The 64,548-nt window shown below is 35.6% G+C and overlaps 5 protein-coding genes across 5 annotated transcripts; 2 read left to right on the top strand and 3 right to left on the bottom strand.

Moving 5' to 3' along the window:
• Positions 1-3,997: 3,997 nt before the first annotated feature.
• On the top strand, positions 3,998-7,319 carry LOC117327822 (zinc finger C4H2 domain-containing protein-like). The gene is made up of 5 exons (XM_033885020.1): positions 3,998-4,108; positions 5,310-5,481; positions 5,610-5,782; positions 6,312-6,474; positions 6,811-7,319. Exons 1-5 carry the CDS (start codon positions 4,053-4,055, stop codon positions 6,922-6,924), a joined length of 678 nt encoding a protein of 225 aa, XP_033740911.1. The 5' UTR covers positions 3,998-4,052; the 3' UTR covers positions 6,925-7,319.
• A 7,292-nt stretch (positions 7,320-14,611) lies between these two features.
• On the bottom strand, positions 14,612-21,135 carry LOC117327821 (eukaryotic translation initiation factor 1A, Y-chromosomal-like). The gene is made up of 6 exons (XM_033885019.1): positions 20,984-21,135; positions 19,538-19,621; positions 17,281-17,384; positions 15,985-16,117; positions 15,682-15,773; positions 14,612-15,173 (listed from the first exon to the last, which is right to left on the bottom strand). Exons 1-6 carry the CDS (start codon positions 20,997-20,999, stop codon positions 15,168-15,170), a joined length of 435 nt encoding a protein of 144 aa, XP_033740910.1. The 5' UTR covers positions 21,000-21,135; the 3' UTR covers positions 14,612-15,167.
• Positions 21,136-27,286: 6,151 nt separating this feature from the next.
• Positions 27,287-35,117, bottom strand: LOC117327820 (eukaryotic translation initiation factor 1A, Y-chromosomal-like). The gene is made up of 6 exons (XM_033885018.1): positions 34,603-35,117; positions 31,783-31,866; positions 30,347-30,450; positions 29,617-29,749; positions 29,357-29,448; positions 27,287-28,887 (listed from the first exon to the last, which is right to left on the bottom strand). The coding sequence occupies exons 1-6, from the start codon at positions 34,616-34,618 to the stop codon at positions 28,630-28,632; spliced, it is 687 nt and encodes a 228-aa protein (XP_033740909.1). The 5' UTR covers positions 34,619-35,117; the 3' UTR covers positions 27,287-28,629.
• A 6,148-nt stretch (positions 35,118-41,265) lies between these two features.
• LOC117327818 (carboxypeptidase Q-like) lies at positions 41,266-58,001 on the bottom strand. The gene is made up of 15 exons (XM_033885015.1): positions 57,878-58,001; positions 54,524-54,579; positions 54,034-54,189; positions 53,654-53,785; positions 52,006-52,067; positions 51,730-51,897; positions 51,208-51,372; positions 50,492-50,576; positions 48,430-48,533; positions 47,016-47,102; positions 46,448-46,519; positions 46,115-46,159; positions 45,260-45,335; positions 43,553-43,732; positions 41,266-41,729 (listed from the first exon to the last, which is right to left on the bottom strand). The coding sequence occupies exons 2-15, from the start codon at positions 54,558-54,560 to the stop codon at positions 41,623-41,625; spliced, it is 1,476 nt and encodes a 491-aa protein (XP_033740906.1). The 5' UTR covers positions 54,561-54,579; positions 57,878-58,001; the 3' UTR covers positions 41,266-41,622.
• Positions 58,002-58,011: 10 nt separating this feature from the next.
• Positions 58,012-61,478, top strand: LOC117327819 (prolyl-tRNA synthetase associated domain-containing protein 1-like). Its single transcript, XM_033885016.1, has 2 exons — positions 58,012-58,289; positions 59,741-61,478. Exons 1-2 carry the CDS (start codon positions 58,188-58,190, stop codon positions 60,185-60,187), a joined length of 549 nt encoding a protein of 182 aa, XP_033740907.1. The 5' UTR covers positions 58,012-58,187; the 3' UTR covers positions 60,188-61,478.
• Positions 61,479-64,548: the final 3,070 nt, after the last annotated feature.

The following is a 64,548-nucleotide window of genomic DNA, read 5'->3' as shown; positions in this document are numbered from 1 at the left end:
AATGACGTCAGTGTGTTTGAAAGATGAATCCAATTAGGTATGATAAAACCTACCATCAACACTGTGTTTTGTCGATTCAATATCTACATATGAGACGGAAATAAGAAAAGAAAGAGAAGTAACGTATACCGTTGGGTGTGTTTCACCAGTATAGTATTATCAGTTCCACTGTTAAACAATGTTTGTTTTAACATTGTCTATATATGATCAATCTGAATAATATTTTCTGGTAATTTTACTTAATTGTAAACTTAGAATTAAAGTGTTATAAGGTGGGATTTTTGAAAATGATTAAAAAATGATAGTATCTGCAGAGATAGAAGTAATGACATTTACCTTACCAAATACGTCTAAAGAAATCAATGTTGAGTAGAACAGAGAGTGAAATAACCTATATGTACGTACCATTTTCATCAAATGTTTCCCATGAATAAACAACTCTAAACACAATTATCTATCACCCGGGTCGAGCATTCATACAGAAATAGAGAAACTACTATATGTGTGCCAGGAATTTATTTTTTAGAAAGAAAATTATTTAGATGGTTAAACAGTACTTGGTAGAAAAATAAAGTAGAATACATCTTCCATTTCTGTCACTTTCCGTCACGACTTTAGCCAATACAGTTACCGTTTTCATTATTCCCGATCATTATGATCTGACATCTAAAATACTATATTTGCGTTATCCGTTGGTCAATATTACGATGCACTAATCGGGATTTTTTTTTTTTTTTTTTTTTTTCGTTCATTTTGAAAAATGATTTAGAGCTAGTATGCAAAATTTCGATAATAAAAGATTTGCATTCACTACTTTTTTGTAACTGATTTAGTTTTTTAGATACACCTACTAGAGATCTATTAAAACATTATAGATGAACATGGAAATGGCCTGCAGATCGAGGATTAAAAATCGTAATCAAAATAAGTCTGCTATATCCATTACAGCGTTTTCTATCTACATTTTCTCTTATATTTCTAAGTCAGGCCCTAATGCCTCATTTGGCTACTAGTCTGATAATCACAGGGGATAACCTGATTAGGGTAACTGTATTTATTTGCCATATAAAGTTGAAGAAAATTCACATCAGTTAACGCTCACCGTTTCTGCCCGTCGCCATATTGGATATGGTAACTACGTTAACAGTTACCCGCATCAGGTTATCCCATGTGATAATGTTGGACGCCCTCCCAACAGAGGATTGGTCCCATCCCAAGTTTGTTAGTCAGTGATATTTGATTATTGATGTAGATGTTATTTATTATTATAACAATAGAAATGCAATAACATATTTGATGTATCTATTTTGATATTTAGATAGAATGTATTACTTCTTTTTAATTGCTTAGTTTCAGATTGAAGCATTTTGTGTGTGCTTGTCTTAGACTTCCACTGTCGATTGGCCAATGATGTGAAATACAAGAGGTCCCTGAGGGATCTTGGCACCCACCATCATATAATCTATATCAGTCAAATGAAAGACTGATCTTTTCATTTCTTTTTCCTTCTTTCAAAACGTTTAATAACTTGATATAGTACAATATAGCAGGAGCAACCTGCAATAGTCAAAGTCACAGACGACCGCCTATCAAACATGTTGTTTTCCGATCAGTCCCAAAATGCAATATGCACAACTAGGGACCAAGGGGAAATTGCATAGGAAATTTGAGAAAGGCACCTATGAAATTTTCTAAGAAATAGTGATACCAAACTTCAATTGTAAAAATTCAAGATGGCTACTTGTCGGTCGTGTTGTTTTCCGATTTGTCCCAAGATTCAATATACATAACTAGGGACCAATGGAAACCTATTTATGAAATTTGAGAAAGGTCCCTTCAGCACTTTCTGAGACACAGCGATAACAAGAATTGTTTACGGAGGGACGGATGGACGACGGACGCAGGGCGATTTGAATAGCCATCCATCTGATGGTGGTGGGCTAATAACACACCGTAGCTGGACAGGAGGGTTAGCGCGTTAACGTCCCATATAACGTCGCTCAACTTACGCAGGCCCTATTCATGAGTGGAATACTATCATACTATCTCCCAAAGGGCAGCACCTTGATGGGATCAATGTTAAGAAGAGTAAGAACAGCGAACGGATAAATGCACCCTTGTTTTAACCGTATCCATGCAAACACCGTCTGTCTAGGGACCACTAAAACCCATCAAAATGTATTCAGTAATGATGAAATAATCGAGAAACCAACACCATTGAACCCATCATCAAAGAATCATGTAAAATAATAACTATCGAAAATGAACTTGCGTTTCATTTTTTCCGTTCGTATATTATCATTACGATTGGCATCAATCTCTGTACAAATTTTCGGATAAATCAGAGCTCAAAATCTCCAAAACCGTAAGTGGAAACTTCGTATTGGGGAAACGTAATAAAACTTGTTAGTTTGGGGAGTTAAATAAACGCCAGCAAAATCAAAGACTGTTTCAAAAGATGCAGACCCCCAGGTAAATCTGTTTTCGAAATATGAATTATAGCTGCCCGACGGCATCGACACAGGGCCGTACACATGGCGACATAATGAGGTACCCCGGGAGCTTGCAGACATCCTAGAAAGGGAGAGGAAGCAACAGAGGAAAGTTAAAAAGAAAACGGTTACCATCAGATTTGTTAAGAGGGGTAGAGTGTGCTAGTGCAGGGAACCAACAAGAAAAGCGGCCTGCTAGAGATGGAAAACGACTGGACAATTGAAGTGGATCTACATGGAAGATCATCTTTTCCGAACTCCCTTAAGCCAGACATTGTGCTGTGGTCTAGGGGAGAGAGGAAGCTACTATACTAGTAGTGCTGACCGTGCCATAGGAAGAGAGGTGTGTGCAAGCAAACAAGAGGAAGTGTGCCAAGTATGAGGAGTTGTTGGCGGAGTGTCGGGAGCAGGGATGGCAGACATGGAACTTCCCTGTGGATGTTGGGTGCGAGGGCTTCCCTGCACAGTCGGTGTGGAGGACGCTCAGCGCGCTGGGACTGACAGGCCTGGAAAGGAGAAGAGCAGTACAGAGGCTCGCCCAAGCAGCTGAACGTGCCTCCAGTTGGGTTTGGAGGAAGAGAGAGGAGAGTACCTGGAAGCCAACCGTTGGAGCACAGTGACTGATCACCACTGTGGACCCCCCCCCCCCCCCCCCCCCCCCCCCTCCCCCCCCTTTGCTCCTGAAATGCTAGTTCTGAATCTATTGTTACTCCCGATGTCCTTTTCTTTATTAATCGTAATAGGTATGAATGCCTTTCCCTTCTAATCTATGTATAGGCATGTTGAATTCGCTTGCCCTTAATTATGATATGTTTTTGACTGTTGTATTATGGCGCGGGAAGGATGTCATAATTAAATATTTTTGTCTAGACAAAAATCGAATATTGCATAGGCAAAAATATTAATTATTAAATGTTTAATTATATAATTATGACATCCTTCACGCGCCATATTGTATTGCATTCATGTTCGTCATATGAGGTCGAGAACACAACATCTTTTAACCCAGTCTAACATCCTCCCTTTCGGACCATTGCATATGTGCAGTTGCAGGTCTAGCTTGTAGACTTGGTTGACTGAAACTCTTCATCGTGAAATGACTGTCAGTCGTTTGGTCATTTTCCGTGTGCTATCCTTCAACAGAACGTGTTGTTGCGAAATCAGTTGTTATTTATTTTCGAAGATGTAGGACTACATGTAGTCGTCCATTGTTTACTAAACTGTAGAATAGAATGTCTCAGTTAGCGAATCTGCTTGATACTCAGTAAACAAATACCGTCTACATGTATAAACAACTAAATTTTTCATGAATGTATGGCTACTCAGTGATTATTCATCTGCACTTAGAACAATATCTGCACTTAGAACAATTGTACTTTTCAATATTTTGGAGGAGTTTAAATAAAGAAATAAATGAATGTAAAGGTTCGTCATATAAAGAAGAGAACACATCTTATCTAGTACATATTTCGGGCGTTGCAAGTCTAGCTTGGTGACTAAAACGCTTTTCTTCAAAGGTAATACAAGCGTTTTCGTGATAGAGATCTTATTATTTACAACATGGACGAACGTGAATCGGAGCTACTTTGTAAGCTTGAGAACTTGAAGGATGTACGGTAAGATTACAACAAATGCAACTGATTATTAACATATATATCGATTAAATGTTTTGTCTTTCGTCTTGTGGAAAAACCAATTGTGTTTGACTTTTCTACTAATACCTACAGCCCCCCCCCCCCCCCCCCCCCCCCCCTACACAACAAATCTCGAAATCAAGAACTGAGCACTCTGGACGAGTATGTCTGATGAGTTGAGTTTGAACTGTGCTGTACATTTCTACGATATATTTCTTTAAGGGCGTATACATTATTGCGTAACGTCATTGATATCACTAGGTCCGTGTACTGTAATAATTTGAATGGTAACAGAAGTCCGTTGTCAAACAAATTGTCATAGACAACTTACTCTCTCAATCTGTTCACGGGCGTTTGTATTTATAAATTTTGCTTTAGGCCTATATGTGCAATACAAGGTGAAGCTTGATAAAAAAACAAAAGCAATGTAGAACACAGTTAGGATAATTAAATCTTATCAGGGGAAAACTACTCGATCATTTAAATCAAAATCTGTCATTTCATGTGCAGATCTAAATTTTAAAAAATCTAACAATAAAATTATAAAATAAATGTTGCGTAATCATGAGAGAACTAATCATAATGAAATAGCAACAAAACTGTACCAATTACAAGTAAATATATATCAATATTTCCATTTGAGAAAATGTGTGAAATGTACAATTAAAACCCGCGGCCAGCCTGCTACACTACGTATACTCCCTCCTTCAAACGTGTTCCCCCCGAACACACCAACCCAGGTTCTCTCTCCGAGGAAGCCTCTTGCTTTCACTTGGAGTGGTCTGCGGCACCAATGTAAAAGTTCAAGGAGTAGTAGTGTGCAGCCATGGCCAGCTGGGATAGAACTCGCGACCCTCGGCTTACTGGTCCGCCGCTCTACCGACTGAGCTAAAGGGAAATTCCCCCTAGCCTGAAGCTAGAAGGCGACCATACAACTATGTACACTATCTACAATTAAACCCAGCCTGCTACAGTAAAAATCCATGAATAGATTTGTCATATAGTTATTGTGTCAAAAGATAGTCAAAGATTATTAAGTAAAACTATAAAACCAAGGTAATACATTTGTGTCTTAATAGTTAATTTATGATATCTAACCAACTTCTTGGGTTGCCTTCCCAATGCTGCTTAATTATGCATCAAAAGTGTAAATAGAGGCGTACATGAAAACTTTCCTTTTCAGATCACGATCTATGCAACTCGATAAGGTTCGATCTAGGTTACGCCAAGAATTAGAAATAACAGACACTGAAGAAAAGAGGCTAGATGAGTACCGCCAGGAGATGGAACTTCTGCTGCAGGAGAAGATGGCGCATGTGGAAGAGCTTCGGCTTATACATGCTGATATCAATTTGGTAAGTAGACCCAGTACTCCTGAAACAACTTTGTACATATTTTTAATCATGTGTCTGAGTATATACAACAAAATGAAAATTCAAAGAATTATTTTTGCTTTATAGTTTTCTTTTGTAACCCTTATTAGATGGAGACCACCATCAAGCAGGCAGAGGAAGAGAGGAACAGATCATTGGAATCTGCAAAGAAACTGTATGAGGAATTTCGGCCTCTGAAGGGTGATGTTGACCAAATGCGGTCATCAATTGGCATGGACAAGTTACCAGATCTTCAGGATGAAGACGAGAAACTTACACCTGAGTATGTAAACAGAGTAATATGTGTAATTAATGTGAATATCACTGTCAGTTAGAAAGCAACAATTTCAAATATTGGTAAATTTCCCTAATTGATAAAGAATTATTTTAATACATTGTAGTCATTAATTCAACTTTAATGAGTGAAAATTCTGATATTTATGTGTTAACAGGGTCGTTCACAAAAAGGTTGTTCATATCAGGTATTAACATAAATGCAGAATAATGATTGATAATCTTCTGTACACATCCTTCAAAACTTGATTATGATGCATTTAATGTTTGCCAGTGTGTTTTTACAAAGTATGTAGATCATATGATTTAATGTTTAGAGTTGAGACATGCATTAGTTTTATCTAAAAGAAATCCTGTAAACTCCCACCCAAAAAAATGATGTACATGTACAGTAGCCTTCAGTCTGTTCAAACTCTGATTGTTTATAATTTGTTTCAGATGGACCCCATTTCAGAAAGGCCAAACTTGTGAAATGAAAAATGTAAAGTATGATTTTTTGCAAACTTTTTCTTTTCCAGGTATTTTGAGAAGCAAAGTAAGGATTGGGTAGCTGAGCCACCTCCAGAACCACAGCTTCCTCAGTCTCTTGCCATCGCAGCTGCTGCAGCTCAACAGATCCAGGTTCCACGAAACAAGCCTGCTGAGAGACAGACCTTCAGGCAACAACCTCCACCTATGAAGGTATGAGTAGAATACTGCATTGTAGGGGTTAGATTTTCATAGAAATAGTAATTGTGTTAACCAAAAAAGTGAAATTCTGTAAAGTTACAGTGCTTGGATAAGATCCAGAAATCTGACTATAAGAAAAGAATTATTAGAAAGAATAGAAAGATAGTGCTTGCATAAGATAATAATTCATAGAAATAACAACAGAAGTTTGTTTGGTGAAGAATTCAGAGAGTATTCATTAAGACATGTATAATGTTTATTGAATTGAACTTTTTGTTGTTATGTGTGTGATTAAGACGTGTGTATATATATAAATGTTCATTGAATTTATCTTTTATCGTTTTGCAGGCTTGCCTATCTTGTCACCAACAAATCCATAGGAATGCACCCATATGTCCTCTGTGTAAAGCCAAGAGTAGATCCCGCAATCCAAAGAAACCCAAACGCAAACTGGATGAATGATACTGTCAAAATGTTATTGTAAATATTGTAATACATCATATTGAATTCCAGTCTTGTGGTACAGTACTAAGATTTGTACACCATTATTACTACACAAGTACATTGGTTAGATGTTTTTTTTCCATATACCAGCGGTTAGTTGAGTGGTACTGGTGTGTAGTGTATAGTTCTGATTATAAAAAATCAATGTCTCATTAACTCCTCAGAATATGGTCGGGGTGGTATTTTTGTTTGTACTCCCTAGCCGTAACGTTTTTTCTTAAAGTTTGGGTTATCATTTAGGGCATCCAGTTAAATCTTGATTTTTAGGTCACCTGAGACAAAGTCTCAAGTGAACTTTTCTAATCCTCTTTTGTCCGTCGTCGTCCGTCGTGCGTCCGTAAACAATTTACATTTTCGACTTCTTCTCCAAAACCCACTAACCAAATTCTATGAAATTTGACAGGAAGCTTCTATGGCTAAAGGTCAACCAAAATTGTAAATTATATGGTCCCCACCCCCCAGGGGCCTGAGTGGCGGGGCTAAAAAGGGTCAAATTGACTAAAACTTAAAAAATCTTCTTCTCTACTCTCAGATATGGTGGAATCAAACACTCTTCAGAGATGGAAGGGTCTTCAGGTGCTTTACCAAAATTGTAAATTTCATGACCCAGGGGTCTCACGTTTGCCCCTGGGGAGGGGGTAAACTTTACTATAGTTTATATAGGGAAATCACATTTTTGACTTTTATTTGTTTTATTTCTATTGGAATTCATTCTAATTTGGTAAACATTGTCAGCATGAGATGACAGTTTGATGGCATGCACATGTTGGCCCTGACTGACCCCCAGGGGCTGATGGGCGGGGCTAAAAAGGGCCAAATTGACTGAAATTTCACAAATCTTCTTCTCTACTCTCAGATATGATAGAATCAAATACACTTCATAGATGGCTGGGTTTGAAGGTTCTTTACCAAAATTGTGAATTTCGTGACCCTTGGGTCTCAAGTTTGCCCCTGGGGCGGGGCTAAACTTTACTATAGTTTATAATTTTTGACTTTTATTGGTTTTGGAATTCATTCTAATTTTGTAAACATTGTCAGCGTGGGATGACAGTTTGATGGCATGCACATGTTGGCCCTGACTGACCCCCCTGGGGCTGATGGACGGGGCTAAAAAGGTTCAAATTGACTGAAATTTCAAAAATCTTCTTCTCAAGACTGAAATAAGGTGGAATCAAATACTCTTTATAGTTTGAAGGGTCTTATGGTGCTTTATTGAAATTTTAAATTTCATGACCCTGGGGTCACAAGTTTGCCCCTGGGGAGGGGGTAAATTTTACTATAGTTTATATAGGGAAATCACATTTTTGACTGATTTGTTTTGATTTCTATTGGAATTCATTCTGGTTAACATTTTCAGCATGGAATGAAAGTTTGATAATATGCATATGTTGGCCCTGACTGACCCCTAGGGGCTGATAGGGGGGGGGGGGGGGGCAAAAAGGGTCAATTAAATAAACTGAAATATTTCAAATCTCAGGTGACCGTTAAGGCCCATGGGCCTCTTGTTAACAGTTTCGGAAGTCAAGTAACTATTTGTCAGAAATCTGAAGGATCAAAACATAGACAAATTGACATGTCCTTTCAATCCCAAGAGTCAAATCACAGTTTGGGTTCTGTTTGGATGTTTGTTCACTGGGTTTATCGCCCCATGAACAGCTTGGGTCATTTTGAAACAAAGTCTCCTTGTAGTTCTAACTGACTGAGCAATCGGACCCCATCAGTCTGGGGGGTAAAAACTTACTCTCAAGGGTATACTGGATACTCTTATCGGTAATTGTCAATGCATTTTTAAAAGCAGCTACATCTTACCTTTTCAACAGTTGTTTTTGATGTTAAAGAGGGGAATTTCAAAAATGTTTTTTGCATTTTTTGTCTTTTTGAAATATATGTATTGTTAAGACTATTTTATGTCCATTTCATATCATACAGTATTACGTTACTACCCATGTATGAAATTATTATGATATATCTTGCCCTGATTGCTATGAAATTTACAGGAGGTTTGTGAGATATTTCAGCATTATTAGTCATTCCATAGTTGTATTAGACATTTTTCCTTAATAGATAAAAAGGTGTTATAATTATGTACCATTGTTTGATTCTGAGCTGTAGAACATGTCAATTTCATATTTGCATGAAATCATAGTATTGATATTATATGTTGTCTACATTTATAAGATGACTGCAGAACACATTGTGTCCATGTGTGATCTCAATGAAAAATTCAATCATTTCAAAATTTTAGTCATGGTAATCTCCCTTCAGAGAACAAACATTAGATCTGCAGTAAGACCGCCCTGAATGTCTTTTAGTATTTACAAACATCTTAATGTTATGGTATTCATAAATGGGTCTGACCATTTGTTTTGGTTTGTATATCATACTGTGATGGACATTACAATGAGCGATTGAATACTCCTATGTACACAACAAAGGGCAGTTGAATACTCCTGTGCATATTAAAGGGAGGGATTGAAGATGGAAAATGGTAAACACATATAAAAGAAAGAAAATAAGCTTGAAGATGACAAGATTTATGATTAAATTATTAATAAAAGAGAACAATGTGCATTTCTTGTCAATAGCGTTAATAAATGTTCCACACTAATTGACTTTACTTTTGCATGTTTTGTATATTTCGTATCATAGAATACTGTAGGTTGTGAATGTTCTTTGTTTAGATTAATGCTACACATGTACTGTTTATTTCTATCTACCATATTTCCAAACACCAAAACTGTGATCATATCCAACACTATTTATAATTTTATAGTGAACATTACTTCCATGTATATCAACTTCATCGTTCAGGATCAGTTTATATGAAGCAGTGTGACATCACAACTATTTTTACCTGTAACTTGAATGATAACAGGTGTGTCTGCCTTGCTTCTCTGAGAATGACAATATTCACCTGTAATCACTGGAAGTCACCATCACAGGTCATGACAGCATGAGTAACTGCCTTATGCGCCTTTGCAATAAATCAGACATCAAAATTTAATCCATCAAAACATAAGTCGTCACTTCCACACAGCTATTACATTCCATACAATTGACAAAGTCATGAAATTTCAACAGTCCTGTATCTATGGTTACGTGTAATAATGGTACAATTTTAATGTTTTTACACCAAAGAATGATGTAATATTGGTGCTATATTTGCTATCAATGTCAGACATTGTGTGATGTATCGTACCCGGTATTAGTGTGGTATGTTTGTCAGTGTCTGACATCATGTGATGTATCATTATAGTGGTGTGGTATGTTTGTCAATGTCTGACATCATGTGATGTATTGTTATAGTGGTGTGGTGTCCGATATCATGTGATGTATCATTATAGTGGTGTGGTATGTTTGTCAGTGTCTGACATCATGTGATGTATCATTATAGTGGTGTGGTATGTTTGTCAATGTCGGACATCATGTGATGTATCATTATGGTGGTGTGGTGTCCGATATCATGTGATGTATCATTATAGTGGTGTGGTATGTTTGTCAATGTCAGACATCATGTGATGTATCATTATAGTGGTGTGGTATGTTTGTAAATGTCCGACAATCGTGTGATGTATCATTATGGTGGTGTGGTGTCCGATATCATGTGATGTATCATTATAGTGGTGTGGTATGTTTGTCAATGTCAGACATCATGTGATGTATCATTATAGTGGTGTGGTATGTTTGTAAATGTCCGACAATCGTGTGATGCATCATTATGGTGGTGTGGTATGTTTGTCAATGTCTGACATCATGTGATGTATCATTATAGTGGTGTGATATGTTTGTCAATGTCAGACATCATGTGATGTATCATTATAGTGGTGTGGTATGTTTGTCAATGTCTGACATCATGTGATGTATCATTATAGTGGTGTGATATGTTTGTAAATGTCCGACAATCATGTGATGTATCATTATAGTTGTGTGGTATGTTTATCAATGTCAGACATCGTGTGGTGTATCATTATAGTGGTGTGATATGTTTGTCAATGTCAGACATCATGTGATGTATCATTATAGTGGTGTGGTATGTTTATCATTGTCGGACATCATGTGATGTATCATTATGGTGGTGTGGTATGTTTGTCAATGTCAGACATCATGTGGTGTATCATTATAGTGGTCTGGTATGTTTGTCAGTGTCTGACATCATGTGATGTATCATTATAGCGGTGTGGTATGTTTGTCAGTGTCTGACATCGTGTGATGTATCATTATAGTGGTGTTATATGTTTGTCAATGTCTGACATGTTGTACTTTTGTTTGTAAACAAAACTTTTTTATACAATTCATATTAGACTAGAATAAAAAAAAACACCAGAAAATGTGCCAGTGTTGTCGTTCCTTATATACATACGAGTCACATATACCGCTTTTAGCTGGATGGCTCAACTGGAACACGTCCAGTGATAGTTATTAAAAGATTGGTGACCTTAAGCTATCAAACAAATCTAAGTTTTAAGCACTTTCACTTGTGAGGAAGGACTTTGTGATTTAAAGAGAAATTACACAGATAATGAGGATGGACTTTCAAATCAATCTATAAAAGACATCTAATCCTGGTGAACATCCGAGGCTTCTTGGCACTTCCTTAAGTATGAAAGAGAGCATACATGACTTATATTGTCAGAATGTACTTTACAGGACATAACCTGTGAACTTTAGTGAAGAAGGTTCCTTATCATTTATCATGCATTTTGAAGTGATTAACAAATAAATATTTCAACCCTTACAAGAAAATGTCTAAGAAATGAATGTGCCGCTCCTATGCAAAGAACTTTGTGTTGAGGGGTTCTTGGGGAATGACATCGTTTCCAACAGCATTTTGTCCTATTCCGACGGGTCACCCTTTACAAGTAACCATGATTGATGGCCACTAAAACATATTCAAGTGTTCAGAAATTCTGATATTTAAGGTGTAACTGTGAACTAAATCTGTTCTAGGGTTCACAATATATACAACATTTTTGGCTCTTAACCTTGTCCAGTGATGAGCTTCAGATTGTGATCAGGGCTACAACTTGATACTATGGTGTAAATATGAACCAAAACAATTCAGGTGTTCTCAAGATGTCATTGATATATTTTCAATGGGAAATCTGGGACTTATTTAGCCCAAAAAGGCTTCATAAAAATGACATGTCAGGATTTAACTAAATTTTTAAAGAATCCTGCGGGACACTACTATCTAATATACTGATAAAAACTGTGACAGAAACTATACTTCTCCAGGGTATACTCACTTCGCATTTGATGAGGTAGGAAGAACTCTAAAACACCCTATAAAAACACATGGTATATAGAGGACATTAAATGATTTCCCCTTGAATATAACATTTTTCATGAGTATGATAGGATATATTCGGTCATACTCATGAAAAATATGTTATATTCAACGGGAAACCATTCAATTATCTTTTTATTGCTTTTTTTCGCTGAAAAAAACTAAATTAAAAACATTGGAGAATTAATACTGTCAAAAAGTGCGGGAACCAGTAACTTAATTCATGATGGCGGTTCTTTGTGACATTACTTAAGTCAACTTTACGACGCCATTTTGGAAGGACTGATCAGCACAATTTAAGCATTTTCTGCTGTTATCAGAGAATTTGTGCATGGAAACTAACGTCAAGTGAGTATTTTGTCAAAAACTAGTCTGAATATTTCAGAAATACAGCAAAATAACCAATCTATCTCTCTTCGTTTCGACTGAAAAATTTGGCCAGTTTCAATGAGGTGAATACAAAGGTTCGCTTTGATTTGGTCAAAAACGAAAACTGATAAAACATATTTTCACTGCTCATCGCTGCAGTGAAAATATGATATTGACTTTTGAAGTCCTTCCCTATAATATTATCAAGAGACTTCACAAGTTTTTTTTAACCACAAAATTGTTTAAAGTACTACATTTTTAAAGCAACCTTCCAACTACAGGTAAATGATTGTATTTTGTATATAGTTCACCTATATGTATTACAGTAATCACAGACATGAATTGATTGTAACAAAAATAAAAAACATAATAAATTAAATCAAAATTTTTATTTTAATATTGTATTTTTTTCAATTCAAAACAGTTATGATACAGCAAATTTTCATTTTTTTTCCTTATTTATTTAATACAAAATATTCAATTACATACCTAAATCTTCTCATGAAACATTTTACCAAAAAACGTAAAACAACCAGAAAATTGTTTAAATGGATATTGCAATGAAACATGCAAGTAAAATACAGCACTTTATCCAAAAACTTGGGATAAGTATCTTTTAGTATGACAGTTATTTATAGATATAACTTGTTTCATGTAGATATGAAGTCAAAGCAAGTGTTATTACACAGTGCATTATATTCCTTGTATTTATACAACTAATTCCATCGCTCATTGGTTTCTATTAGATACATTATAACTGGAAAACCAAGTAAATTGTTGATTAACAGCCCCTCCCCCAATTAGGTTAAATCTGATGTAAAGTGCAACTAAAACACATGTACATGTATAACAATGAAATGAATGCAGCAGTAATATTCTAGTCCTGACTAACTGCCACATTTATTTTATCTAATAATGTAATCTTTCATCAATTAATAGTGGTTTCTTAACCAAATGTTTGTACATGTACACCATTTGGAAGTTCTATATGATATCTATGCAGTATTTCAAAATTCTACACACAAGATTTATGAATTTTACTGCCATTGTGAAATAATCCTAGGAACGAGCACATAATCTCGGAGTTTGGACTTATTACAGCATTTGTTGGCGATCTTACTGAACTACTATAACAGATTATGGGTATGCTTATTACTAGGCATGGATTTACATTGTCTTCAAAAGTGACAAGTGTTTAATTAGGGTTAAGATTAAAAATTTATGCATATTCAATATCCATCATCATATTCAAAATTACAAGGACATATATATCAACAGCATTGAAGCATTTCCAAAAGCTTATAATACACACTACATGTATACAATACTTCTTATCAAGGCAAAATGTTATATTTATTTCACAATATTTCATCATCTGTAGTAAATACTACTGATCCATATGATATGGAGGATATTCTACAATTTGTTACCAAAATGAAATTTTATCAACCAAAATGTATCTGTACTTGGTATCAAATGATAATCAATCTGCTCTATACAAATACTGGACTCTGCTTCAAATATCAGAACAAATCCATGACCTTTAACCTGTTTTGTATATCATTATTACTGTCAACAAAATTTGATGGAATTTCAATAATTCAAACATTATTAAATTAGAATTTGATACCATATTTGCCAAGAACAAGATAAACAACACATAAGATATACAACACACATGTATTCACACAGAATATCTGTAAATGTTTTCTACTGTACAAACTATCAAGCACTTAGTCTTTACCTTTATTAACTAATTGCATGGGTTATGAATGACAAGTCTACAAAACATCCACATACATTTACCAATCTACTAAATGTTATACACAATGTATTATTAGGGAACCCCTCTGTACTTTTATTTATGAAAATTACATTGTATAACATATTAACAGCCAACCAATGGAGTGAATACATCCTAAATGTTGAGAAGATATCAAAAAGTTAAAGATAATTCAAAAATCAAAATGATTTTATTTAAAAATTTGAAAAAAATCAGCTTACCAACAACCCATTGAAAAATGTAGCAATTTTGAAAAAAATCTTGTAGATAATCATATGAGATCAGTCAGATATCTCCATATGCTAATTATAGAGACAAACAATGCATGGTGTATATTTATCAGAAAATTTGATTTTGTCTCATATATACACAGAGAGAAAAAATAGTATAATCCATGAAAAATGCTTAACAGTGTTAAAGTGAAACTCTCACTCCAACAATAACAAGTGTAGATCACCATCGGTTCTTCTTAGTCCCAGATTAAAGTCTGGGTGGCATCACTGAAACTTCCTTAACAGTCACATGGAATAATCTTCTGTGTGAGATGGCTTGTCCATGTTCTCCATGGGATATTCATCATTACAGGTATTATCACATGACATCACTATATAAACTATGCTTGTAATGATAACGGAGTAGACATCTGGGTCAATCTCACAGTCAAACAATAGCAGACAGTTTATCTCCACAGACAATCTGCTCATAATTTATATTCATCCTATCTTACTCCATGGCATCTAAGCAAAATAATGTCATTTTCTTTTATATCTGAAAAAGAAAGTAATAATAACAATGATATCTGGTAATTAAAACATGTAATTATCTATAATTTGTTCAAGGGCAAAATACTACATTTTGGAAACAAGAGGCTATGTGGGCCTGTATTGCTCACCTGGATATACACTACACTTCTAGAGAAGGATTTAGAAGAATTTTCCGTTTCCTGTATTGGGCCCACCCATCAGGCCCAGACCCCTTAACCCAATTAATACTTCGGACCAAGTATGGACAAAACCCCTTCAATTCATTCCTACAGAAGAAGGATTTTAAAGAATTTGGTATGTTTCCCCAATTTGGCCTCACCCCTCGGGCCCCTTGGAGCTCAGAACAACTGTTTATACAAATTGGGTTCACCTTCCTCCAAGAATAAGCTTATAACCCTCATGATCTGTCTATTAAATAAAGGCATAAATATGAAGATAATCTTTAATATGATTCATTTAGAGACAAATTTGTGCCAGTCACAAATTTATCAAATCAATTCTAATTAACTCACATCATCAATATCATCATCATCTCCATCATAGTTATTCTGGAACTCAATTTCGTCTTGATTATCTTCATCAAAGAGGTTGTCGTTGAGTTTTGCTGGAATGAAAAAGGCAAACATGTTATCATCTAGTAAAATTCAATTCCATACTAAACAAATTGACAGGAAGAGTACTGATATGTTAACAAACTTGTAAGTTATTTAACATGCATTGAAATTAAAATGAAACAAACAAGAATGAAGAGTTACACTACATTCTCTCAGAAACTGCACATGCCATAAAGAACATACAAGAAGTAAAGATCTTACCAGATTCTGGAAGTTCTCCATATGCCTTCAGATTTCTAGCCTCGTCTGGTGTGTATTTAAGTATGACATCAGCCTTGTTGTCTTGATAATCCCTTAGTCCAAGTAAGATGATGTCACCAGCATTTATCCACACCTACATTAAACAATGCATATCATCTTACCACTGAATCACAAATGAAGCACAGGACCAAACTTTGAATACAGTGGGACACACCTGGTCCCTGTGCAACAGGACAATTTGGCAAATTACAATCATCTGCCAGATGTGAAACTATATGCAAAGAATACAAAATATAAATCATAGTGAACAAGCTTGTTCCAAGATACACAGGCCTGACAAACCTTTTCTTTGATACTGGTCAAAGGTCAGGTAGACATACTTTTGACAAAAAACACTGCCTATGCTATGTGAACCGAAGTCACAAGTATTGAAGTTACAGTGTCAAGAAGTGTTGGATATAGAGACCAAAAACTTTTTTTCTTTGATGCAATATAAATCAAAGGCCAAAATGAAGGTCAGAGTGACCTAATTTTGATAAATGACACACACCACCTCACCTAGGTGAATCCTGCCCCAAATATGAAGTGCCAGTGTCAAGTAGTGTTGTGTAGGAGATGGACCATGGACAAGATAATGTGAATAAGGAAAGGTGGAAGGAAGAATGAAAGGATGTATGAACAAAGTATAAAACTGTATTTCTATAAATAACATAATATTTCACAAAGGAACAACTTTCATGGCAATTTTTTAGGCTACACAATCTTGTTTCCTGTACATGGCAATGTTAGTTGGGATACATCATTTCTTGATAGCATACGTCTACCGACATGTCCTAACTGAGGCTTGCATTGCCTGCCAAGTCCTGCTGCTTTCATTCTGATTGAGTTCAACAAATAAAAAATGTTCACACTACAGAGTTCAGTTATTTAAAGATGAAATTCCTTAATGGTGTACTCATGATCACTCCTAAAACAAATCATGATCATCAATGTAACGGATACATTTTTTTCCGACATCCATTTTATATAGATTACTTTGAAGTATATTGTCCATTTGAGGAAAATTCTGATTTTGATCACAATGGTGTTTAAAATATTCTGCCACTGATATATAAATCATCAAATATTATTATTTTTTTATATCAAAACTTGTTTCATGCTGTCTAGCAAGTTGTACCCCGCTCAACACCTAGAGACTTGAGTAAGTCCTTAATGAACTTGAGAACATTAAAATTTCTTAGCAGCATATTTTAAAAGAAAGCTATTTTCATATTGTATATATCAAATTAAAAATACCTTTTTCCTCAGTTTTCCTCGGATATGACATAACCTCTTCACTCCATCAAAGCAGAGAGCCTCTAATCGTCCGTTGCCCAACATCTTTGTAACTTGTGCATATTCTGTAAGACATCACATGTACAGTGTAGATATATAATTGTTGTGTGTTTTAATGAATCAGTTTGATCAATTTCCATCTCAGAGCCAAATTTAAAGTATTGCATAACAAGAGGTTCATGGGCCTGTATGGTCATCTAACCCTATAAGTACTATTGTAGATATACATGCTCAGTAGCAAAACTGTACTGAGAACAACATGCAATACTGCATGTTGGTGATGGTGGCCATCTTGAAGTTTTGACCAACCTGAAAAAATGACAACACTTATTCAGGATCACTTCAGGCAAGTCTTGAGCTGAATCCCACTGGTGGTAAGTACGTGTACTTGAGAAGAAGTCAAATTCTTGGATTTGGGACAAACCCAATAGTTAAACGCTTAACCGCACTTCAAAAATGCCTTTTTCATCACATCTGCTCTTTAGCTTTTTGAAGAATCAAAATGGCCAATAGTCTGCTCACTCTAGATCTGCTTGATTAGTAACCAAGGTTTAAGTCCATCAGGTGTCATGAGTCATTCGAGAAACTTCCAACTTGCCCCTACCAAACTATCAACAGAAATTTGGGCTCCCAGATATACGACGTTTTGTGAAGACCATATATGGGCATGAACTCACAATTTAATTGCCAGGTACTTTTACCTTTCTGTATGATGCTTAAAAATATAATAATTATGCAGCAAACTAACAAGAAACAAACTGTGATATAACATATGAGATTCATCAAATCCTTTGGAAATGCTGGAGTTTGCATGGCTCCGTTTTATTAGCTAGCTTAAGATCTCTGGCTAATCATACATATAACAAGTTAGTACATATATATATGTTTTTCTCACTTTAACTTGATGACAATCATGTGAACTTACAGCAATAAGGTATCATATAACATTTCTATCACTTATTAACACCAAATTAATCACTACTGGCCACTAAACACTTTCAGCTATCACTTCGCCATTTCTGATCTAATTTTTCTAACAAAGTATCCTCGGTTGTTAAAAATACAAGATATTTGTGTCAAATGTAACAAATTTATAGTAGGATGAAAATAGCTTTACACTTGTTTTGGCTTAATATTAAGTTCTGTATTTACCAAGCAGACACATTGAAATGACATTTTTTTGAGATCTAGATGGTTTATACTTATTTCTGCACTCAAATCTGCTGAATGAACAAAGATTGATTAGTCTTTGGGTCTTTTCATGATAATATCTCTTTGTATTGTTTTAGGAGGAAGTAGGAAGCATGCATGTTCAAAACGAGGCTTATATAATCACTATCATTATCCGCACAAAACAAACGGTCCAGTAATTCAGATTACTTCATTTAGTTGAGTCGCTTGAAGTAGGCCCCATGAAAAGTCAGGCAAAATTTGGGAAAATGAAACAGAACAGAAAAAAGGGGTAGGCCTAATTCAGAACAAAAATTTCACTGAAGTGGATGTGTCACCTGTGCAGCATGTTTGGTGATTATGAAGAAAGTGATACAATTTAAACAAAAAGGAAAGATTTTTTTTGTGTATTTAAAACTCATAAAACATTTTGAATTCCAGACAGATAATGCACATATATGACAGTTATTGTACAGAAACACATTTTCCTTTTTTTAGTAACAGTGACCTTGATCTTCATGCCTGAAAAGCAATCCTATGCATGCAATGCCCCTTTGGTAAGGAAGGTCTGTATGATTCTATGAAGTTTGGGTTTGATCAGCCCAAGGAAAATGAGTTATCCCACGGAAACCTCTTACGCCGACGTCAACATTGTGATTCCTTTATGTCTGTATACTGCTTTCGCAGGTAACATGAAAACCAAAGTTTCAAACAATATGGCTAGACGACAATCAAGCAGGAAGGCTTTCAGTTCCTTAAAATAAACTTTAACATGAACAGTGTTTGTTACTTATCACATTTGTTTATGGTTGTTTTGTGTTTTAGATATTACACTGGTAAGTGGCCCCTTCCTTTGAAATTGTGCTTTTTTCAATTGTGGGTCAAACTGGCCCTCTTTGTGCAAATCCTGGATTGAATACTGTATAATTTTACTTAACAGAATAAAACAATAATTTATTTTTAAATTCTGACAGATGATCTTGATGGCTGCCATATTTAAAAACACTCTGAATACATAAAATATATCCATTTAACATGATTTTCTTACCTTGTCCATCTTCTCTGAAAACCAACTCTCTCTTTTCATTTTCATTCTCATTTTTACCCCTCCTCCTGTTTTTTCCTCCCTTTCCTGTGATAAAGACAAGAACATTTATTGATTAACATGTGTTACCTTATAGCACAGATAAATGAAACATCAATTGAAAAGAACAAAACAACTATGATCCGAGTGGACCATCATCACCTCTCTCTTCTAGAAATATACTGTTGTTAAACTATATTGTTACTGTATGTGAGGGTGAGGGGACTTGTACATGTGTTGTATGTGTTTGTAGGAGTAATAAAGGAGATCTAGACTTAACCCTTTGTTGAGTGAAGTAGAGCAAGTAGTTTTACAATACACATATTTTTTTCATATTCCCAAGTTCAAATAAGACCGTTTGTTTACTCCTTTTTTTGGACATACTCATAATTTGACTTTGTTTCCCATATTCTACTTCAATGCATTTTCTTTGATATATATTGTGATCTTGTATGTTGATATAAGGGGTGAAACGGTACACTTTCAGAACGATTCGGTATGTATTGTGGTATAGGGTTCAATTTTTTTTTTCTTTTAGGTTTAAGATATATAAACCAAAATACAAATGGACGAATAGCTGATGTTGAATATATATGTAAAACAAATTCGGCAAGTAGCCGACGTCGCATCCTTTATCGTAAACCAAAATGTTTCTACATGGAAGATCGATAGCTATAGGAAGCCAGGGAATATTTCCGCACTATATGCCATTTCCCTGTCAAAATATCATTATATGTCATTATATAATTTTAGTTTGTGTCCTCTGGTGATGTTGTTCAAAAGATTGCAAGGTGTGATTTATGCAGACACTGTTACAATATTTTATCACTTACATATATCTTTATGTTTTGTCGAAATACAAGCTCCTGAGAGCTTTTGTTAACTGTAACATATGTTCGACATAAAAAGAGGATTGCATCTATATTCTAAAACTTTTAAGGCCATGCATAGATGTCTAGTCCTGACATCTGTCGAGATGAGAATGGGGTTGAGGGCTAACCTAGCTAAGTGTGCTTTGTGAAATTTTGTTGTGTATTTTTTGCGATTTAATAAAATGGTTTTTAATGTATTCTTTGTGCTTGTAATGGCATATCTAGTTGTTATGTGATGTGTGCGTGTGGGGCCCAGTATACGGAAGGGCAGTGTGCCAATTTGTGTTGTTCATCACAAATCGAAACAGCGTGATCATACTTACTCAGAAAGTACGATTTTTTTTACTAAATGATGTCACTAAATACAAAATTCCATCTCTTGTCTTAAATTAATATTTAAAATACGAAATCGAATGATGAATTTTGGACCGGTGATCAGCTGGTGATGTCGTGGAAACCAAAAAAAGGAAATATGGTCATTTCTGGACGAATTATGATCATCAAATACGAGAACAATACGACATTGTTGTATTAGTACCTTTGTTTTTCGGCATGGTTCAACCTTCTTGACAACCTTTGCTGAGTAAAAAGAAACCGTTCAGTCTGTCTATTTACGAAATCAACTTCACAAAATGCGTCTTTCCTTTCAACATGTGAATGTATCAACCACCGGAAGTGTGCGGTAGATGGTTTATGGGAAATCAAGGTTGATTTCACACTTCATACTGCCTTGTCATTAAAGCGTTGTATTGACCTCGATATTTTGCAATCTACCAACTCTTGTTGCAACGAGCTGGTGTAATTTACTTCAACTCAATACTAAGTTCTAAATTTAATGAATTCTTAGGCTGGGGATAAAAAATTGATTGAATCTATTTGAATCCTCAATTAAATATTCTTTTGTTTGTATTTTATTGTCATATAACGGGATCGGGCACAAGTTTTCCAACTTATATAAAACTCTTTCCCAAAAACAGTACTAGTACAGGCCTACAACACAAATACTAAACAAGATAACATTAAAATATGAATAAATTGGTTTAATTTTTTGAAATGTGAGGTTTAGAAGAGTAGAAATTGGGTGATAATTGGGTGATAATTGGTGAATTTTTGAAGAAGTTTTAAAGTGAAACACTCGCGCAAAGATTCCTTCAAGATCTGCCTTCTAAATGCGGAATAATTAACAATTATGACATTCCTGTAACTTTCTTTCGGATTAAAAATTAAACTGTGATATTCACTGGATTATTATCAAACTAAACTGTGACATTCATTCTTCTTCTTCTTCTAATGATAACTCGATCCCTTCCGTCAATAATGACGATTTTGTGGAGTGGATTGGAAAAATTGGATTGTAAAATTAAACTGCGACATTCATTTAAATTGTAAAATTAAACTGTGACATTAATTGGATTATTATCAAACTAAACTGTGACATTCACTGATTTATTATGAAATTAAACTGTGACATTCATTGTATTGTAAAATAAAGCTGTGACATTAATTTGGATTATTTTAACACGTTTGATTCCTTTGGATTAATTTACCTCTGTAGCTGCGTGCCTTAGGTCTATTTAGCAATATGTAACGAGATCTATATAAACTCACATACTGAGATTATTTATTATCCTTGTATTGATAAGTAATTTATATGCGTTACCGCTATTATTTTTACATTGACGGGTATCCACGCCCATACGATGTTATAGTGTAGTTATCATCGACGAGTATCCACGCCCATACGATGTTATAGTGTAGTTATCATCGACGGGTATCCACGCCCATACGATGTGTTGTGTAGTTAACATCGACGGTTATCCACGCCCATATACGATGTGTTGTGTAGTTAACATCGACGGTTATCCACGCCCATATGTGATGTTGTGTAGTTATCATCGACGAGTATCCACGCCCATACGATGTGTTGTGTAGTTAACATCGACGGGTATCCACGCCCATACGAAGTGTTGTGTAGTTATCATCGACGAGTATCCACGCCCATACGATGTGTTGTGTAGTTAACATCGACGGGTATCCACGCCCATACGTTGTGTTGTGTAGTTATCATCGACGAGTATCCACGCCCATACGTTGTGTTGTGTAGTTATCATCGACGAGTATCCACGCCCATACGATGTGTTGTGTAGTTATCATCGACGGGTATCCACGCCCATATGATGTGTTGTGTAGTTATCATCGACGAGTATCCACGCCCATACGATGTGTTGTGTAGTTAACATCGACGGGTATCCACGCCGATACGATGTTATAGTGTAGTTATCATCGACGGGTATTCCATGCCCATTCGATAGTGTAGTTTGGTTGAAATGCCCTGTCTCAGATTTTTTGCCTGCAGTAGATTATTAAAATTGATGACGTTGATTTCTATCTAAATGATAGTAGGATTTGAATTATGTTTTTGTTGACAACATATACCCTATAAATATTTGATGCTTTGCTTATATTCATGATCGAGTCCATTTAGCGTGAGAGAAGAGAGTGAGAGTTCGCAGTTAGCTGAACGGTGGAACTTCACTGTGTTTCTAAGGTGTGGGAAGTGAAGTATTTTTCTATATTATTGTAGTATTTTTCTATCATTCTATACAATTATTGTTATATGTATTTTCATAGCGCATCTGTCTGTTGACCGTTGGTAATAAGATGGGGGACACGCCGGGCTGTTAATCAAAATTTTAAATACCTGATAACGATTTAATTAGTTAATTAATAAGCGTTTTCACTTCTATTGTTCGGAAAACAATACATTGGTGCTTTGAATAACTGTAAAACTAAAAAGACTGCTACAACCTGGATAAGATATGTGAATCCTATACAGACGTCCATGAAGACCAAAGATGGGGAAACACCTTTCCCGATATGTTAAATGACGCGCCTTATATCGGACCGGCAGTGCTTCATATAGTTCAATGATACTAATATCTGAGCAGTTAATAGAAAAAGGAACATCGGCTATTGGTATTTCTTTTTTTCTAGAAACGACAAGTCAGTGCTTTCTATGGCTGTGCCAGAATGTGAATACTGATTCTGCAATCTTTCCAACTACTCTGCACTGTCACTATATACATAACAAACAATATATATATCAGATCGTAATTCTCACGTGTAGTAATATGGAGAATGTTTTAATACATGTATGTATATGTGATCAAGGTAGTCATATAATCTAATAGACGCTTTGTCACTATGACCATGTCAGGGTATCGGGCCAACCAGCACTGCACCATTGAAACGTAAGATGGTGGGTGTGGCGCAGTTGTTTAAGTTGCGAGTATTTCTGGCTAAGCGATTATGTGCCGTTGATTGTGAGCTCGAGGCCCGAACAGGGCACGAGTCATAAATTGTCTTCTTTCATCATTTGTGTTACTATGAAGGAAATCTCTTCAAACAGGCGTGACTATAAATACTAATCGATAAACTTTAATCTACACAAAGGTGGTACTTCCGTAGATAGTTATATACAAACTTACATGTTGAAACGTAGAGATCCATCACTGCGCCGTTAAAATGTTCTTTTTTAAAGATCGCGGATGTGAATGAAAACTGAGATATCATGTAGTTTGGATAAGACTGGTGTATTAATTAGCTTTAATTAAGGTTTGAATAAGGTCTAAAATACACTTGCGGTAAAACAAGAAGAAGTATTCAAATATTTCAAAATTTTAATACATTTATCTTTACGAAAACAACGTAACTAATTTGTGCGACGTCATAGCATTAGATATTGAAAATGATAAATAGATACCACAGGGTATTTTGTTGTGGTTTAACCATACCCGAGTGTACACAAAACTGAAAAAAAAGATGCCCAGCGAGATGCTCGCTAGTTGTAGATGTTATTGTTATCAATAATCAATGCAGATTTGGACTCGTAACAGTTACTTCGATACATCTCCCGAAACAACGCATATAGGACATCTTAAAGTCACGTTACTGCCAAAAGGAGCACAACATACTGTTTTACTTAGATATATAATATAATTGTTCAGTACGAAATCCTGTTGGGCTCATTTTGTAAATTTGTTTTCGTCTAATAACGTGTACAATTGGCGATATTACGCGATTTAAGGTTTCACGATATATCGAGTTTAGTTCCCGATAACGTGAATATTTCCTGCTATGCTACATCGAGAAGGTTTGAGGTTTAATGGCATTTTTTCTTTCTGCTGCTCAACGGATTCTTGTTAATGAGCAATAGGCTCGTTATATATTTTTCTGACCTAACACCACAACACATGAGTTCCAGTCTGTACTGAAACTGCAAACCTATACATAAAGAAACCAGTCACAGAACGTAGGGGAACAAGTCAACGAATGGATGAAAAGATAGACAAGTCCGGCCTAGTGTGCTTCATATACTGTCTTGGAACCTTACGTTGTACTAGTCATCGTCCGACAACGTTTGAATCCCTAGGAAGAAGTTGTAATCATCGCTGGAGGTACCACCAAGTTTCACAGGAAGACTTCTCAGTTACAGTTAGCACTGTCACCCGTGGTGGAAGAATTTAAGGTGTCAAAGTGTAGATTCATGAATCCAGAGCCCGCAAGCTACGGGAAATGGTCGCCTGGTTATACAGTCAGCCAAGCTGAGAGCAGACTGCAAGACATCGTGGGTAAAATCCGCGTTGCGAGATAAGCACTGGGAGTCGGCCATTTTCAGCTGCATAGCAGAAGGCAATAAAAGAAGGGATATCATTATAACAGTGGTTGGTTCAGAACAGGAACAACACTCAAAGGTATACCAGATGAGTAAGGGCAGAAAGGATAGTGGGCTCGACGGAATCTCACAGGACGCATGATTACATAGACAGACACGTGGGAGATGGAGCCAGTTAGGATCTCCATACTCAAGTCTGTCTATGACGCACATTCCTCCACCAAGTAGGTTGTGTAGATGGTGCCTCTTAGAAGCTCAAGCTCGCACCTTGTGTGGTGACAGAGGAACACTGGTACACATCCTATCTGAGTGTAGAGTAGCTCTCCAGTAGGGAAGATACAGATATCAACACGATCAGGTTCTGGCTACCTTAGCCTACATTATGGAAAGACCAGCGTCTGAAGAGGCCAGCAACGTAACACCAGAGTCCTACTCACACAACAGCAATGGAAGATCAGGAACATACTTACATACAGTTTGTGGGAGCTGGAGAGAACGGACCAACTGCTGTCATATGAATAAATGAGAGAAACCCTCTCGTATTTCCAGATGTTGCATACCACATTGATACCAGTTATCGTGATATGATCACAGCAGCACCAACATATCATCTCGGTGGAACAGACAGTTTCGTGGTAAGTAGGATGCGATGGGACACACGAACGCAAAGCTATTAAATACCAAGAGCTTCGAGATCTGTATAGATAGAAGGGATGGAACACTTGGCTATTCCCGGCAGAGGTTTGCGAGGGGATTCCCTTCACAATCAGCATTGAAGCTGTTACAGAAAGTAGGTCTGACTGGCGCAAATGGAAGGTCATATCAGATAAGGCAGAGGGCATCATTCTAGTTATAGCCCAGACAAGATGACCAAACGACAGCGAGCATGCAGTGATTGGTCACTATTGACCTACCCACCAGAGGACGTCGTGGAATAGGAGTGCACATGATGATGCTGTCAGCAGTAGAGTTCAGAGCTCCATAAGGCAAATCCCTGGCGTAAGTATTGGTTGAGCTCCTTAACAACAGATCTAGATAAGTTCATAGTCAACCATTGTATCGAATGAACATATTCTAGTCTCGCTTCTTATTGCCATATTCTTGCTGCATCAATCTTTGATTATTCAATTATATGTATACTTTATGACATTATGTTATAAGAAACAGTTTCTTCCTTAGTTTGACAGATCAATCAATAAGATTACATTATAGTAAAAAGAAATCGAATCGTTAACAAGATAGTGGTCATACTTAATAAGAGGCGGATAAAGCTGTCTTTATGTTATTGTGTTATATTGTTTACTTGCTTTTGTATATAACATGAACATCTAGAAAAAAATAATGCGATTTGGATTTGAAGCAGGTGAAGCAGTGCTTGGATGAGTTCGAATTTTCACGAAAGATGTAATAATTATGCCACTTAGGGAACATCTATTTCATTTATTTTGAAAGTATACGTATCATGTGCTATTAGTATGATATACACATATACATGTACACGCACAGTATTATTTACGATGGGGAAATTTGCAAAATCACTTAGAATAAAAATTGAAATACACTAAAAACAAAACCAAAAAACTGTATATTGTAAAATGTGTTATAAAGATTTCGCAAACGTGTATGGTTTCAAACAACAGCTCAATTGATAATACCCTAAACAACTTAAATCGAAGACACTAGGCTTGCAGCATCAGTCGAATACTCGTTTTTTTTTTACTTACAACGTTCCATAAAACGTGACAATGTCAATTACAGTACTCATCGAAGAGTTTATATGCCCGGATGTTCCATTTGCGCCATCCTAGTTTGCCTTTTTATGAGACTTCATCCGAAGTCAACCTAGATTTGTATGGCGGGAAGGTGTCGTCGACGAAGCCGAAGACGCTAACTCTTCCGAAACACCTAACACCTGGTATCATTCTCTTTGTACCTTTTCGAGGGTCTCCATCAAAATCAATATTTTTTGTTCTTATTTTTCACTCATTTCATTGAGTTAGAAATACAGTTTGGTTTGTATGTCGGTATCTCTGGCTGCTGTTTTCGTGACAGTTGATATTAAGCAACATTAATTAAAAAAAATCGTGAGTGGTATACAATGGCGCTAGAAATTTATAGAATGTTGAAGGAAATAACCTACTAAACTCACTAAATGTAGTGTTAAGTGAGGGGCAAACCCATTCATTCTGATAAAGTTTTGCTATGTACCGGGAAAATGACACAGCACATCCGATCTTGGCGAGCAATTTAAACTCTTCAATCGGTAGGTCTTCGCAGGATTATTAGCCATGGATATTTGTTTTTAACAAAAACATACATTTTATTCCAAAAAGACATACACATATATACACATTGAAAGGCTGTCAATGTTAGGTCCCTGTGGTCGCATTCATACTTACAAATCATGTCTTCATACAGGAGGGCTCTCACTCTTCATACATACCATACACTCAAAGTGAAAAAAATCTTTTTTTTGCTCTGTGTCCCATGACAAGGAAAGACTTATTCCACTCCTTTTTTATATATATAATACAGAAAAACAATAAATGCTGAGAGCTTTGCTTTATATACAGAATCATGGCAAAAATATTTGGGCTCACCTCTGTTGGAGGCCTTTAGTATTATTTTATTAAAATGAACATAAAAACATAAATACACGTATAAAAAGCAAAGGTGAGCGGCAAAATTACGCCCATCAAAACACAAAAATACACATAAAAAGGCAGAGATGAGCCGCTAAGTATAACATTATATTTGAAAATATATATCAATTGCTTAGATGGGAGGGAGGGAGGGAGGGAGGTTTTCGTTTTCAAAAACAGTCACTCTTGTTCATTTTAAACACAATTGTACAAATCATTTTTTTTAAAGATGGCGTCAGTGAAATTTTTTTCTGATGAAGATGTGGGCACTTAATGACCAATCATGGTTGATCTTTAACCGCTGACCTGTATGCAATACCAAACATGGGAATGTGGGCGGAGCCCAAGCTATGTATTGGTGACGCGAGTAAAAATGTGTTTGTAAACAAACTTTAATATATAAGACACTTTTCATAAAACACGTAGACTATGATGTCTGTCATATGATGTCATTCATATGATGTATGAATACTCGACCATTGCCAAACAAGTTAACACTAATGGGGGAACAAAATCGGTAACAACACAAGACTTTTACTTTTAGATATACTAATTTTGATATGCTCTCGTTCATTTTGACATATTTACGTTAATCTCGATACACCGCTCCTTTCGGAATATCTCTTTCCATTTACCAGACGTTTCGAGTGACACCACGTGCTCTGGTATCCAAGACAAGCACACCAGCATATTAATCATACTTCAGAAGTTATTTATCATATAACTGTTCTATCTACCAAACATTTGATATCTTAGATTCAGTTTTTAGTTAAATGAGATCTGCGTTTTACATTGCTCATTTCAATTAGAATCAAATGAGTACCACACAAGAGGTGCTGCTTCAATCCTTCTTTCAGTGCTAATATCCTATGTGTCTTTTGTACAATGTTTTCTTCTTATACATTCAGCAGTGGACACAAGAGGTGCTGCTTCAATCCTTCTTTCAGTGCTAATATCCTCTGCGTCTTTCGTACAATGTTTTCTTCTTATACATTCAGCAGTGGACACAAGAGGTGCTGCTTCAATCCTTCTTTCAGTGCTAATATCCTCTGTGTCTTTCGTACAATCTTTTCTTCTTATACATACAGCAGGACACTCAGCCATATTTTCCGACATATTAATTTCCTATAGAATGAAAAACACTTATATGTTGTTGTGACACACAGTGATGTCTTTATACACCAATTCAAATGATAAGTCTTCCTCTGTAGTATTATGCTTTTCCTGACATTATTAGATTAATGGGATAACAAACTCTCTTCCCTGGTATTAACAGTAATATAACAAACTCCCTTCCCTATCATTATATATATTATTAATGGGATTGCAAAATCTCAATCAACTTGCCTTACCACCAACAAAATCATGGGATAACAAGCTCCCTTCTCTACTATCAACATATTAACATGACAACAAACTCCCTTCCGTGGTATTGGCATGATATAGGAATGACAAACATCATATTTTAAATGATCATTTCATGAAATATTTGCTTCAAGAGTAATTAGTGGTGTACATGTATTTTGATTGACAGTCACATTGTTGCTCTCTAATACCTAAATGATTAGTTAAAATGAACGTTGATATAACTCACATTATCAATATGATCATGGCCTCCATCGTAGTCATTCTGGAACTCAATTTCATCTTGATTATCTTCATCAAAGAGGTTGTCGCTGAGCTTTGCTGTGAGGAAAATTGAAAACACATCGCTTACCAGTAAAACTGATTACCTTAAAAGTGTCATTGTTAGTACATATGTACTGTATATTATGAATATAACTTTAATTCACATGAACACAGAAACATTAGAGACGATTTTCAATTATAGAATATGAAAAGTGGCAATCCTACCAGATTCCGGAAGTTCTCCATATGTCTTCAGATTTCTAGCCTCATCTGGTGTGTATTTTTGTATGACATCAGCCTTGTTGTCTTGGTAATCCCTTAGTCCAAGTAAGATGATGTCACCAGTATTTATCCACACCTAGAATAGAAAGTTACATTATAAGCAATGAACTCCTATAATCTTATACACAAAATGGTAATAAATCCGGGTGCCGTTCGACAAACCAGGATTTCAACATGGCGATTTCACTAAAATACTGCATTTGACAGACAACGTGGATTTTCTTCGGGTAATCCAGTTTCCTCCCACAGTAAGAACATCGTGTGTGATTAATAGCAGTTGACAAAACTTCCTTCGCAATTGTTGTAAATAGTTTTGCAAAGAAACAACTTTTAGTCAGATTAAGTTCGACTAGGACACAGTTTTCACACTGCGGTGTTCCACTTTGAAAGATGTAGTTACCAGATAGTGATTTCATTCAGTGGCATTTCCTAGCCTTTAGCTATTTTACACGCGAGGTTGAGCTGTATCGTATTGTCTAATTGAAGATACTACAACTGACGGTGTTTTATCGATATATACGAAGTCATTATATGCTATTTTTATGCTTCCCAGCAACACCAGACCCAATGCAGGCCTAGAGGAAGTCCTTATATTGATGTCAATTATGGTATCCGGGAACTTTCTTAGCTACATTAGTGTTAAGATATATTTAACTGTTTATAAAAGAAATACCTTTTTCCTCAGCTTTCCCCGAATATGACACATCCTCTTCACTCCATCAAAGCAGAGAGCATCTAACCGTCCATTGCCCAACATCTTTATAACTTGTGCATATTCTGTAAGGCACCACAAAGTGTATTTTTGTGTATTAGTTTATATAATAAATGTCCATCTCTGGCCTGTTCATATTATAATATTCTATATAGGGTGTAACATTAATGTTTTAAATTAGTTATAAGTGTTTACATTATAGATGTTGTACTACAAGTATCATAACTGCTTAGTCTTCCGGTGCTTTATCACACTTTATGGAAAAGGACCAGTATTGGAACAAAAATGAAAAGTTTATTCTAACTGAATGTATGTTGTAGTGTTCTATCAAGGAACACACCATTCTTCTCAATACGTGTTAATATAACAAATGATTGGTAAACAAGTGTAGGAACACTTCTACTACTCGCTTATACTACATTTGTATTGTACTAGATGTATTACAACGCCAAGTTTTGGTGTTTTAATTGATAGACAAAGGACAGCCACTGAAACATAAAGATAATTAATCGTATACATTTTATAACAGCTGAGGCCAGTTCCATCAATATTCCTCAGCTTAAAATTTTTCACAAGAAGCATTACAGAATAAAAGAATGTTCCTTAAAAAAGACTTTTTTCCTTAAATTCTGTAATTTTGTAATGGCTTCCTGTGGAAATCTTAAATCATGGAGTTTCCTAAAGTTGAGGAATGTTGATGCCAGGATAATTTTGGTTTTGTGATAGTGTAATCACATGCAATACCAACACTAAACGATAATCAGTAAAAACTGTTGGTCCCACTGTGGAGCCAGCTGTCAGATTCTAGGTCTGTCAGAACCAAAATCTCTTATCAGAGCAGACAAAGAAGGAAAATAAACTACTTATGGTCTGCCAAGAAACAGCAAAGTCGACTCATGCAATAGAAAAGCTGTAGTTAGCAATGGTTCCAGGAGCAATATTACGCTCTCTGAACAGGGACATTAAACCTAACGTATCTGTCATAACCTGACTATCAATGCTAAACGAGGTCTTTTGGAAACCATCAACTAACAGTTTTACAGCAAACGATTGACAAACTTTAAAGGTGATGAGTCGTAGTTCACTAATTCACTGGTGATGCTGACTGCTGTTACTCGCTCTGTTTTTCTATCTTTTCTGTTGATTCAGAAATGTTAGGGTCTGAATGACTCCACTGTCCGTTTTTCTATCTTTCCCGTTGATTCAGAAATGCTAGGGTATGAATGAATCCATTGTCTGTTTTCCACGTTTCAAAATTAACAAAAACAAACTTCTCGGGTATCATGCTATAATTTTACGTTACAAAAACATGTTAAATAAATTAAACGTATCAAAATTCTACAATAACTTACCTGACATGTTTAACAACACAATATACCTTAACATGATTTTCTTACCTTGTCCATCTTCTCTGAAAACCAACTCTCTCTTTTCATTTTCGTTATCATTTTTACCCCTCCTCCTGTTTTTTCCTCCTTTTCCTGTTAAAAGACACATGGGTACGTAGGTACAGCTGAGTTTTCGTTATCTATTGTAAAGAAACATTTGAGTTTATGGAATGAAAAAATACAAAATAGGTTTGTGGACCATTATTACCTCACTCTTCAGAGAATACAGTGTTAACCTCTATTAATGATAGTCACAGCAGAGATAATCTAAACTTTTCAGTAAATGACGTCTAAGTGTGTGTTATTTTCTTCTGGAAACATAATGTCACATTGTATGAAGAATCATATACATAAGCGTATAATAAAGAAAAAAAAAATCTTCGTCAAGTGTCTTGTGCATTGAATTTAGTTTTCGACTTGTACTCACTATCAGTACCCTACAGGTACACTGGTAACTGTACTATACTTTAAGATACATACATCGTCAATTGAGAATGGATCTAACATTACAACAAGCAATACAGTAAGTATATTATATATTTTAAAATATGAAAGGTGTGTGAAATCTGACGAAATAGAAAAGTATCAAACATGTCATTCGTGGGCGCTGGTAATTATTCTGTAAGGTACACAAAGAGAAGAAACTGCATGGCGCTTACACTGACGTTACCCATCACTCTATGTATGTCCTCACAAAGGACACTCCTGAACTAGTAATGCGACCTGGTACTCTCACCTTACACTGCTCATTACCGTAAAGATAGACAACCCAAATTACCTAACACCAGTGAAGCATGTCATTCTTTAGTAACGTACACTTAAAGTGGTCAACGGCAACAATTTTGTAATAGGAAGGAGTAATGAAACAAAAGGCCACTGGGCTTTAACGGTCACTTGAGTTTTGAAATATAATTTTGACCTTTTTTGACCCCGCCCATCAGTCATTAGGGTTAGTCAGGCCAATATTTGCATACCAACCAAATGCCTCCCAAAACTGTTAATTCTAAACAAGTTAGAATGAATTCCAAAAGAAATCGAACAGATGATAGTAAAATATTTGATTACCTTGTATATACTATAGTAAGGTTTACACCCTCCCCAGGGGCAAACGTGAGACTCCAGGGTCATGAAATTCACAAATTTGGTAAAGCACCTGAAGACCTTTCCACCAATGAAGAATACTTCTTTCTTTCTGATTTGTGTCTTGAAAAGAATATTTTAAAAACTTTTGTCAATTTGACCAATTATGGCCCCATCCCTCAAGTCTCCGGGTGTCCGTCCATGCCAATATGCACGTATTCGTCAACATACATTTATACTGATAATTCTAACAAAGTTTGTATTATTTCTAATAGCAATTGGAACAAATACATGAAATGCTCAAAAATGTATTTTCCCTATATAAACTGTATAGTAAAGTTTACCTCCTCCCCGGGGGAAACGCGATACCCGAGGGTTGATCTTTGGCTATGAAAGATTCCTGCAAAATTCAAATGAATTTGGTTCAGCGGTTTTTGAGCAGAAAATGAAAATGCAAATCGTTTATGGACGCACGGCGCAGAACAAAAGACGATTAGAATAGGTTACTTAAGACTTCTTATCGGGTGACCTAAAAAAAAACTTGCCCCTGTGTATTTGTGTGCTCATCATTTGTAGTCACCCACAGCTGTTATTGGAAATATAAATAATCTCACTTGTTTATTGAATGACCAACATTACAGCAATCACGTTAGATACTGGAATATCATAACATATTTATACATGTACTACTAGTATATAAACTGGAGTATCATAACATATTTATACTATATAAACTGGAATATCATAACATATTTATACTATGTAAACTGGAATATCATAACATATTTATACTATATAAACTGGAATATCATAACACATTTATACTATGTAAACTGGAATATCATAACATATTTATACTATATAAACTGGAATATCATAACATATTTATACTATGTAAACTGGAATATCATAACATATTTATACTATATAAACTGGAATATCATAACATATTTATACTATGTAAACTGGAATATCATAACATATTTATACTATGTAAACTGGAATATCATAACATATTTATACTATATAAACTGGAATATCATAACATATTTATACTATATAAACTGGAATATCATAACATATTTATACTATATAAACTGGAGTATCATAACATATTTATACTATCTAAACTGGAGTATAATAACATATTTATACTATATAAACTGGAATATCATAACATATTTATACCATCTAAACTGGAATATCATAACATATTTATACTATGTAAACTGGAATATCATAATATATTTATACCATCTAAACTGGAGTATCATAACATATTTATACTATATAAACTGGAATATCATAACATATTTATACTATGTAAACTGGAGTATCATAACATATTTATACTATATAAACTGGAATATCATAACATATTTATACTATATAAACTGGAATATCATAACATATTTATACTATATAAACTGGAATATCATAACATATTTATACTATATAAACTGGAATATCATAACATATTTATACCATCTAAACTGGAGTATCATAACATATTTATACTATCTAAACTGGAATATCATACCATATTTATACTATATAAACTGGAATATCATAACATATTTATACTATATAAACTGGAATATCATAACATATTTATACCATCTAATTTAATATGTTTTACCTTTGGTCAGCTGGTGATGTCATGGAGATCGAATATTAGACATGGTCGTTTCCATGACGATGAATAAAATAATCCAATACTAGAACAATACATCATTTATGCAATAATACCTTTGTTTTTCGGCATGACTCAACTTCCTTGGTAACCTCTTCTAGGTAATAACTAACAGTTCGCTGTCTGTTTGCAAAGTTAACTTTAAAATGCGTGTTTTCCTTTCATCATCTGACAGTATCAATCGCCGGAAATGTGCTGTAGATAGTCTATGGGAAATCAACATTTGTGACCAACTTCCTTGATATATATCTAAAACATTTATACACATAGTCATGCTAGAGACTTATATATATGTTATTATTCCTGTGTATATGTCTTTGTGGTAATCAAATCAATTTTGGGTACAGATGTTCCAATAAGAAAAAAACATTTACACTTCTCTCTTTTGGCAATATTATTTTGGTACTATTTGGTTTAGTTTGGGTCGGTTTATTTTATTTTGCTTAACGTCCTATTAACAGCCAGAGTCATTCAAGGACGTGCCTGATTTTGGAGGAGGAGGAAAGTCGGAACCACCCGCGGCTTACGGTCAGTACTTGGTAACCGCCCGATGTGAAACCAAGAGGTGAAGGGTCAGTGATAAAGTGTCGGGATACCTTAACCACTCGGCCATCGCGACCAAAATCTTAATAATAGATAAATAGAGAATACATGGTCAGTTTCTTAAAATACAAGCTGTATTTTAGCGAGGGTAAAGAAAGACAAAAGTGCTTGCCGGAAAGGCCCGGGGTTATCCGATTGGTGTTTTCCGTCACTTCCGTATACAGCAAAACTATATATGGTGGGTGTATTCCAATAATGCGGTGGCAGTTGCAGGATAAATACCAATACAAGATAAAATTAAAGCTACACGTAGCTCTATCCTGGTAAATTAAGATGTTACCAATCCAAGATGCAATTTACCATTACCTTATCACCACGGGTCTTTTTTATCAATTACTCAAAAAGAATTTCCATCTTCACCAACGTCGGTAACCCATATCAAGATCGAGTAAGTGAATGAAACGTAACGAGATTGCTATATTCACATTTCAATACATATGTTGATAATGTTTACACTTATGTGTAATCAAAATGCTCCACAATCGCTCGTTTTGAATAACGTTATTTCGGCAACGGTGTCTCTGGATCAAAACTTCGATTAGTCAGAAATAAAGACATTTATGAAGCTAGTATTTTGGCCGGTTTCGTCAAATGTGTTCCTAAAGCTGCATGTTGAATTCAAATAGACGTTCACAATGTCAAAGTGATCTAACCATCATCAGATGGTGGGCTATTCAAATCGCCCTGCGTCCGTGGTCCGTCCGTCTATTACGAAGAAAATATTCACAACATATTTTTATATAGAATAGTAACAAAATAAAAGTGCATTTATTGAAGAAGGAATGCTATACCACCTATTAAGCATGTCAAGGTTAGCTATCTAATTCGGTGAACAGAAACAAAACACCTCTGACATCTAGTACGACAGAATCCCTGATTTAGGGGCAATAACCGATGAGATCTAGGTGCGACACAATAAAGCATGTCAATGTTTGTCCCCGATAGACGAAAGCCGAGCCACGTTTTGGTCATGATGTACGACAGTTACACTAAGACTTGACCATTGGAACGTAATGGCCGTGTTATACATGGTCAAAATGACCGTCATACGCAAATTAAACAGGTCAGTAGCCTAACAGGCCAATACCTGCATTCATTGGTCAAGAACCTCAGTGTCCAAGGCACAGGGGCTAGTATATACATATATATATGGACTATCATTTGGAAAATCGTGCCAAGCCCCTGTGGTCCAAGGAGTTCCAGTCCGGACCCTATAAATAGACATGTAGATCGCGCAAGCTTCAGATTGTGTCCTAGGCTCGGTTATAACCGGAACAAGGACGTTAAGCCCCATCAATCAATCAATCAATCAAGCAAGCTTCAGATAGAAGCTGCCATTCTACGTGTCGACTTTACTTTATAGGTAAGATCTTTTATTGTTTAAAGATATTTCTTATGTGTTAACGCTGTATGGTCAAGGGCATATATACATGTATATATATATATTTAATGTAGAGTAGTTATCAAGCAAATAGTAGCTTTCTATGAGTCTTTTGGTTAAGTGCTAATTACAGTTTTGTATTGAAACATAATTAATGTTGAAAATTATAAAGATACATAAAGATAATGCAACTTGTACTTTGTGATATGAACTATACTGTATTTGGATTATAATATTGTTAAACATCGCTAATTGTATTGTTATATACTGTATTTGGATTATAATATTGTTAAACATCGCTAATTGTATTGTTATATACTGTATTTGGATTATAATATTGTTAAACATCGCTAATTGTATTGTTATATACTGTATTTGGATTATAATATTGTTAAACATCGCTAATTGTATTGTTATATACTGTATTTGGATTATAATGTTGTTAAACATCGCTAATTGTATTGTTATATACTGTATTTGGATTATAATATTGTTAAACATCGCTAATTGTATTGTTATATACTGTATTTGGATTATAATATTGTTAAACATCGCTAATTGTATTGTTATATACTGTATTTGGATTATAATATTGTTAAACATCGCTAATTGTATTGTTATATACTGTATTTGGATTATAATGTTGTTAAACATCGCTAATTGTATTGTTATATACTGTATTTGGATTATAATATTGTTAAACATCGCTAATTGTATTGTTATATACTGTATTTGGATTATAATATTGTTAAACATCGCTAATTGTATTGTTATATATTGTATTATTATTATCATAATAAAATGAGATAGAAGCTGCCATTCTACGTGTCGACTTTACTTTATAGACACCCCGGGAAACCACAGCGGACAACCACACAAAATATTAGGTAGAGATAACCCTCCTAATACGACCGTAAACAATTCTTGTCATCGCTATTTCTGAGAAAGTACTGAAGGGATCTTTCTCCAATTTCATATGTAGGTTCCCCTTGGTGCCTAGTTATGCATATTGCATTTTGAGACCAATCGGAAAACAACATGGCCGACAGGCAGCCACCTTTGATTTTGACAATTGAAGTTTGTTAACGCTATTTCTCAGGAAGTGCAGAAGGGATCTTTCTCAAATTTCATATGTAGGTTCCCCTTGGTTCCTTGTTATGCATATTGTATTTTGGGACCAGTCGGAAAACAACATGGCCGACAGGCAGCCATCTTGGATTTTGACAATTGAAGTTTGTTATCGCTATTTCTCAGAAAGTACTGAAGGGATCTTTGTCAAATTTCATATGTAGGTTCCCCTTGGTCCCTGGTATTGCATTTTGGGACCAATCCGAAAACAACATGGCAGACAGACAGCCATTATCGCTAAATCTCAAATTATATATAAATGTTCCCCTTGTTTGAAAAGTACTTGAGGGATGATTCTGAATTTACACAGATTAGTAAGAGGAAGGGGAAAATAGAGAGATCAATTTGACATGGAACCTATAAAGATCATTCAACGGTGGGCGCCAAGATCTCTCTGGGATCTCGTGTAATATTTAAACATTTCGACGGAGCGAATTGATTATAAGCGATGCGTTAACAGCATAAATACTTCTTTTCATTATATTCAGTACATATATAAGGCCGATTGGGCTAGTATTGCTGAAATATAACTAATTAATCTTCAAAATTAGACATGACGCAAGTAACATTCAAAGGAAACGAATTTCAAAATGACGTCGCAACTTTATATCATTGGAAAGGAATAAGTGAATGAGCGATAATGACGACGACTACAAGCATCGGTTGTTGATGTGTTAAGATTTATGAAAAGGCTTTTTGTCCGGTACAGTTATATAATTAGTGCTTTGTATTGTTGTGGACACGTGCATGATGCCGATTACCCAGTAGTCAACGAGTCAGGGGAGTTTTTATTTTAGCGAATAGGGAGACCATTTTCATAAAACCTTTTATGAAACATAAGGAAACATACTTCAAGATATTTGTCATCACATTCCTCAGAAAACCTACATTTTGACAGGTTTTAAAATAAAAAGGTGGAGGGCAGTCTGTTCATAATTTATAACGTCATGATCATTTCTGCCTGCCACAGCCAACGAAAAAGGTCCTAGACATATAGAAATTGTAATAACAGGCAGATTATGTGATAAAAAACTTTTGGACAGGTGAATATTACTTTGAATAAAGCATATAGATACCCAGGCAGAAACACAGGGGCTTAGAAAGGTTTTCCAAATAATGGTCCATATATATATGTATTATAGTGTCTATAATACAAATGTATATATATGGACAATCATTTGGAAAATCGTGCCAAGCCCATGTGTGCGCAAAAAATAAGTATAACCATTTCAATATCTCAAATATTTAATACATTCATCTTTGCAAAATCAGCATTATGTATAACTTCATATTCAAGAAAACAAAGATATCACAGAAGAATTTTCTGGTTTAACCATACCCGATTGTAAACAAAACTGTTTCACATGTTACAGAAATTTCGAAAATAATTACAAAAAAATAAATACTATTATTGTATAAAAATGTATAAATGTATATAACTTAACAAGATAGCATGGTAGTAGTGAACTGTATCTATCACCAATTTGTAGCATTGGCCTTAAGTTATTGATATCTTCCGAAACAAAAACAAATAGCATCTTAATATTAATACCAAACTGTAAACAAAATTAAAAACAAGCTCTCCCTGATCAATGTCACCATTATTATGGTTTATTACTACACATGAGGTAATAAATAAGACAGAGTATGCTGTGTTTGTTTCTGAAAGTGCAATACTTATAAAATGTTGATGGAAAAAACTGAAGTTTTCTGTTGACAAATAGAAATTAAATATACATGAGGCAATAAACAAAAATAGAGTTTTTATTTCTGTATCTTTATAACATAATACCACAACATATTTGTTCCAGATTTCATATTGTCATATTGGAAACAATATCCTTCAAATGAAGAGATCAGCCCCACTACAACTACAACAGCTATGTGATTAAATAAAATCGTATATATATGTTAGAAACCTTTCAGTGGGTGATATATAAATGAGAAGAAAAATTATTATAAGTACATACTTATGTAATTCTGATTATCAAAAAAAATTATGATAAAATAAAAACTAATTATCAAATGAATAACTACTGTCTTGTACAGTCACTATAAACTGCTTGTCATATCATTTATTTCCCAAATAAAGTTTGGCACTTCTCCAAGGAGAAACATGAAACCTATGGGCCATGAAATTTACAATTTTGATGAATCACCTGAAGGCCTTTCCATCCATGAAGAGCGTTTGATGTGCTTTTTATCAAGTGTATATCTGTCACTTAATGAAAAAAAAACATTTGTATTGCAATTTTGGAAAACATTCTTCAAAGTGCCATGTCTGCATCAGTTTTTATTATCTATTGAAACGTTTCACACCTTCATAATTGCAGGTTCTTTAAACTGTGACCCAAATAAACCATTTTGAAAGAATTTATATACCAGATATATTTTCTTTTCATCTTTTGACTCCAGTGACCTTGAATGAAAAATTTACTCATTTTGAGATTTTTATTTTTGACCTGCTTTTGACCCTATAGCAAGACCTTGACACATTATCTGATAACATGTCACTGAGAAAATGCTTACTACTTTCAAATGAAAATGAAACAAGTCCTGCTAAAATACATTAGTTTATTATGTAACTGGTAAAATTAAGCCCTTCCCTATAGTAAATGTGAAACCTAGCGGCCATGAAATCAACTATTTTGACAAAACACCTTAATTATCTTCCATCCATGAAGAGTATATCATTCTGCCATATCCGGTTATTGAGAAGAAGATTTTTGAAATATCAGTCAATTTGAGTCCTTTTGCCCTGCCCCTTAGACCTCTGAGGGGTAGGGACCATATATTCACTTACCCTGGACAGGGATATCCGTTGTTTTACAGGGGTAAGATTTCTTATCTCACCCTAGGGAAAAGACAAGCTACACATGCTCTTTGAATGTGCTCTCGTTCTCGAAAGGGTGACGTCACTATCACCTGACCGGAACGTTTGAATGTTAAATATCAGCATTATTCACAAAAGAAATTATATTAAGTATCAATTATCAGAGTTGACTGAGTGTTTGGGGTTCTTTTTGACGAGCTTATCTGAACTATATTTTATATGAAATCAACATCGTAAGCATCTGCTGCAGCCTTATCACAACAGTCATCCGTTGTCCACGTGTTATTGTTTACATACGTTTGGCTTTGGTTCAAACTAAGATTGGAAAACAGTATAAGAGAAAAATAATCATTCACCCCTTTTTGGGATTAGATAGCGAGATCTCAACCCTTGGGGTGATTGTTAAGATTGGTAACACGAGGCTCCCCCCCCCCCCCCCCCCCCTCGGGTTGAGATCCCCCTATCTCAACCCAAAAGGGCTGAAAGATTCTATTAATTTACATTTTTGGTAGACCTTTAGCCAAGGAAGGTTTCTGCAAAATTTCATCAAAAATAGTTCAAGAGTTTTTGAAAAGACATTGAAAATAGGAAAATGTTAACTAATGATTAATGACGCATGATGATGGTAATGGAAAAAGGTAACTGAGCTTCACTCAGGTGACCTAAAAACCAATTACATATCGTGATTATAAAACCTAAAGTTTCAAGGAGATTAGTTGAAAAATTTATGCCATGTGATATCATCTATATTCATAAAATAACACAAATGTGGTATTAACCTCAAGAAACAAATAATATAGTTTAATAAGAATCACATTTTTCAATCACCCATATTACATAGGGATAATGAAACATCACATACAAGAGGTATTCCTTCAGGGTTGGTTTTGAATAATTAATATTGATAATCATGGTTAATACATTCTGGAATAAACTTAACAACTACATATTGCATATATAATCATTACCATGTAATATATTCTGGAATAAATATAAAAATATGTAAAGTTGCGAAAAATACATAATTTACCTCATCATCAAGTTGCATTAACAAAAGAAAATGTAGATCTATACACTCAAATGTCCATCATGATAACACATAGTTTGAACATCATGGTTTATTATGCTGATTTACCGTGGCAACATGTCTTCCATGTCTGCCACTGTAAATGCCACTACAGCCCACACGGCAGCACACAAGTCCATCTTTTTTGGATCCTGGACTGTCATAGTGTCGCCTGGAAAAAGAGTTGGGAAGGAAATTAAACGCATAGCTCCATACTTTGCTGTTTAATTTAAACTGGTAAAGCTCAAGAAAAAGTCAACCATGTTTTCTGATATTATTATTTTCATCCACATTTGATTACAATAATTTTATAGTTCCTTTCTCTGGCACCAAAAACATAGAAATATGAAGACAACTCCCTTCCCTACCACCAACATAGTAATGGGACAACAAACTCCCTTCTCTACCACCAACATAGTAACAGGACAACAAACTCCCTTCTCTACCACCAACATAGTAATGGGACAACAAACTCCCTTCCCTACCACCAACATAGTAATGGGACAACAAACTCCCTTCTCTACCACCAACATAGTAACAGGACAACAAACTCCCTTCTCTACCACCAACATAGTAACAGGACAACAAACTCCCTTCTCTACCACCAACATAGTAACAGACAACAAACTCCCTTCTCTACCACCAACATAGTAACAGGACAACAAACTCCCTTCTCTACCACCAACATAGTAACAGGACAACAAACTCCCTTCCCTACCACCAACATATAGTAATGGGACAACAAACTCCCTTCTCTACCACCAACATAGTAATGGGACAACAAACTCCCTTCTCTACCACCAACATAGTAATGGGACAACAAACTCCCTTCCCTACCACCAACATAGTAATGGGACAACAAACTCCCTTCTCTACCACCAACATAGTAATGGGACAACAAACTCCCTTCCCTACCACCAACATAGTAATGTGACAACAAAGTCCCTTCTCTACCACCAACATAGTAACAGGACAACAAACTCCCTTCTCTACCACCAACATAGTAATAGACAACAAACTCCCTTCCCTACCACCAACATAGTAATGGGACAACAAAGTCCCTTCTCTACCACCAACATAGTAACAGGACAACAAACTCCCTTCTCTACCACCAACATAGTAACAGACAACAAACTCCCTTCTCTACCGCCAACATAGTAACAGGACAACAAACTCCCTTCTCTACCACCAACATAGTAACAGACAACAAATCAGCAATACAGTGAATGGTATTAGGTATATATGAAGACATATGATGACACTACTGTCTGCCACATTCAATTGAAAAGGCCTGATTGGGGTATAAAGATCAATATATTATGACTTAAACAGTCATGTACCATGACAATTTCTTTTGTTGTGGTCATGATATAACACATGACATTTTCACCATATAATACATGTATATGCACACAGCCATCCATATTTAACGGAAGAAGCCTAAAATAGGTGTCATGACCAATACTTTTTTTTGTTCTGGTCATGACATCTGCAAGTGTTTTGTCATTAAATTTTGATCCACATATTTTTTTTTATGAAAAATCAATTACACCATCCCCCAAAAATTCCTTTTCAATTTAGCAAAAGAGACATTGAAATATTCAGTAACTAAGGGAAACTGGAGATTATTTTTCATGTTACTGTCATGACCTAACCTACAATTTTGCAAATTATGGATGATGAATCATTGCAAAGATTTAAAAGTGAAACAAGGACATAGTCCTCAAGATCCCCCCTCCCATGTAAATATTGTAGCAATCAGCCAACCAGGCCACAGAACACTCATTAAATATGCGGGGAATATGCCGATATTCAAACTTGAGCAAGAGATTTAGGCAATAAATCTACCAAGCAAGTTTCATCAAAATCCGATCATTACGTCAACAGAAGTCTAAGCATTATTGCAAACCATTTTTATTGGTATTCAATAGTTATGAAATCTCCCTAACATCATTTTTTTGAATAATCCAACCCCTAATTCCATGAAATACTTACCGTTGGTATGGTGATAGTAAAAGTAGGTGGATTCATCGTTGTACAGACTGGAGCCTGGTACACCTTGTGACATCCACATAGCTATGTCAGTACCATCTGCCCCACTTTTCAGTTTATTAGCATTTATTGGTCGCAATAAATCAACTACGGACTCCATTATTTTTGTTGCTTCTTTATTACCTGTAACATACAATAGACTAGCTGCTCTAACTCTGGCTTCATTTCAACACCTTTAACATCCCTATCTGAAGTGTCAGCTAACACAAAATTCACAAATAAAGTAAACATGATATACAAATGCCACATTTAAGAGCAATCAATTTCATTTTTGAACTTTTGGCATGTCCCCAAATAACAGGTTTGCATTTTATTACAAAATCTACAATCCCAGACATCTGGATGAGGAAAGAAATCACACATATTCAGAGAGGTTTTAATAAGAAGTATTCCCCTTTATTTCAACAAGAGATCCCAGAGGGATCTTGGCACCCACCATTGAATGATCTTTATTGGATCTATATGTTAGACATTTTTCTTCTACTTTTCCCTTCTTTTCTTCTAATAATTTGATAACAAGGAAACCCTTCATAGGAAATCTAACAAAGATCAAAGAAGAACTTTCTGATAGATAGACAAAACACACTAACCATAAAAAATTCAAGAAATAGCAATAAAAACTTCTGATAAATTGTCAAAATCAAAGACCCATGTGGGTTAATGTTGGCCCCATTCTGCTACACATTAGTGTATTCATGTAAAATAAACATTGTTGTACACTACTGCAACTACGCCACATTGTTTACAGGTTCTGCCTTGTGTCTGCACTTTGATACGAAGAATGCATCTTTGTTTTTCAGTGTAGTTGTCAATTTAGATAAGTTTATACTGATAAAATATGAGTTAACAACATCAAAAAATATGTATGGATGTAGATTAACGAAAAATTGCAAGTTATGCATAAAATTTCAACTTCAGTCAGTGTCAGTGCATTCATGATCCCCGAGATCTGAGGCGTGATCAGGATGGCTAGCGATTGTGAGCGAAAGCTGGTGCTTGCTTCTGATTTGACATGTACACGCGAGGGCATGTGTACCAACCCATCGAGCTTGTTGCCAGAAATACCAATACGGCGTTAAATATATTGAACATGGAGAAACTGACTGGAGCTTATCACACGACTGACTAAATCAGTGGCCGCTGTCATTCCGGTAAGAAATAACGACAAACATACATTATAAATGATTTTTTCACTGGAAAATTAATAAAAACACCTTAACATGTACTTTACACTGTTTACATACAATGGAGTTCATCCTGAACAGGCCTCTGTTGTCATGGAAACAATAAGGACAGTTGTTTTACCACTGTTGAATCTACCAATTTGTGTGAATAACCGAAAAAATACTATATGATACACAATATGTTGTGAAGTATCTGAAAATAATTGATTTAACTGATCACGATCCATTTCATCGCTGTATCATCATTTGTTCATTTTTATGCTGCCATCAGTAGTAAAAACACAGAAGAGATCCAAATCAAAACATGAACACTATCACCAACTCTATAAATCGCTCCAGCTAATGCAACCCATTACTCAAAGTCAAGGATGATCAAACAAATGTAATTATACAATGTATATAGGTACAGGATAATTTCTCGTTACATACATAGTGCTGAGAAACCATACAAGTGAATGAAACTTACCAGTAAATTGTATTCCATATGGCTGGAAAGTTCCAATATCAGACTCCATCACCATATCAAACTTACTGATGTTATCCTGGAAATAAAATGCTACCACTGACTCATATTTCATATATTAACATTCTTATAGTATTATAAGATTATCAGGAAACTTTTTTCCTACGAAGTAGTTGATTAACAAAAGTATGATGGCTACTAAATTAAGTTACTAATATCTATTCTTAATAGGCCCCCTTTAAGTGTAAAACTTAAGTATGAAAGGTTTTTAAAGTAATTTGTGAAACACTTTTAGCCTAAAATGTATTATCTGTAAAAATGAAGATCACTTATTTGTGGAGAGGAGCTCTTTGATGGATAAATATGGTATATAAGGAAAATTAATTTCCTAATAACTTTTAATGGTTAGACATGATGGTCATCCTCTATTGTCATATTAATGTGACAGAGTAGAATGTAACCTACCATACCCTGTTGTGGCATGTCAGTGGGATACCACTATAAAAGCATCCATCAGTGACCATCTATTTAATGTGAACATCATCCTAAAAGCATCTTATTGAGTTAATAGGACACGTGAAAACAATAACAAACCAAGCTAAACTCTGCTTCAACATACTATCAGTAAATGCTACCTTTTTAACAGTTTTAAAGAATTTAGGTCTTTAACAGCTAATTAAGTTTAAAAACACCCTGATATATCTCTTTGTGTATGTTTTATGATTTTATCTTTGAAAATGTTACTTATTTTCATTATGAGCATGCCCATTTTTTTCATCATGAATTTGATTGTTTTGGTCACAATATTGATCCCATGAAGTCAAATTAAAACATCGTTTTTTAATCTCATTCAAATACCTTGTGAGCTTGGTAGTAAGCTTCAGCTCCGATTCCTCCCATTTCCTGTAAAATAGTAATATAAATAAGAATTAAGATCCTTCACAATACAGATTTGTAAACATCGACATACCACAATACAGATTTGTAAACATTGCCATACCACAACGCAGATTTGTAAACATCGACATAAAACAATACAATGACTTACCTCCCCTGTCTATGATCAACCTGTATGGCTTACCTGTTATAAACTAATGACTTACCTCCCCTGTGTATGACTCGTCTGTACAGTTTACCCGTCTTAAACTAATGACTTACTTCCCCTGTCTATGATCAACCTATATGACTTACCTCCCCTGTCCACAGGATCATCCGCATCGTTCTTTTAGGTCGGAGTCCAAGCTGGGAGATCAAGGACAATGCCTGATAGGAAAGTGGGTAAAGGCTTGACAAACATTTGTAACATCAATCATTATGATGGATTTTAGAGCAATCATCTTGCATTAATGTTAATTTTGAAAAATATTTCACAAGATTTTGTGAAAATAATTCTTATGTGTTTTTTGGAATAAACATCTCACTAAGAAGATTTCATAGAATATTGATTCAAATATATTGAAACCTTATTAAATAAATAAAAAAAAAAAAAACCTCTCAAAGACAACCTGACATTTTCTGTCATAGTATAGTGAAAAAAACAAAGCACAGAGGTTTTGTTTATCAAGACAATTAACATGTGAAAATGAAGACATCAACTAAATTTTTTTAAGTAAATGCTAGCTTTTTTAAAGCACATACATGTGAATCACAATAACTGAATTTGAACTAGCGTACATTTATCCATGTCCAGAATATTTTGATTTTCACAACCTAAGAACAGATACTACAGGTATCTCAATCATTTTATATTATACAGTACCTGCCAGGAAATAAATGCGCCACCACCGTCGTCCATGGCCCCTTGACCAACATCCCAACTGTCCAGATGTCCGCCAAAGAGAACAACCTGTAAACATCATCAGTGTTATCATGATGCTACCTGTCCAGTATTCAATGCTTAACTCTCCTAGACCAGTATCCAATGCTTAACTCTCCTAGACCAGTATCCAATGCTTAACTCTCCTAGACCAGTATCCAATGCTTAACTCTCCTAGACCAGTATCCAATGCTTAACTCTCCTAGACCAGTATCCAATGCTTAACTCTCCTAGACCAGTATTCAATGCTTAACTCTCCTAGACCAGTATCCAATGCTTAACTCTCCTAGACCAGTATCCAATGCTTAACTCTCCTAGACCAGTATCCAATGCTTAACTCTCCTAGACCAGTATTCAATGCTTAACTCTTCTAGACCAGTATCCAATGCTTAACTCTCCTAGACTAGTATCCAATGCTTAACTCTCCTAGATCATTTTCCAATGCTTATACAGTGCACTCTGTCCAAACCGGACTCTGTCCAATCCGGATATTTGCCAACACCAGCCAAATAATTTGGTCCTGATTTCGGTCCCATTGATGTTTCCCTGGTAGCGGTAGGTTCAGGGGCTCCCGACGAGTGTTTATACAGTTGTAATTGCCGCACAGGTATATTAATAATTGACCATTAAACGTCATTGTCCACAGGTGGCTACGGCTGGATAAACACCTAAACAGTTGTTAGGTACAATAAAGAATGCATTTTTGTCAATTCATACCCGTAATGTTGCGTGTTTGTAAATGTATCGTAATTAAGATGTTTCATGCTGGCTAGCTTCCCCTTTGCGGACCTCACTTCACGAACGTACCCGGATGAGGAAGTCGGAGATGATGGTGACGACATACCTTTTGTATTACTCCGTTTCTATTATCAGCAAACATAGATCTCACGACAGCCGCCAACATTAAGGACCAATTAGACAAACCGGCTTTATTTTGTGGTCCCAAAGGTGTCCGGTTTAGACAGAGTGAACTGTATATCTCTCCCAAATACTGTTTTGATTTCTCCACATAAATGTAATATCCTTCCTTCCATAATCAATTATCATGTTACTTACACAATAATGTGTACTGTACCTGTCGCTCAAACAGAACCAGAATTAATCCCATACCAAAAAGCTACTAAAAACCAGTTCTTTATATAAACTAGACCAGGATTATTTTATTTCTATAAATCCAAGCTTTCAAGTTTAGATACATGTATATCTATCTTATATTTTTTTGTAAAAAAAAAGTTTCTCAGTGAAAGGGATTTAACATTTCAGTGACATATAATGGTATCTATGCCTGAAATGACAAACATAACATTACATAGCAGAGACATAACATCATGTAACATGACCTTGACCCTCATCTTACCTCGTCTGGGTATGTACTGCCCACCACCTCAGCTATAGTGTTCCTGGATTTGACTGGTGGAAGATTTTTGGCTCCCATCACAAGTTTCACCACGATCTTCTCACCTGGATGAAAATTACAGTTGTTACAATACTGAAATGCATCGTAATTTTCTTTAGCTTTTATAGAATTAATTGGTCTACAGGTAATAGCTAAATAACCATGCATTTATTAAACACTTTGAAAAAAAAATGCAAAAAAGGGGGGTTTGGTACTTAAGAAATATCTATGCTAATGATACTAAGAAATCCCATTCATCTCCTACTACAGGTGAGTGTTCATATACATATGTACTTGTATGTAAATCAGGTCAAAATTTAGTTCTTTCCTCATGTATAATAGCCTTTTTTTATATATATATTTATTGTTAATAATTTTTTTCATCCGACACTGATTATGAACAAAATCATTATTTTTCATTTAACACAGATCATAAATATAATCTGGGCCAGATAGGTACTGATTAGGAGTGTAGGAACACAGATCATAAATATAATCTGAGCCAGATAGGTACTGATTAGGAGTGTAGGAACACAGATTATAAATATAATCTGGGCCAGATAGGTACTGATTAGGAGTGTAGGAACACAGATTATAAATATAATCTGAGCCAGATAGGTACTGATTAGGAGTGTAGGAACACAGATTATAAATATAATCTGAGTCAGATAGGTACTGATTAGGAGTGTAGGAACACAGATTATAAATATAATCTGAGTCAGATAGGTACTGATTAGGAGTGTAGGAACACAGATCATAAATATAATCTGGGCCAGATAGGTACTGATTAGGAGTGTAGGAACACAGATCATAAATATAATCTGGGCCAGATAGGTACTGATTAGGAGTGTAGGAACACAGATTATAAATATAATCTGGGCCAGATAGGTACTGATTAGGAGTGTAGGAACACAGATTATAAATATAATCTAGGCCAGATAGGTACTGATTAGGAGTGTAGGAACACAGATCATAAATATAATCTGGGCCAGATAGGTACTGATTAGGAGTGTAGGAACACAGATCATAAATATAATCTGAGCCAGATAGGTACTGATTAGGAGTGTAGGAACACAGATTATAAATATAATCTGAGCCAGATAGGTACTGATTAGGAGTGTAGGAACACTGATCATAAATATAATCTGGGTCAGATAGGTACTGATTAGGAGTGTAGGAACACAGATCATAAATATAATCTGAGTCAGATAGGTACTGATTAGGAGTGTAGGAACACAGATCATAAATATAATCTGAGTCAGATAGGTACTGATTAGGAGTGTAGGAACACAGATTATAAATATAATCTGGGCCAGATAGGTACTGATTAGGAGTGTAGGAACACAGATCATAAATATAATCTGAGCCAGATAGGTACTGATTAGGAGTGTAGGAACACAGATTATAAATATAATCTGAGCCAGATAGGTACTGATTAGGAGTGTAGGAACACTGATCATAAATATAATCTGGGTCAGATAGGTACTGATTAGGAGTGTAGGAACACAGATTATAAATATAATCTGGGCCAGATAGGTACTGATTAGGAGTGTAGGAACACAGATCATAAATATAATCTGAGCCAGATAGGTACTGATTAGGAGTGTAGGAACACAGATCATAAATATAATCTGGGCCAGATAGGTACTGATTAGGAGTGTAGGAACACAGATCATAAATATAATCTGAGCCAGATAGGTACTGATTAGGAGTGTAGGAACACAGATTATAAATATAATCTGGGCCAGATAGGTACTGATTAGGAGTGTAGGAACACAGATCATAAATATAATCTGAGTCAGATAGGTACTGATTAGGAGTGTAGGAACACAGATCATAAATATAATTATTAAATACACATGTACATTTATTGATATTTATATTTTAGTTACTATATTTCCTTGACTTAATACTTTCCCATATTCCTAGGGGTATACTTCTAATTGGAATGGAATTGAAACAAACAGTTTGTAAACTAAAGTATTTCTCGGTGTGTATCATGATGCAAATGCTGGTCACTTGCCTCGCTGCTGCATTCGGTCCATCATCTCAGCATCCTCAACTGTGATACATGCTGTTGGAATCTTCTTCACACCATCTGCATAGGCCTGAAATTGTACATTACAGTGGTTTAATACTATGCTGCCACAAACCACAAGAGCTAGCACTGAGTACAAACAGTTACTAAATTCAATACCAAAGCTCCTATATGTCACTCGGTAATAAAAGGTAATTAACAACATTAATCATTACATCACTTTAACAGTAGTCAGTGATGTACAGGATCTCTTAATCAGTACAAATAAACTTAAAGACCAAAAGTCACTAGAACACTGACAAGTCATCAAGGGCCCCGTCGTGTAATGTAATCTCCATAATTATAAGCAGGCATCTGCCTGACATTTCCTTGACCTCTGACCCAATGACCTTGTTTAATTCTATCCAAAATAGCTTAATGGTGTCATAACAAAATACTCATCAGTGAAATGATACAAAATTTGACCTAGACCTTTGGACCTATCAACCTTGACCTCTGACCTTGATTTTTGATCTATGAATGTATTTTTGTGAAATGAACATCTTCACTACATTTTATATAAATCTGTCATTGAATACTGAAGTTATCAGCCAGGAACAAATTTGAAGATTGACAGACAGACAGGGTGATTACGTACTATAGGGCCTACATGTATCTCTGATATGGGGCCCTAATGAGCATAAGAAACATTTCTCCCGTACCTGCATTCCAGTATGTGGGCTGTAGACGGAGAGAGGAGTGACGCTGCGTATCAGTGTGGCTACTGCCCCGTAAGCTGCAGCTCTCGATGCCCCGTTACTGCGGTAGTCTACAGACACACCGTAACTTATCCATTCCTGGTTATACACCACAATCTTCCCCTTCACCTAGGAGAAAAGCATTATAAGTGCTGCAAAGATGCTTAAAAATGTATAATTAATACAATACATCATATTGTATACATGTATTTAAAGTATAACACCTACATTAGGGAAAAGTAACCATTCCGTCCCCATTATATTCATGCACTTATCAAGAAATATTGTACTAATATTCCAGCTCTTTTCATGACTCAGAGACCAATTACAAAATGTAGTTTTCAGCATACAATCCCCACAAAAACATATTACTCTCTCCACATATAGTTACAGGGGGTATAAACCAAACACTTGTCATAAAATTGAGGGTTTTACCAGCCTTCAATCCATTTCCTCCTTACAACAATGGAATAAGTTTTTACATACCTGCTTTGCATGTTGATCAAGATCATCCCATGACCTTACCACAATCACCTCTGATTGTGTACCATTGTCAGGGGTCCCCACACTGTAGCCAAGACCAAGGAGGGCAAGATTTTTTCTCCTTGGTAACAGCATTTCTGCTGACTCTTCTCCTCGTACCCAGTGTGGTACCTACAACAATACACCTACAATCAGTGGTAAAGTATCTTACTGGAATTATCAAATTTGGTTTTAGAATAATATCTCAAAATTCACCACAGAATATTTGCCATTTCTCACCGTGGCATCTTCTCCGTGGACATTTTCCAAACCATCTTCTTTCAATTTATCCAGCAAATAATCTGTAAAAAAAGTGAGATATTACTATTTACTGACTCTTTTTATCACTGTCCCTGTCAAATCCCATCAGCTGGCACACACACTTTAGTAAACTTGATAAATGTAAACTTTTATCATCAAAGAGTATGTATAATGTACATATTTTTTATAAAAGTATGCAAGTCAACTATGTTAAGTATACCATCATACAAATTCTACCTAAACCATTTTGAAATATGTGATAGGCCAACAAGGCTATTATCTTTTGTTTAGTTAAGTATTATTTAATGTCCTATCAACAGCTTAGGTCATTTAGGAATGGCCTCCCCTGTGTACTAGTGTGGTGAATGTGGATGTATTATGGGATGCTGCACTACAATGTATAATGCCGACTTTATAGTCTTCATCACTGAAGCATACTGCCTAAGACACCCAGCAGGACACACCACCCGGTCACATTATACTAACAAGGAGTTAACCGGTCATCTCATACCTGAAATGCAAAGTGATAACCAGGAGCAGGAACTATCATTTTATAGACTTCTGTGCATCTCGACCACAGGACAGGACCAAAAGTCATCCTGACAGGGATGAATGCTCAACTAAATGCCAAAAGTTAGGCTGTGTCAATGGAGACATTAGGAAGAAGAAAGTTGTTTAGAAAGAAGAGAAAAGATCAGATCCAAAATTAAATTGCCTCTTACAATCATGCGATGGAGGAAGCAGGTACAGGGCAGTACATGCTCGTCTTTTGATAATGTTATCCAACTATGCAAGACTTCAGCTAGTTTTCAGCAATGTTGAAATGTATCAAAAAAATATTTTCAGATGCAGCTGTTTTAGCTCTATGATTATTTTTCTTTTCCAGACATAATCTACATGTTTAATAGTTAACTGATTTGGAGGATGAGGGATCCGTACGGAGGATGACTTGGTATTCTACATCCCGTGGTGAGTTTGATTGAGGTTGAAATGGAGTACATGGACTTCCTCAAGTTCTCTGATGTCTCGTAGGTGTGATGTAGGGAAGGAAGTCACATTTGATTTCTCTTTGCATATAAATATATGTAAGATGTGTGTATGTGTTCACTATACGGTAGTTGCACCACAAAAAACAATCTTGTCTACACTATCACATGCTCTAAACACAATAGATTCGAGAAACTAAACACAAATTCCATCACTGTATCGAGAACACCTACTTAATTGAGGGTTCACATGATATATGGTCAATAATGGATGCAGGCCCTGGGCCTCTATATCAAAGATAAAACAGTTCTGCACAATAATCCGTTACTTCAGCCTCCATGGTACATTGTACGTCTCGCAAATATTAACATATGTATACTTTTACCAACACAAATACCTATAAATATTGACCCAAATACCAGCTTATACTCAGGAATATTACGATAATATTTGAAGAAATTCCAGAAAATTGATAAAACAATGTATGAGGACCATGTAATCGTGTTAAGTATTACTGGAGGTTGTAACAGTGTCAGTTTTCATTGTACTTAATAATTGATTATTTCTAACTGACAATAATCTAAACAACATAATCATGCTGATACATCAGAATAAAATCATGAATAAGAATGATCAGAACCTATGGAATCCTCCAGGTTTTGTGAGCCCACCACACGATTTCCAAACTTATCCACAAATGTAGCTAGCCTGTCGTAGGACTGGTTGGCAGCAGGACCATGCACAGACCTCTCTATGATCTGGTCAGCAATCCCTGGTCAATACACAAGTATCAAAACAGAGTCATTTAAACAACTACTACATCAATTAATTTACAATGTTTTATTTTACACAGGATATCAATATGGTTTATATGTTTTTATAATTATTTTTCATTTTGTAACCTGAACACTTTGTTTAATAATCAGAAAGTATATAAACTTATATGAACAGTTTTTTTTTATAGTGTACCAGAAAATCTTATTAATAACACCCAACTTAAACAGAACATTAGTATCTCACCTCTGTAGCTCTCTATCTCTTGTTTCCATTCCTCCAAAGGGCGCTCTTTGTTTCCATGTGACCATCTTCTGGGAGAAACTTTGAAAATATCTTCAACGACCTTTGATTTTTCAAATGTAAGTGTTGCACCATAAGATGAACTGGGAAGATTGATGCCTGAAAAGAGACCACATGCTATCATTAGTTTAAAAATTTGTTATTTAATTAATACTTAAAATTGCAGCAGACTTTTTTTAAACTTTTAACTGTAAAACTAATTTCAGTTAATTGGAAAATAATAAACACTAGGTGTGTAATATGCTACAATAGTTGAATACAAATTTCTAGATACCATTTGAAACATTTTTCATTCCCAGCCTTTGCTTTCCTCTGATCAATAAAATGAAGCTAAAAAAGCTGAGTCTTAACATAACTTGGTTTTTCAAAATTGTATTGCTACAGAAATCTTATATTCAAAGATGACTAATAAGAATACTGAACATTTACTTACAAAGAACAATGGCAATCACACTCCAAGGACACAACATGACTTCATGGAAATTAAACCTGAATGTGATATATAAGATATCTAAAGAGGATGCATAACAGCTCAGGCTACTGACATGATGTACAATGACACAATGTCTATAACACTGCCCAGGCTACTGACATGATGTACAATGACACAATGTCTATAACACTGCCCAGGGTACTGACATGATGTACAATGACACAATGTCTATAACACGTCCCAGGGTACTGACATGATGTACAATGATGACACAATGTCTATAACACTACCCAGGATACTGACATGATGTACAATGATGACACAATGTCTATAACACTGCCCAGGGTACTGACATGATGTACAATGATGACACAATGTCTATAACACTGCCCAGGGTACTGACATGATGTACAATGATGACACAATGTCTATAACACTACCCAGGGTACTGACATGATGTACAATGATGACACAATGTCTATAACACTGCCCAGGGTACTGACATGATGTACAATGATGACACAATGTCTATAACACTGCCCAGGGTACTGACATGATGTACAATGATGACACAATGTCTATAACACTGCCCAGGGTACTGACATGATGTACAATGACACAATGTCTATAACACTGCCCAGGGTACTGACATGATGTACAATGACACAATGTCTATAACACTACCCAGGGTACTGACATGATGTACAATGACACAATGTCTATAACACGGCCCAGGGTATGGACATGATGTACAATGATGACACAATGTCTATAACACTGCCCAGGGTACTGACATGATGTACAATGACACAATGTCTATAACACTGCCCAGGGTACTGACATGATGTACAATGACACAATGTCTATAACACTACCCAGGGTACTGACATGATGTACAATGACACAATGTCTATAACACGGCCCAGGGTATGGACATGATGTACAATGATGACACAATGTCTATAACACTACCCAGGGTACTGACATGATGTACAATGATGACACAATGTCTATAACACTGCCCAGGGTACTGACATGATGTACAATGACACAATGTCTATAACACGTCCCAGGGTACTGCCATGATGTACAATGATGACACAATGTCTATAACACTACCCAGGGTACTGACATGATGTACAATGACACAATGTCTATAACACGGCCCAGGGTATGGACATGATGTACAATGATGACACAATGTCTATAACACTACCCAGGGTACTGACATGATGTACAATGACACAATGTCTATAACACTGCCCAGGGTACTGACATGATGAACAATGACACAATGTCTATAACACTGTCCAGGGTACTGAAATGATGTACAATGACACAATGTCTATAACACTGCCCAGGGTACTGACATGGCGTACACCGTACAATGATGACGCAATGTCTATAACACTGCCCAGGGTACTGACATGATGTACAATGATGACACAATGATGACACAATGATGACACAATGTCTATAACACTGCCCAGGGTACTGACATGATGAACAATGATGACACAATGTCTATAACACTGCCCAGGGTACTGGCATGATGTACAATGATGACACAATGTCTATAACACGTCCCAGGGTACTGACATGATGTACAATGATGACACAATGTCTATAACACTGCCCAGGGTACTGACATGATGTACAATGACACAATGTCTATAACACTGCCCAGGGTACTGACATGGCGTACACCGTACAATGATGACACAATGTCTATAACACTGCCCAGGGTACTGACATGATGTACAATGATGACACAATGTCTATAACACTGCCCAGGGTACTGACATGATGTACAATGATGACACAATGTCTATAACACTGCCCAGGGTACTGGCATGATGTACAATGATGACACAATGTCTATAACACTGCCCAGGGTACTGACATGATGTACAATGACACAATATCTATAACACAGCCCAGGGTACTGACATGACGTACAATGACACCATGTCTATAACACTGCCCAGGGTACTGACATGATGTACAATGACACAATGTCTATAACACTACCCAGGGTACTGACATGGCGTACACCGTACAATGATGACACAATGTCTATAACAGTGCCCAGGGTATAGACATGATGTACAATGATAACACAATGTCTATAACACGGCCCAGGGTATGGACATGATGTACAATGATGACACAATGTCTATAACACGGCCCAGGGTACTGACATGATGTACAATGATGACACAATGTCTATAACACTGCCCAGGGTACTGACATGATGTACAATGACACAATGTCTATAACACTGCCCAGGGTACTGACATGATGTACAATGATGACACAATGTCTATAACACTACCCAGGATACTGACATGATGTACAATGATGACACAATGTCTATAACACTGCCCAGGGTACTGACATGATGTACAATGATGACACAATGTCTATAACACTACCCAGGATACTGACATGATGTACAATGATGACACAATGTCTATAACACTGCCCAGGTTACTGACATGACGTACAATGATGACACAATGTCTATAACATGGCCCAGGATACTGACATGATGTACAATGACACAATGTCTATAACACTGCCCAGGGTACTGACATGATGTACAATGATGACACAATGTCTATAACACTGCCCAGGGTACTGACATGATGTACAATGATGACACAATGTATATAACACTGCCCAGGTTATTGACATGATGTACAATGATGACACAATGTCTATAACACTGCCCAGGGTACTGACATGATGTACAATGACACAAAGTCTATAACACTGCCCAGGGTATTGGTATGATGTACAATGATGACACAATGTCTATAACACTGCCCAGGGTACTGGCATGATTTACAATGATGACGCAATGTCTATAACACTGCCCAGGGTACTGACATGATGTACAATGACACAATGTCTATAACACTGCCCAAGGTACTGACATACACTGTCCTTGGTTTCCACATGACAAACTTTTTTTCATATACAATTGTCAGAATAAATTTTTTTAATAATTGATTCAGCTTCCCTTTACCAGAGACCTATATACTAAATTAGTATATAGGTCTCTGCCTTTACCTAGTTGACGATCTATAATTTAAGTCTTTTACACCACTTTAGTTAACACAAACAAATTTATAAATGAAAATGACAAACACTACCAGTAACCAGAGATTTATATAGTATCCAGACCTCTGACATAACTTTACGAGCATACGTAAGTTAACTGTTATTGTTTGTATAACATATACATGTACGTCATACGTGTATGTTTATTAATTTTGTTTAATGGTCCTGTGCATATCAATGCCTAGCAACGCACTTAAAAAATAATGTCATGGTTGACAGAACACCTACCTGGTATTATTTACTGTACAACAGCCCAAACACAGAACTGTAGGTGGTTATATCACTTATCAGGTGTCGATGTCTGCGTTTTTTAAACGCTTTAAACTGTTACTCGTATTATTAAAACATTCGGCTGACATGACATAGATCAGTGTATACACTCTGTAAGGTAGGCATATTCTAAAGTTTCAACCTGATGGTGTGCTCTGTGTTTATTTACACAGTAAACAACGTTTTTATATCTCCAAGGACTGTCTACCATTTAGGTCAATGCCCACATATTGAGCGGATCAACTTCTGATTCGAAACGAAGTGAACGATGGCAGACGCACACGTGTCGAATGTGAAAGTAGACAGAGACGGTCTACTGATGAAGTTGGAGGAATGGGGCATCGAGAGCACGACCGTTGAACATCCGGAGGTATGTAACTCAAACTCCGTAACGAAGTTGTCTCTGTTTAGATTAACGTGTTTGTGTCGGACGAATCACATCCACTTCGGTAACGTCAGGCAAGGGAGGTAATTAACAGCAATACTCGCAGATCTAGAGTTGTCGTTCTTTAAATAAGACGAGACTAGTCCCCGTGCCACGAGAATACAAATTTTGCCAGCACTCTACTGTATAGCTTATATATTGAGCTACATTGTCAAATCACATAGATTTTGTGAATACTTTATTCCGTGATCTTATACCTCTACAGACATATTTGCGATTACATATTTTCATAGAAGCTGATCAAGAAATTACTTTGAATTCGAGAATGATGAGCTATGAAGAGTCATCATCTGCATCACAGGTACTTGGGGTAAGAAATTATATAATTTATATATATACTATAGCCTCGTATTACTATATAAAATGACTCCATTTTAATTTTATATAGTAATACTAGGCTATACTCATTTTATATAGTAATACGAGGCTATATAGTATATATATACAATATATAATTTCTTACCCCCAAGTACCTGTGATCTGCATGACTCCTGTATCGCTAATATTGATAATTTTACTACCATCCAAAGGTACAAATAATCGCGAAGGGTGTGGATTTTTTATAGACTCTTGTTGCACATTAATTTAACTCAACAATAAGTAATAAATCAGAAACTTATGTAAGTATTATATTCATTTATAGTACAATAATGTAGATCTCTTGCGAAATAGAAGGATTTTACAGTGTAGCGGAACTGGACTGGGTCGATCATCGGTGACCAGGTAGCTCAATTGGTAGAGCATCCGGCTAGTGATCGGAGGTTCCTTCACCGCCCATAAATGTCCATAATTGAAACAATTTCACATTTAAGCCAAATTCCCAAAATTTGCAGTTTACTCTAAAACAAATTTTTCCCAATTCACCAATTATCTTCCAAAATGAGAAAAAAAAGTTCCCATCCCAAACCAGTCACAGGTACTTGGGGTCAGGAACTAAAGTTATGATGAAATTATCTAATTTTAATATGTAACATCATTTCTTGTCTATTTATGCACCGATACCACTTGGAATCGATTATAATGCGCTTTTTCAAAAAACGTCTGTTTCTGGTTGTTTAATATATTTTTATTTCCTTATAACTTTGGTTCCTGGCATCAAGTGCCTGTGAAACTCAAACCCTGAGTTACTAAATCTGTGTCAGAAACAAAGGTCAAAGTCACTTTTACTAAAATAAAATTTGGTTTCATTTTGATATTTTGATTTATTCTATAGGCCTAATGTACATGTATTATTGTTTTATCAACTATGACTTTATCACTTATATGGTCATCTATATAACCTCCTGAAGCTGTTGCAATGAAAGAATCCCTTATTCTTTTCATTAATTTATGTGCAATCCATTGTTATTCGTTGCTTTGTTTTATTTTATGACCAGGTATTTACAGTAGAACAGGCACTTCCTTATATCTCGCACCTTGAAGGGGTATTTGCTAAGAATTTGTTCCTGCGGAGTAAAAAGAAGAAGCTGTATCTATTTTGTGCTCCACATGATGCTGACATCAAGTTAAATGACCTTGCTAAGTTGTCTGGTGCGTCGGGGGGCTTGAGGTTTGCAGATGAGTCTGTGTTGGAGGAAAAGCTTGGACTAACACAGGGGTCTGTGACACTGTTTGGACTTATCAATGACCAGGCCAAGGAGGTGACATTGGTATTGGACCGACGCCTCCTAGACGGCACCTACACCAAAATCTACTTCCACCCTATGGTGAACACGGCTTCCATTGCTGTCAGCCCTGCAGGCATACAGACATTTCTCCAGCACACTGGACACCGACCACTTATTGTGGATGTAGAGAAAACTAATGAGGAATCTCAAAGTTAATGAATTGTAATCATTCTCATTTTTTGTTCCCCGATGTTAAAAATAAGGGAATAGTATAATTAAAATAATAAAATGTTGTATTAATTTTCACTGATCATTGGATGAGTATATAGATATAATTTTGTCAAGACTTGCTACATTATGTTTTTGGAAAAAAAGGAGCAAGTTATATTACTGCATGTGCTTTTCTATATTGCACCATGAAATATTCTGTATTTGTATTACATGTATGACTATAATAAACTGTAAATGATATGTATACATACCATAATGTATTCATCCCATCAAACATTTTCCTTTGATATTAATTTAGTTAATTTAGTACCATAATGTATTCATCCCATCAAACATTTTCCTTTGATATTAATTTATGTAGTAGAGACATATGTCCTTGTGATAAAATTTACTTCCATTCTAGCAGTCTTGCATCAATATACAATGCGATTGTTACATCCATATATGTATTGTAAACATGATTTTTAAAAATGTCCTGACAGCTATACATGCATGTCTTTGACAGGTAATGATTTGTTATAGTTTGATTGTGTATCCATCCATCCATCCATCCATCTGTGAGCAATTGTTTCCCTCTTTAGTTATAGACTCATGAAAAATCTTACACAGATGTTTAAAACTGAAAAATACTGACTTTAAAGTTCAGATTTTCAAACATCTGATCTCAAGATGGCAGTTGCTTATGAACAGCAGAATTTCATTTATCAGTAAATGTTTAACATTTCCTAAAAACTGAAATCTGTTTATATTTAATGATAGAAAGTTCTGCAAATTTGAAGATGTTATTGTATTATACATATACAATGTATATAATGTTTCCTCATTTTTTTTTTACACAATTTGACATAATTTCATTAAAACATTAAAATTTGTCTTCTTATTTTCTTTAGATATTAAACCAAGATAGTTCGTAAAATTTAATTTGTCTGATGATAAACTCAAATATTTGCTGCTGTATTTTCGAATTTTGATGACAGATATACATGTGTAGCAGTTAATTGACCAATCAGATTACTGTCTCAATATGATCAGTAAGTGTCTACATGGCCATGGATGGTTGTAAAATTGTAATGCAGAAAGTGAAACAGGCTATCTGGAGCTAAGCAATAAATTTACCACTAATCATCAAGTTAACAATTGTATACAAAAACCTGTCATTACTGATAGTTATAACTCTGTTAACCTGAAGGATTGTATCTCATAGCATGTACCTTTGGGTATAATCATCAGCATTGTCCGAGACCCCTGAACCCCATTAAAGCATGTTCACTTTTGGTTTCATATGCATTGTTTTTCATAGCATTCATATACTGTACTACAATGTACTTTATAGTCTTTTGCCTTTTGATTTTAAACTTTAATGTAGTTCTTTGAGCATCATATAATACTATTATATGATGCTCAAAGAACTAAATTAAAGTTAATATCAAAGAACAGTGCTAAAATAAGCTCTAGTAACCCTGAATAATTTCTGAAAGTCTCAGAGACCTACATATAAAGTGTTCATGCACTACCCACGGTTGGCCCTCATGTGTGAGAAAAGCAGATACCTATACAGCTCTCTTACTCTCTCTCTATATAGCTTCTGATAAAAGTATATGGATTGAATATTAGTGACTAAAACATAGCAAACATTGCAAACGCTGAATCTCTTTATATACTTACAATGAAATGAATGACACCTGGCTCCACTTTATCTCCAGGTGAATGTCTAAACATACAACTCTCAAAGTTTCTCAACACGACTGAACCTCTTGCTAGGAGGGAGCTACATATATGTACGACAGTGTTGCCGATTTGACCTAGATTTGTACGACAGTGTTGTCAATTTGACCTAGATTTGTACGGCTGGTGTCGTCAATTTGACCTAGATTTGTACGAGAGTGTTGCCGATTTGACCTAGATTTGTACGACAGTGTTGCCGATTTGACATAGATTTGTACGACAGTGTTGTCGATTTGACCTAGATTTGTACGGCAGGTGTCGTCTGATGAAGGGTATTCCTTTACGTTTTCAAGGTTCTCCATGAAAATCTAGATTCTTGTTCGTATTTCACCTCGTTTTATACATTTTGAGGTAGAATTAAAAGCTATTCTTTGTTATTTGTTAGACTAGCACGACGATCAACTCATTCCTTCCCAGGTTTAGGACAAGCTCCTGTGAACATTTATTCATCTTGATCATATGGAAGACGAGTTATACACATACTCAAATTGTTATAAAGAATAAAGAAGAAATATTATAATGTTATTCTTTATATTGATTACAAGTTTGAGAGTATTGGGAACAATGTCTAAGTTATCTATAAATACGTTGGTTCACACACTACACTGGGTAATCCGACACGTTTTCTTCAAGAAATGTTAAAGTTATATTCGTCCTGTTGGAGACAATAATGCATTATCTAGTCCAAATCATATTGGCCAAAATCGTATGGAAGTAAACCAAGAACATAAACTACATTTGTACACGTATATGTCGACTGCTATTTGTGTTGGTATAACGACTCCAGTGTAGACAACTGTAACGAAGCCAGCTTGTTATTGTTTATATGTTTTCTTATATTTATCTTCATGTCCCATGGTGATCACGTAAATAATAAGTAGATTTCAAATCATTGTATTTTATCATATTTATTATCGTTGATTGTTTGAGTCGTCGACAATGGCAGGGAAGTAGCGAGATGCGAGTGTTGTACAGTGCGATTGTTTTGTGTACTTTCACGTGTGACGATTGGTAGTGGTGTTTGTGCGAGATTTGTGTCAGTTTGGGATTGCGCTGCGCCGCTAGGATAGAATGTACAGTTGGAAGGGTTTGGTATGAATCGATATGTTTGTATGAGTTGGAACAGTTGTGTGTATTTCAGCGTTTAATTACCGAGAGTTGGTCCGGTCGTGGTGATGTTTCTGCTGTGTGATGGAAGCTGCCATTGTTGTGAGAGTACGCATGTGCGGGAGAGCGAGAGGTATTACGTATTTCCGGCGTAGGGGTTTAGCCTGACGGATAGCGGGAAATTATGAATGTCGGTGTTCGTAAAATAAACACCGATGTTTATTTTCCGCTATTCGATTGGTTTAAACTCTTGGGTCGATATACGATGTTTTTATTGGTTATTGATCACCATGGGGGTATAAAAGGACGAGCGTTTACTGTTACATTTCAGACTTCAAGTTCATTTCAAGATTACCCTTTCGGAAAACTGGAACCAAAATTACTCTTTACGTAAGTCTCATAACTAATTACTCTTCGCTATGAAGTGTTTTACTATTATAGTTATATTTATACTGAAAAGTACATATTTATTTACTATCTAGACTAGATTCAGCCAGTTTAGTTGTGTCTGCTCGATGTCCTCTTATACTTCTGACTAGTGATTTGATCGTTGTATGCTTGATAACTATATTGTCGTACAGTTGAATAATTTGTGTCATAAATAAACATTTAACGTGGTACACAGTTCTTGGAGTTAATCTAGATCAGTAATAGCTCAAATTTACGCTACAAAACGATGTTTGAGTTGAGCGATACCAGCTAACTCCTGGATATAAGATAGCGATACCAGCTGACTTAATAGTTAGTCTAGCGCTACCAGCTGACTAACCGTGACCTGAGAAGAGTAGCAGGCGGCTCCGTTACATTTGGTGGCAGCGGTGCGAGGAAAAAAAAAAACAGTGTAGAATTATTTTTGTTACTTCTGTCTCAGGATAAGATAGTGAATTGTGTACCACATTTTTTTTAGATTAAAGTTGAATAAAAATTTGTTGAAAATATGCCTAGATCAAAGAGTAGGAGACAGGCTAGGGTAGATTATGCTAGTTTAGCTAATACTGGTGTGGCTGATACACAGGATGAGTTGTCAGAATTAGCAAAGACCATAGAAAGGGTGGAAGTTATAGAGGGTAAATTAGAGTCTTTAGAGAATACTGTGATCCAATCTCAGGAAAGATTTGAGAAATATCAGGAAGAATTAGTGAAATCTCATGAGAATTTGGAGAAATCTGTGGGGAAAACTCTATCAGAAGTGTTAGAGCGTCTTGACAAAGTAGTTGCCCAAGGTTCCAATGACCGTCCCACCCAGGACAGGACCACACAAGCAAGCAGAGCATCAATTGGACACGATACAAGTTCCAATGCACCAATTTTGGAAATAGATGAGGATGAAAGTTCTGTTATACCGTTACCAGGTAACAACACCATATCCTTGAACTTGAGGCCAGATGAGGAGAGGAAACCAAAGGTCGGATTCACGAAACCGGATACGTATGATGGGAAATCAAGCTGGACTGATTATTTAGTTCACTATGAACTGATATCGCGTTTGAACCAGTGGACCGATGAAATAAAAA

This window comes from Pecten maximus, chromosome 5 (assembly GCF_902652985.1).
Source record: "Pecten maximus chromosome 5, xPecMax1.1, whole genome shotgun sequence".
Taxonomy (NCBI): domain Eukaryota; kingdom Metazoa; phylum Mollusca; class Bivalvia; order Pectinida; family Pectinidae; genus Pecten; species Pecten maximus.
This window is presented reverse-complemented; position numbering and strand designations above follow the sequence as displayed.

What these genes read in the sequence shown, in the direction of transcription:
- LOC117327822 (XM_033885020.1), top strand. Translation starts at nt 4,053, where the DNA reads ATGGACGAACGTGAATCGGAGCTACTTTGTAAGCTTGAGAACTTGAAG. An exon ending in TACATGCTGATATCAATTTG is followed by an intron (nt 5,482 to 5,609) that starts GTAAGTAGACCC and finishes AACCCTTATTAG; the next exon opens with ATGGAGACCACCATCAAGCA. An exon ending in AACAACCTCCACCTATGAAG is followed by an intron (nt 6,475 to 6,810) that starts GTATGAGTAGAA and finishes ATCGTTTTGCAG; the next exon opens with GCTTGCCTATCTTGTCACCA.
- LOC117327821 (XM_033885019.1), bottom strand. An exon ending in TTTCAGAGAAGATGGACAAG is followed by an intron (nt 17,385 to 19,537) that starts GTAAGAAAATCA and finishes GATGTCTTACAG; the next exon opens with AATATGCACAAGTTACAAAG. An exon ending in GAGGAAAACTGAGGAAAAAG is followed by an intron (nt 16,118 to 17,280) that starts GTATTTTTAATT and finishes TGTTTAATGTAG; the next exon opens with GTGTGGATAAATGCTGGTGA.
- LOC117327820 (XM_033885018.1), bottom strand. An exon ending in GGGGAAAGCTGAGGAAAAAG is followed by an intron (nt 29,750 to 30,346) that starts GTATTTCTTTTA and finishes TTTCTATTCTAG; the next exon opens with GTGTGGATAAATACTGGTGA. An exon ending in TGGAGAACTTCCGGAATCTG is followed by an intron (nt 29,449 to 29,616) that starts GTAGGATTGCCA and finishes TTTTCCTCACAG; the next exon opens with CAAAGCTCAGCGACAACCTC.
- LOC117327818 (XM_033885015.1), bottom strand. Translation starts at nt 54,560, where the DNA reads ATGTTGTGTCCTTGGAGTGTGATTGCCATTGTTCTTT. An exon ending in GCCCACATACTGGAATGCAG is followed by an intron (nt 50,577 to 51,207) that starts GTACGGGAGAAA and finishes GTACAATTTCAG; the next exon opens with GCCTATGCAGATGGTGTGAA. An exon ending in GGACCGAATGCAGCAGCGAG is followed by an intron (nt 48,534 to 50,491) that starts GCAAGTGACCAG and finishes ATTTTCATCCAG; the next exon opens with GTGAGAAGATCGTGGTGAAA.
- LOC117327819 (XM_033885016.1), top strand. Translation starts at nt 58,188, where the DNA reads ATGGCAGACGCACACGTGTCGAATGTGAAAGTAGACAGAGACGGTCTA. An exon ending in CGACCGTTGAACATCCGGAG is followed by an intron (nt 58,290 to 59,740) that starts GTATGTAACTCA and finishes TTTTATGACCAG; the next exon opens with GTATTTACAGTAGAACAGGC.